Source organism: Cryptomeria japonica, chromosome 6, assembly GCF_030272615.1.
Source record: "Cryptomeria japonica chromosome 6, Sugi_1.0, whole genome shotgun sequence".
NCBI lineage: Eukaryota > Viridiplantae > Streptophyta > Pinopsida > Cupressales > Cupressaceae > Cryptomeria > Cryptomeria japonica.
In genome coordinates this window covers 41,605,374-41,677,462 of record NC_081410.1, presented here as the reverse complement: position 1 = coordinate 41,677,462, position 72,089 = coordinate 41,605,374, and the positions used below count along the sequence as shown (strand labels likewise).

General features: G+C 36.0%; 2 protein-coding genes across 3 annotated transcripts; one reads left to right on the top strand and one right to left on the bottom strand.

The window, feature by feature from the left end:
- Positions 1-12,403: 12,403 nt before the first annotated feature.
- LOC131072138 (uncharacterized) lies at positions 12,404-55,476 on the bottom strand. Of its 2 annotated transcripts, none has more exons than XM_058008206.2 (2): positions 54,779-55,476; positions 12,404-13,209 (listed from the first exon to the last, which is right to left on the bottom strand). In XM_058008206.2, exons 1-2 carry the CDS (start codon positions 55,111-55,113, stop codon positions 13,119-13,121), a joined length of 426 nt encoding a protein of 141 aa, XP_057864189.1. In that variant the 5' UTR covers positions 55,114-55,476; the 3' UTR covers positions 12,404-13,118. The 2 variants fall into 2 exon arrangements, with proteins under 2 accessions (XP_057864189.1, XP_057864188.2); XM_058008205.2 differs by lacking the exon at positions 12,404-13,209 and adding an exon at positions 53,926-54,522 and having other exon boundaries at positions 54,779-55,472.
- Positions 55,477-65,882: 10,406 nt separating this feature from the next.
- Positions 65,883-66,728, top strand: LOC131072167 (replication protein A 70 kDa DNA-binding subunit A-like). Its single transcript, XM_058008245.2, has one exon. The coding sequence runs from the start codon at positions 65,883-65,885 to the stop codon at positions 66,726-66,728; it is 846 nt and encodes a 281-aa protein (XP_057864228.2).
- The last annotated feature ends 5,361 nt before the right edge of the window (positions 66,729-72,089 follow it).

The following is a 72,089-nucleotide window of genomic DNA, read 5'->3' as shown; positions in this document are numbered from 1 at the left end:
GCTTTGATTTGTCATATTTTGAGTAAATTTGATATTTTACTACTAGTTGTGGTTTCATGTGATATTAATGATCATTTTGTTGTCAATGTTGACCAATTTTTCCCATCTTTAGTATAAATGACCCACTAATTAGACATTGATATCTTCATACTAGTTTGACAATGTCAATAAGCCTAAAGGGAACTCTCACTAAATGTTGATAGATTCAAAAACCTACTATGGAGATTAACTATGCAAGTATACAAATAACAACATATTTGCAAATAATAGAAATTGAACAATAACTAAATATAATTTATTTCAAATAATATTATGTTTCTACTAACATCACAAAAAATATAGATTCACCTACACTTGGCCACCCTTACCCAGAGGGAAAATGGGAAAGTAAAACTCTCACACTACTACTTTTGAGCCTTAACTATATAATATGGACCAATTGCTCAAGTAAAACTCTCACACTACTACTTTTGATCCTTAACTATATAATATGGACCAATTGATCAAGTCATTATCATTTTCATATGTCATATGCATAAGAGGCTTTCTTTTATAGATACACAATCCTTTTATTATTATAATATAAAAAATCTATAATTATCTTAAAACAGTATTGCTACCTCATGTGCATAACTTTTCTAAATATACATCAATACAATACTTTACATGTAAACTATAAGCAACCTCTTTGCACACAATTTTTCAAATGTAGGATATTATGATAATTAAATATAATGTCAAAGTCTACTAATAGATAAATATTCAAATCATCTAATTATGGTGCCAAAATCCTTCTAACACAAATAATGCATTTCATCTCAATAATGTTAGAAGAATAACCCACAAATGCTAAACTTTCCAACACCTAACAACATCATAAATTCACTCTTGAAGTATCTTCTATAAAATATCTAAGAAGTGAGAAAAAATATCTAAGAAGTGAGAACATCTCTTATATTTGGACAAACCGACACCTTTCATGTAAGTTCATCCATACTGTACCTTTATATTTCTCAATCACAAATCAATGTAAATCTAAATAGCATTAGAGAAACTCAAAACTAATAGCCAAATCTTAAAACAATATACCCCTAAAAAATATAGAAAGCCATAACCAACCCCATAAAATTAACCATATCATACTATCAAATTCTCAAGTTAGTGGAACCAAAAACTTATCAAATTAAACCTCGATAGAGTAATAATTATAAAAAAATGTGTGCCCAAACTACAATAACTACTATGTTTTGCACCACCTACATGTGAACTCTCTCTCATGTCCCTTGCATGTGTACCCACTCTTTCTATCTATGCATAGTGCTAATAGTATGCTAGGAAATCAGGTCTATCAAAAATAAAATCAATTGACAAAAGAATTAAAACACTATCACTATCCATTAATTGTGCACACTTTCATGTATAATCTACATAAATATTCATGTATACATCCATCAATTATTAAGATTTAATGCAAAAACTAATTTTATCAACTATAATAATGTGCATTGAAAATCATTCTACAATAGAATTGGTGTGGACACTCATAAGAGATTTCCATCATGGTCAATAGATGGCTAGTTCATTGAACCCATTGGGGCTCAATTTTGACATCTCAGTTTTTTCTTGATTCCTTTCATTATTTATGTGGTGTGTCCTTTTTTGACCCATTAGTGATAACTAATATGAGAAAATATAAATGGTTTTCTTTCTTTGGTCAAAGTTTCTACTAGGTCTACTTTGTGGTGTCCCCTATATGTTAGTTGTACTTCAATCTCTTCAAAAGGTTAAAATGGTTGGAATAATAAAGAAGTCATAATGAAGTTACACGTACTTCAAAGGATCAACCAAGAAACATATATTCCACAAGAGAATGTTGCAACATGAGCTTGTATGAACATGAGATTGAAATACTCAATGAGATACGAAAATGATTGAATTGATATGAAACAATGTACAAATGAGCCTTGCTTATTTAGGCAAGAGCATGAGGTAGGAGTACAAAAAATGTGGAGATGTGTCTCAATCTTATGTGATGTGACAACTACCTTGTTACAAACATTAAATGCATGATGCATAATAATAAATGTCTAAATCAAATATTTAATAATGAGACATGACTCATATCTTCTAGAATGCCACCTAGGATAACTAACATAATCCTATGAACAATATTAAATGACAAGTTACATAAAGTAACTTTATGATAACTAACTTATGCCAAGCAAGACTAAGTAAGCTTAACGTGTAAATAACATTTAATGACAAATATCATGTATGCCTAAGTAAACTTAATATGTGAATAGGTTCTAACTATGAACTAGTTAGGATATCACCTCATTCACACTAGCAAAAACAATTATGATTATTAAAGTTGTAAGATCCATTTCCTTATGCTCTATGAGGTATTAGCATTTCAATTCCATATCATCATGTCCTTCCTAACAAGATCCTAACTATTTGTTCATGCTCTCAAGTTGAAATTTGCGTAAGTGTTGGCTTTGCCAACCTTTTAGGTTGTCGATGACATCATTTCATCCATGCCAAGTCTAAAGTGTTGATTTTCTCTTTAGAAAATTCTTGTATCACTAGGCTATCAAGTCTACTCATCAATTAGCATCTACTTCATTGCATGTATGATGCCCAATCCTCAATACTTTTCCTTGTCGCTTTCTTTTTTCTAGGCCTTCAAAATTTCCTATTCTCAAAAACCATTTTCCTCTTAACCCCACCTTCCTAATCCCTTCACAGTTCAAAAATAATTCTAAGTATATATGAGTGTCAAACTTCATCCTACATGAGTGCCCTTCTATCCAATTTGATCCATCGGTAATAACGTCATCCATTTTTTTGAGTTCCCTCTTGATTCATATTTGTTGATGTCACCTTTTTTGCACTCAAAATTATCAAATGTGAATTCTGACAACTAAACCAACCTTTCGAGAAAGCAAGACTTCACAACATTGTTGGTTTCTTGATAAAGATTCATAATCGAAGAGATGACATCAAGAACTTGAAATTGATTAGTATGTGATTCTTGGTCCCTCAGACTGTTGGTTTTGTGGGCATTGTTAAAATTCCTTCAATTCAATTTGCCAATGTATTTGTTACTCACCAGAATGGCTTGAAAATCTATGTGGACACTACAAAAGGTCTTCACATGATAGTGATGACCTCTTCAATACCCCAAAGAGATAGGCATAAATTTGGCACATGATTTGATTGGTTTTTACTTGTGAGTGGTTGTAAGAAATTAGGGTTTCATTTATGGATCAATTTCGGCATGTACTCGCCAAATAATGCCTAGAACCATTAATTGTGCTTAGGAACAAATCTGATAAGGGAAGATTTCATGATCATGCCAAATTATTATAGTAGATCAGAATTTGTAGGGAAGTTTGAGAGTGGATTATCACATCACCTCAAGTGGTTTTTACATGGATTTCATAAATTTGTTTTATCTTCTCACATGTGGAATGGGATGTAGCTAGTAAAGAAGTTAATGATAGGTCATCATGGAAGGATTTTGATGGTGGTTGGAATATTACCAAACCTTTGGGATTGTATAGTAATAATCATAGGATGCATCCCTCTATACATACCCTAATGTATTACATTATAGTTAAAATATAGAACCCTAAATTTCATACCGTCTCTAAGCCACTATTTCAATAAATTTTATGGATGTATTTCTATTTTTTAAACTCAATCTATAGGCCACTAATTTAATTTTTTATAAGTGTCAAGTAAAATTTTTAACATAACCAGTGATGATGGCATGACACGCCATCCGACTCCACATGAAATGCTTTTGACTCGGAGCTATGAACTGGTGAGGTCACAAATGGGGGAGCTCATCCCCATAAACAATTCTAAGGCTCAAACTCACAAGCACATTGGATCACTGAAGGCACAAGCCTTGCAAACACAATGGTCCAGCGAGGGTTTGAACCTTGATGGTGACAACAACAACACCACCACTTAACCAACACACTATGGGAAGAACGCAATCTATAGGCCATTAATGCAAATAGAGTTATTTTATTTTCTCAAGGATGTTTAGATCGTAAAGGGGCATTTTCCAAGCAAAATATTATCATGAATGATGACTAGAGAGTGAGAGATCTCTTTGGCACTAGATCTACTTAAGTGATGGTGTGGGTTTTTGGAAAGGCTTGTTTTAGCAACATTTTGGATTTCATTGCCCGTTTGACATCTCTTGGCAAATGACAAGTTTTCGTTAGAACTACAGAAGGTGAAGGGAAAAGTCAAATTAGCAATTTCCAAGCATGTGGTGGGAAATATTCCAACTTGGAAATGAGATTCTTGGTGCCCATTATAGCCTTAAATTATTGTTGTGAGTTAAGGAATATTTTGGCAACATTTTATATTCATTCTCTCATCATTCTAGCAAATGTATACTATTTTCTTCAAAGGCTGATAAACCAATGAAAAAGAAACTCAAGGGATGATAAATCAAGGAGATTGAGGCTCAAAGGCTGACTATCTAGAGGATCTCCAAGAGCAATATCATCCATAGGTTGTATTTGTGTTGAATGCTCTCCGGTTGTGTTGTTTCTTTAGTAGTTGGCAAGTGATTTTACAAGAGTTTGGAGTGATTTTCAATTTGTTTTGTTGTTAATAACAACATATGTTGTTGTTCTTTTATTATTGTTGGGGTAATCTTCCTATTTATAAGATTCTAGAGGTTATATCCTTTCATACCCTCATTATAGTTGACCCAGATACAAAAAACTTTTCAATCCAGCATCAATCCCTTTTCCTTAGGTACATGAACATATACCTTACAACCAAACACACAACTTCGTTGAAGTGAGGTATTGTTTTAAGGAAGCAAGGTGTATAAAAATAACTTACTATTTTTAAAGGGAGTATAATTTAAATTTGATCCAAAAAATATAAGTCATAAATAGATAAATAGTGATACCATAACACAATGATTTACATAAGGAGAACCCTTTTGAGAGAAAACCCTCACTCCAAAACCTACACAATGTATTATCAAATTTGAAAGGAGATACAAATACACTTGCAATACAAGTATTTACAAGAGTATTTCAAAAAATAATTAAGCTTGGGAGAATTTCAGTAACATTCCCATGTATCGACAATTTCTCACACTCAAACTACTTCAAGTACCAATTTATAAAAAATGAGAAAGTTGGAAACTATATATGGTTTTAAAACCATGTTCAAAAAACCCTAGAAGGATGACATTAAACTTGAGCATAATTTTCAATGACACCCTTCAATATTCCTCACAACTTGCTAAAGATAGTAAATCAATATTGCATCAACAATATCTAGTTTGACCCACTCTACATAGGTGTCCAACTTGTCATTATTCCCTATCTCAAAATAGGCACTTTGTGACAAATGATAGATCTTCTCATAGTTATTCAAGATTCCAAAGTAACCCCCCCATTCTTGGCTCTTATGCATCATAAGATTCCATAATAGGTTGTGGCATATGATGGCAACTCAAAATCCCATGCTCCATTTTGGTGGAGCACAATTAAAAAAAAAAAAATATGAGTGTTCAATATCAATTATAGGAAAATGCCAAATAATTTATAAAATTGGGAACTTGTAGAGGTTGAGACACCTTAATTCTCAACAATTCTTTCTTGTGCAAATCTCCTATAGGGTTTTGTAAATAAGAGATAATGTAGGAGATCTTCATTAGATAATATGGAAATCTAACTTCTTTTACCAAAAACTTCTAGTCTAAATTAACATCAATGATCATTTTTATCATTGTTCATCAACATCTCATTCATTCTCTTTACAACTCAATTTTGTTAAGGGGTGTATGGAATTTTCATATGCTACACATATTCATTCTTCTTGTAGATTCCATTAAACTCCTTCAAGAAATAGTCTCCACCATTATATTTTCTCAATACAATAATCTTCCTATCCTTCTAGTTCTCCACAAGAGCCTTACACTCTTTAAAGAAGTTAAATACATTAGATTTATTCTTAAAAAAAATAGATCATTTTATCAAATAAATGTGATACAAAGATTTCCCAAGTGAAGGCATCTATTGTACCAAAAACATCACTATAGATCAAATATAATACAATTTCAAATCTAGAAGAGCCAAAATAAAAAATAAATATTATTTTATTCTCCATAATCACAATGATCACAAAAATACAAATCCAAAGAACAATCAAGTATGCATTGTGAAGAAGGATTGTGCTGCAATAGCGCTTTGCATTGTGAAGAAGGATCGTGCTGCAATAGCGCTTTAACAGTTGCAAGGGACCATTATGTCGGTTGGGATGGATCCCATGTTGGATACTTGAGCTTAATGAAGGAGGAAATTATGTAAGTATTCATAGACTTTAGTGCCAAACAAATGGCACATTAGTGCAATACAACAACTTGAAGAGAATCCACTTTATTCAAACTATGCTATAAAAGGTTGTCACACCACAATAAGAAACTTACACTTGTCAAGCATTCACTGGCCTCCTTTATATAACCACATGGTCAATGAATAACGAAGAAAACACTTGGGCCCAATCCACATGGATGACACACATCATCATAGTGCATTAACGCAAGCTTGATTTTAGCGCATACCAAGAAATTGTGCTACTAAAAAGTATTGATCTATAATTTTGTGATTGAGGTCTATGATGGATTTGGTTTGAAAGTACTGATGATATATGTGCCTTTAATTTGTGTGAGTTATGTTTAAAGGTTGCATAAAACTCAAATGGTATGTGTGGTGCACTTGCTCATGCATCATGGTTTGTTAGCATTGGCTCTTTGTATGTGATGGTTCTAATGGAATGTGTGGTATACGACATATCATCCTACTAGTTTATTGCTTTTGTGTGGTGTACATCATGACTAGTGCAAATCAAGTCCTTATGGTGTGCTTATTCATGCATTATGGTTAGTGACACTCATTGTTGTGTACAATGATTATATGAATTTTTTGTCAAGTGTCAAATGACATATCTCAATGAGTTGCATTGGGTTTATTTAATAATTGCATCAAACTTATGATGTGTATAGAGTGTTTTTCCTTGCATAATTGTGTGACATTAATTTTTACCATGATGATTATATGACTTATACATGAACACTCTAATAGCATATGCCATGGACTTGTATGATTTTTTTAAGCTTCTAATGGATTTTATTTAATTGAGCTGATCGGTTTTGTTTGAGGGTTGCATCAAACTCCTATGTTGCATTTGGTCATGCATCATGGTTCAATTATGTTGAGTCTAATGCATGATTATTGTGCATCATGGTTCAATTATATTTAGTGGCATAGGTTACTAAGTTATATAGAGTTTTTTTTTTTGCAAATTATACTAGCATATATGGCATTGACTTGTGTAGGTTTTGTTTAAAGGTTCTATCATACTCGTAAGGTGTGGGTGGCTAGTAGGCTTGTCCATGTATAATGACTGAAAGATGAGAGATGAAACCTTTAACACAAAAATTTTATGGGCACATACACTTTTCAAAAAGGCAGTTTCTCCCTATTAATTGATATTTGATTCAGCTCTTCACAGATAAATACTGTAAGCTCTGAATGTGCATGTTTATTTCAACAAAATTTGAATGATGTATAAGACAAGAAAATAAATCTTCTTTTCAGCTTCTGTAAGGAGGTCTCTCACATATGTTGTAATGTTCCCTATTCGAAGCTGTCGTGGTTCAAATAATTTATCAATCATTAATGAATAAATTATCAATTTATCATACTAGATAATTAATTCTATCATCCCTAATCCATAATTCTTAATGCAATGTACCAACCTCTGTTACTACTTCAGCTTTAAGAAAGGAGGATATGTATGTTACCAAAGCGCTTAGAGACCAACTACAAAAGGTTCCCTCAAAGTTTACAGATCCAAGCCCTTACCTCTCTTGGGTCTATACCCTCAAGGCTTACGGGTCACTGATCCCGACCCTGTCTTGGGACTTAACCTATTGCTTGGATTTAGACTGCCCCTCTTTGGAACATCTCATTCCCATCTTCTTAAATACTAGCAGTAATAACATTGTTTAGACTATAAGTATACTAATTTCTTGTGTATTATGAATATATATGAAATTAAGTATGACTGCCATACATATTGCAGTTCATACTAATATTACTATTAATTCTGCATAAGAACATTATCGAGCTTCATATGTTATGCATACTTATTAAACACATCCCCATGCATACCACCAAAAATGATGATGTTACTGCCTATAACTTAATAACAGTTTTGATCTGATCTGATCTGATCCATGGCGATATCCTAGATGCTTTTGATTCCTTCCCTTTATATCTCTCAATTTGAGGGAGAGGTCACACCTCTTCATCATGTATGTCCTTTGGCAAGAGACACACCCTTTCACCATTAGCACCCTTTGAAAGAGTGCAACTCTTCATTCTTTCTGCCCTTTGAAAGGGACAACCTTCCACAATCAGATCTGCACTTCTCATTTTCCAAATTCTCCCCCCCTCAAATGAGAAAGTCTCTCTTTTATATCTTTTATATCTCATGTTTGAGGGAGTCGCAACTTATCATTTCATGCCTTTTGTCCATTCATAACTTTAATCAAATTTTAATTATATTCTTTTATATTTTAATTTAATTTTTATATTTATTCTTTTGTATTTTAATTTTATTATTATTATTATTAATAAATTATATTTCAAAGTAGGGACACTACATATGCATCTAGGTCGGTGGTGTTCCACTGTGCAGATTTATTCTGTTCTAAACATCTATGGTTGCCAACTGCAATTTAAATATGCCTAGCAATCTTTATACAAGGTTGGAATAGGATTTGTTTGAAGAGTATGAAAAATAAAGTACAACTGTTGTAAGATCAGCATCCAAGGGAGAACAAATAGGTGTCATAATTTCAAAATGGAGTAAAGCATGGAATAATTTAAACTTCATGTTCCAAAGTTCACATATGCAGCTACAATGAATCCACTATGTGTTTTGCTTTAATATTTATCTTCTATTAAAACAAATGAATTTTCAAGTAACTGTTTCCAAACAGCAATCTTTTTGTGTTCTATTTCATAAGAAATGTACTTCAGTATAGAACAAATAACCAAATGTTTTGAGACAAACAGCAATTCTATTGAGGACAATAAAGAATCTCTCTTGCACTAAAATATAAAAGTTGCCAAACGGTTAAGAATGAATGACATGAAAACCCTGATTCAGATGTTCAACATTAGTAGAAAGTTAAAGAATAATCTTAGATAACAATTAATCTGTAGAGAGAGCTTAACATGGAGTAAAAGAACATGAAAAGTTTCCAATTCAACTATTTCATAGCCATTTACAAACCATAAAGTTACCTAACTTTGCTCAAGAGACAAAAAACTGATGTCAGTTTAACCAAATCATTTTCCTTAACAGCAGTTGTTCACTAGTTTTATTTTGATTTTGAACTAGTAAGGCTCTGAGCACAAACACTAAGGAAGTAAGGGGCTTCAAAATTCATGATATCATATTATAAAGCAAAAAGTCCCATAGGATTAGGAAAAACCTGCTGCAAAACAACTTGGAATCTTATACTGGAAAATAGGAGCCCCTACATTTTAGCTCTCAGATTTTCAGTGGTTGCCTGTGGTTCGGGGCTGGAACTTTCTTCAACCAGCTCAGGGGGGTTTTATCCATGTGGGGTCATTAGAAGGTACCTTTTAGAGTTTAGGTAAGTCTTTTGGAGGGAATTTTTTTAGGTTTATATTATGATGTTGGTATACAATATTGCAGTTTTTAAACAAATAATCAGAACACCAGTTTCCTAAAAATTCTCAATTAAATTTTTACCATTAGCTGCCCCTTTAAAATTCATGGGGCCACCTAATTGTTAAAGCTCAATTTTCTCAGGATCACCCACTAAAATCTTTTAGGAAGCCCCCTCCATGGGACCATAGCCTAACCCACACTTATTAAGACATCAAATCCAAATCTAGGCTGTGGAGAGACTCTCTAGAAGAAGATATGCCCTGGTTGTTAGAATCAGGCAATCTTTACTACCCATCGATCAGACTTATCATAAAATGCATCACAGCAGGAAGTCCAACAGTCTCATACCTGCTACCCATTAAGAGGGCTTGTCCCAACCAATTGAGCACCAGCTCAGACCAAACCATTAGCAGTAGCATTGATTGGTCAGCCTCTGCCTCCTGGTAAGCAGTGAATATGGTAGTAACTGGCCAGGCCTAAAACATACCTGCTCATTGGTACAGTCTATCCCTCTTCCCTGCAATTAAAAAATTAAAGCATTGTATGAATAGGTTCTAATGCAGTGCACTAATAGCCAGGTTAAATTCTTGGGATTTTTTTCTAATATAATAGGTACTTACTTTTTTTGTGTTTGTTTGACACCTAAACTAGCATATGCTGTCATCTTTTGCATGAATAAGTAACAAGCATCTTTTTAAGTGCTTGAGAACAGGAAAATCCATGTAGGCTCTAAAACAGGCCCAGTACAAAGCCCTTAGTTATTGAGGCCTTATAAATTGATTTGAGATGCTGAATGATGATGGAATGGAAAATTTTCAAGGAACTTGTTGTTTAGGAGCTGCTTGGACTTGGAAAGTCAGGATTATCAACAAAAGCAATGGTGTTTGAACTAGTGCAAATAAACTATAATAACTGACCTAGTTACTACTAATGTTTTTTCTCAATACACAACAAGTACTAACTTAATTGACCAAGCATCTTCAATCTGATTTAGAAGTGCCAACTTCGTAGCCTTATCAACCATAGTTGTGGCTACAACCCTATGCCACAAACCATATACTCACACTAGTGTGTGGTAAGTTCCTAGTGTCAAGGTCATGCCTAGACCTGGACCTAAACCTCAAGGGTTCATTCGTAATGGCCTTACCTACATATCCCTTCCCAGAAATCAAAGGCTTTATAGTTCACACACTAATAATAGAGAGACTTTATTCTCTCTTCTAATATGAGATCTTCAATCTTACTTGAAAATCGCAACCATTAATTGATCTCATGCTTCCAATTCAATACATTCACAATAATATGATAGCAAATGCATTCTAATAAAATATTAGATCAAGCCAACATCTGTATATATACATGCAAAACCACATAGGGACCAACCCATACAAACATCACATGTTCATGCAATGGTTGGCTCAAGCATTCATCACCTATACTCTCGCTTGTGTCATATATACACAATGTGACTAACTCATAAACACATCACAGGTACACAAAATGACTACCTCAAACACACATCTTATCTGATCTGATCTGGATTGAATTGCCTCTGCTTCCAGCTGGTGACAAATCACAATTTGATCCCAATTTTTCTTCTTTGATCAATAATATGCTTCTGATCCTTAAGTGACAAGTACACCCAAACATCACTATGAGTAGGCAACATTGCCGAATAACATCATCTGTGCTTATTATTAGAACCCATAATTGTATCTCAAATTACATGCACTATTAGATTAGAAATCTGTCCAATAGAATTGCATTCTTTATATTTTTCTTTAACTATGCTTATTTCCAGTTGAGGTAAGCACTATTAAGTAGCATAACAGAAACCTGGATCAATATAGCAGAATTTTGCTACTTCAACTTTACTGGGAATGTCATAGAAGAAGTTAAACAATCTGTATGACTGGACAATAAAATGCAGCGAAGGCCCAAGATTCCATGCACAGAAAGGGAGAATTCAAAAACACAATCTATGTAGATTTTTTCAAAATGGAAAAGGAGATGTGTTGATGGTGTTTTTATGCACTATGCAACTTAGAATAAAATACTAAGTATTCTATCCTCTCTTGAACAAAGACTCCCCAAATGCTAAGCTGCATGATCAAATGGAACGACTCCAAGGTTCTGAAAGGTGGACTTACATTGAATCTTGAATGTTTGAATATTGCTGGAACGTGGAAATTTCACTTAACTTAAAAAAGGGAAAAAAGATAAGGGTTGAGAAAGCTAATCTAATCCTAGGAATGTAAGAGCAATGGACAATCTTTGATGAAACTCAACTAAGCTTTGCTTTGACATGCTGCGAACATCTCCACAAGGCTAGTGCGATCTTCTAGGGATAGCTTTATGATTTTCAAATCACCACTACAAGCATAGATACCCTCAAGGCGAAGCGTGTCAATGAAGAAGTGATAATTGAACTTAAGCTTGGCTAAGATGAATCCAGTTGATTACGCAAGACACTTTACAATCAGCAAAGTGTTAGTAGTATGGATGTATGAATTTCACCATTGATCATACACAAAGTTCTTCCATTCATCTAAACAACATGAAAATAAAATGAGAAGTAGAGACCATGCAAATTATTGAATTTCACCATATCTTCAATGAAGTTTATATGCTTCTTACAACAAAGTCTTGGCAACAATCTTTGTCTTCTCTCCCTACTCTACTCTAACTTCTATCTGCTATTTAACTCTTAACTATTGACTACTCACTATTAACTATTATCTATTAATCTTGACAAATGAAAGAGTGGAGCCTTATGTAGTTCTCTCATTACAATGAAGGGCCAGGATCAAATTTCAATCAATGGCCAAGATTGAAAGATAGAAACCCTAATTAGGGTTTGTTACACCCATTACAAAGCATTTCATGCTTGACCAATGATAAAATTACATTTGATGGGACACATGTCCTTCTTTGAATAATTGACCAACAGATGATGAGGGTAGGTGCATCGAACTCTGTGCCCACATGTGGTAGTTATCTCCATGTTGGATGAGTCGGGTACAATGCACCTAGACGCCTTAGCTTGGAATTATATGATTGGCTAAGTGATGACTTGGCCCCACCTCAACTTTCTTGATCTTTGTAACTCATCACAAGGTTGTAAATGAATGAGGCATATCTCTTCTTGATCATTTTCACCCTTCATCTCCTTGCTTTGAAATTTTGCCTTAGTGCTGCATTTGATGTATACCTTGTGATGCCTATACTTGATGATCCCATCAGCTGCCTTGTATGAGCCTGAGACTTGAAGTGTTGTAATTAAAATGTGCTAGCGTATCATCATGCTGATCATGTTATTTGCATTCACTGCCATCCTTATGTTGATCTTTAAGTCTTTCTAGTTACTTTGCAGTTGTGATGATGTTGCTTCCACGCCCTGAATTCTTGACCTTCTTCACATTCCTTTGCATGTTCATTCTACTTGCATCAAACCTGGAAACAAACATAATTTGAATCAAGAAATTACAAAAAGGTACTTAATCAAGCTTCCTACTACCTTCTCTAGATCTGGAAATGAATTTTCTGATCATGAAACATCTGATTTTGAGTCTGATTTTGTGTCTCAGGCCTGATTTATGTCTGATTTCTCACTTTACATGCCTGATTTGATAAGTTTCAGGTCTGAGACAGACCTGATTTGCATTGGTTTCAGGTGGCAAAGGAAGTGGAAGTGGAAGTGGAAGGAAATGGAAGTGATGATTGACTTGCTACTTCATTCGCTCTCTTATTGTGGATCAGACTTTCCTCTTGGAAGTGTTCTAGCATGGTCATGATCATCACCAAGCAAGGGAAATGCACAAGTGTTAGGTCACAGTTTTGGGGCGGGAGGGGCGTCATAGGAAGTGGAAATCCTTAGGTCACTCTTTTGGGGTATCAAAGGAAATTAAAATCCTTAAGTCGCACATTTGGGGTGTCAAAGGAAATAACCCAATCCTTGAGTCACTGATCTAGACCCTCAAAGGAAGTGTTAGCTTGCTGATTAGAGGTGGCAAAGGAAATCAAAATCCTTAAGTCGCGAATTTGAGGCATGAAAGGAAGTCAAAATCCTTAAGTCGCACATTTCCAGTGGCAAAGGAAGTGACTCGCTTTGTTGATTAGAGGCGGCTTTGGAAATCAAGATCCTTAATTCGCTGATTTGAAGGCTCAAAGGAAGCAAAAAAATGCTTAAGTCACCCTTTGGAGGGATCAAAGGAAGTAGAAAAATGCTTAAGTTGCTGATTTCAGGTGTCAAAGGAAGTCCTTCAAAATAGCAACTTTTGCTGTCTTGATCTATTTGCTCCAAGCTTCTCATGGTAATTTGAACTTCAGCTCCCTTTTCCTTAGAATTGTGACCTCTAGAACCAACTTGCCTTAGCCAAATTTGCACTTTAACTCTGATTTTGCAAGCAAAAGATGATGATTAAATGGAATGATCATCGTGAATCGTTCATTTCCTAAGCCTTGAAAACTAATTGACCTCACTTCATCCTAAAGAGAGAGATATGACTTGATTACCTCTTGGCCACCTAAGATATTACACCTCTTCCAAGTGAAAGGCTAATAGCTAAAGACTACAACTAACCTAGAAAGCCGAAAAAAGCGGGGGTCCCCATTTGCAATGGGGCAATGTGTGAAAACGTCACAACAAGATGTATGGAAAATAATATAAGATCTCAGGGTTAAAAGGAATGCTTATCAAGAGATGTACAAAAAACAATAAGCTACAGAATAGATATGCAAACTCTGAGAACAAATTTGGAAACTGGAGTCAGAAAGGAGCCCATGTCTGCAATTTGAACTTGAAAGTATTGGCCTATAAGGCTAGCTGCCAATATCCTGGGGATGTCTGATGCAAATATTGTAAACAAATTCCAAATCAGGATGTTGTACAGATTATCTCCCTGAAATTTCGTCAGAAAAGTGTGAAACACTGATAACAGTTGCCACTATCCAAGGTTTTCTGCTTCTACAAAGTATGGATCTCTTTATCTTAAGTCTGCACTTTATGAATCTGTAATCCTTCCCTACCAGATCTGAATCCTACACATAGAAAAGAGAGAAAAATAGTATTGGGTTGTATAGGGGTTTGCCTAGGTCAAACCTTGGATTGGAATTAACCTTACAACAATGATGATGAAAAAGCAAGCTTAACCCTATAGGGCAAAGGTTGAAAACCTTACGAAAATACAGAATTGAAATGTTATACCTTTTCTATGAATCTCCTTGCCTTGAAGTCTCATGAAAGGTTGATGTTTCTAGGTGGAAGATCATGCATGCCTTCACAAAAACTTAATCATGGACGCAATCTTGAATGCTTGAAAATTTGAATACTTGACCTCTCCTTCACTGCCTTAAGAATACTTGACTACTTGCTCAACTTGCTTGATGATAATTGAATTAGGATATGAGAGATGATTGAGTGATATTTCAAATGAGGGGGTACAACTTGCTTTCATACTCAAACCTCATAAAACATGTTGAAAATTTTGAACAAGGTTGACATCGGGAGCACTTTCCCGTGCAACATTTTCCAACCATTAGAGGGTTCAAATTTGGGCCCCTTTTGGCTGGACTAAGGCAATAGGAACCCTAGTCCAAGGGGACTAAGGCACCTAGGAGGAAAAGGGTGCTAGGAGCCCTAGTCTAGTCCTCCTAGGCTAGAGACTAGGTCAGAAAGCAAAGGCAAATGCCGAATCTCCAGAATTAGGCATTGTTTGAGCAGAATCAATCAATCTCGGGGGCAAGGAAGGACAAACACCAATGTGAGCCCCGAATGAGTATGAAATTGTATGAGGATACAATGTACGACACTACAACTTTCAAAAGTAGTCTAGTTATAATAGAATGATAACATCACATTCTAGACAAGTTGTTTGCATGCCTATCATTAGTATACAAACACACACAAAACCGCATAGGGTCAATACATAGCTCACATACAATGGTTGTCTCAAGCATCCATCATAGGTACAACAATGGCTAGCTCATATGCACAACACAAGTACAATAGCAACTAGCTCAAACATTTATCACCTATATCTAGCGTGAACAATCTATATCTACATCACATGTTCACATAAAGACCAACTAGAACAAGGGAAGTGAATGCAACGTACCATATATATCATTGCACTACCTAGTTCACTAACAATAAGATTGTAAGTAGATCTCATCTAGAAAAGGGATGTTGGTGCATCGAATGCTACACAATGGATCTCATCCTTTTCCCAATTCACTACCATCAAAGACAACAATCAAGCACCCCATACCACTTGATGTCCCCATTGACAAGGGCATAAGTAAAACAATGTGCACATACCTAAAGCCAGTAATAAGATTTCACAATTTATTAATTGTCTAGGTCATCAAACCACCATATAAGATACATATTCAAGATGTCTTATGGTTATATCATAGACCCAAGGCTAGCACCCATACTTCAATCGGATGGACTGAATTAATAATCAAACTAAAACATCCCACCATAGGAAAACACCACATAAGAAACACACATAGTTCTCTCGATACACCAATGCCAATACTAAACTTTTGAGATGGGTGGATCCTCGCATCCATCACTTGAATACTACGAACCTCCATTTCCTACATGCTACTAGTGAAAGCCTATCTAAAACTTATAAAATAGCGTAGCTCCTAGCATCTATCACCTGCACAATACTAATGAAAGCTAGCTAACCCTACGAAATTAGGTAGCTCCTAGCATCTATCATCTACATGCTATTGGAGAAAGCCAGCTAACCCTATGAAACCAAGTAGCTCCTAGCATCTATTTTCGGCATCATTCTAGAATTGAATACTTCTTTTGGTAGAGAACACTCCCTGACTCCTGTCATGTTGGAAGAAAAATAATCTTATCCATAAGTGGGTCGTAGGTTTCACAATTTCAATGATCACCAGAGGATGAGTAAGTTGAGATTTGATAAAAGATGAGAGGATGAATTCTCTCTATCATTGGTGTACAAACTATGAAGCCTTTTATTACCAAAAGGGATACATAGATAGAGTCATCATGAACGAACCATAGAGGTTTAGGTCTAGGTCTAGGGATGACCTTGACATTAGGAGCTTACCACTTTCTATTGTAAGATTTTGAATGGAGGTATACAGTTTTCGCCACGATGGTGGTTAATTAAGTTGATATTTGTTGTGAATTGAATGAAAAGATTGGGTAGAAATCAAGGGGCAATTGTTATATTGATATCAAAGCATAACATTGGACCTATGAAGCTCACTTGACTCTAGATAAAGAAGACTATCTTGCACTACTAACCTACTATAACTAAGTTGGTCACTTAATATGTATGGAGTTGTTTTGAATATCTTAATTGGACTTTTAAGCTCATGAGAATGGATGGCTAGTCCTAACCAAGAGAACCTTGACGGGTGAAAAAGGGAAATTGGATGTATGAATTATCAAGGAAAATCAAATTGCACCAACGCAAAGTTATGGTATCTAATTATTACTATTTCCTATAACCAGATTGTTAGATATGATTTCACACCTAGTCATGAGATAAATATCATTGCGGAATAAGGGTATTAAGAATCCTCCTCATGTATTAACATGGATGGATCTGAACTAAAAATGCAAAACAATTGCCAAAGAATGTTTATTCGTGATCTTATAAGTATGGTCTATTCCAATACCTAAAGGTATGTAGATACACATCAAAGGAACAAATGATGGTTAAAGATGGTTATGCATCGATTTACCTACACAATATGAGTAAACCACCATGTTATGAGCTTGGAAATGAGATTGCATGTGATATGAAGCCATGCAAATAATATCTTACAAGGAATGTAGAGAGTTGTGTTTGTATTCTTTAGTGACAAAATAAACTTTCTTGAATTAATTTTTTGCCAATGTTGATCTAGTGGGACACTATGATATGTGTTGTAAACCCATGTAGCAAGTAACATGATTATGGACCCAACAGCATAATATCGATCTCAAGTAAAATCAATGCATAAATTAAAATAGAGAATTTGATCAAGGAAAAAAAAACATATTGAAGGGTACATTTCTCATATGCACCCTTTTAATCTTATAAAATTGTTCAAAATTAGTTGAATTAGGGAAAAAGAAACCACTTGAGAGGAAATGATGATGGGTTCAAAAACAAATAACTTGGCTACTAACCCAAATTTTAGAAAAATTTGAATATAAAAGCCATAAATCGTGGCCACAAGAATTTAAAAGATGAAGAAATTAGAACCATAAATGATTGAAAGCTAGCTATTAGGAAAAAGGAAAAAGAAAATTCTACCTTTTGATAAGTCAAGACGGCTTACTCCAAGAGGGGGAGGCTGTCACATCCCCCACGTAAGCCACTTCCACACTGGATGACTACAGTGAAAAACATATAAATAAATAGTTTTCAAAAATGCCATTCAAAGAGGACATAGAGGAGAGTTAAAGAATGTACCTTCAATTTGTTTTAGAGTGCCTTCCTGTGGAGTATCATAATGGCAAGATATGCACAAATAGAGGCGGCAAGTGAAAATAATAGACTCCACAACCTTTGATAGCATTCTCCTTGCCTATGATGAAACTGGAGCTTTCGAATAGGCTATGGATGTCTCTCAAAGCATAAATAATAGAGAATTTTCATCAAAGAGTAGGCAGAGAAGAGACTGGAGAGAAATATGTGGTTTGTTGAGGGAATGAGGATCTACCATCCTTGCTGATAGGGAGAATGAGTTTCAGAGATTCTTCAAAAGCGCCTTGGACAGGAACGAAGTTGGTGTATTGGAGATGGATGCCTTTGATTACAATTCTTCGGAGTTAGCAAATATGGGAGGGTCAGACAAGCGGACTAGGAATGGTGAGGTGTTTTGTAGTCGTGATAAGGGTAGTGGATGGGTGAAGAAAAATGAAGATGAGAATAATTTTATAGAATAATTGTTTGAGAGCAAGAAGACACCTCCCTAATGGAAGCAAATCACATTTAGGGTAATGTTTGTGAGAACAATGAATAACATCATCTTCAAGATAATTGTCATGAAATTAAACATGACTTCGAGGGTAATTCCTTCTTCAATATTTCTATTGATCCGATGGGATTGCCCTTTATTATAACATGGACAAAAGTGATGGACAAAGTGTAGCTACTGAAAACTCTATTCACAAGACAAGAGAATACTATCATTCAGAATTGTGTTGTTACTTGCCATGGCATTGCATAATAGTGGCCAATTTGGCTCATACCTGTTAATGTTAGTAGCTAGGTCGGATTCCTTCTAGGGCCGACCTAGCATGTGGGTGACTAATTGGCCTATCGGCCTTAGTCACATCAATATGCAAAATAAAAAAATGTAACTTGTGATTGTAAATAGGGCTGACCTTTAATGTAACTTGTAAATTGGTCTGACCCTATATCAAACAATGTAACTTGTAAATGCTTATTGGTCTGACCCTATATTGGGCGCCAATCTTAGAGCACATTATTATTATTATTGGTTCATCTTGTAAAGCCGACCTAAGGAGAATAAGGTGGCTAAAGCTCATATATATACAAAGGTCATTCATGCATCAAATATACAATCATTCAATCAGCGAATTACCTCTTCCTAAGATCAGCGAATTCCATCAGCAGATTATTAGCGAATTATCCTTTCAAGGGCAGCGAACTATATCCTTGTGGCAGCGATTCATTTCCATGAACAGCGAATTAACTCAGGGGCAGCGAATCACATTCCTAGTCAGCGAATTGACTTCTATGTTCAGCGATTGATCTGTATTACAGCGAGTTGCCTGCCTTGATATTGCAGATAAGTTTAAGATGCTACTGTTTGTGCCCTAGTTCAGAATTATCATCCTGCTGTTCTTATTTATATGCTGCTTCAAGTGTTGAAGCAAAGTTGTAAAGACTTGAACTGCTTACTGTCTAATATAAACTAAGATTCATTGCTGGGTTTTTCACCTCCAAGAGGGAGGTTTTCCCAGGGTACTCTTGTGTTCTGTGTGTTAATTTGGTTATTTGCTATCAGTCTGATCTAAAACTAACATGGTATCAGAGCGGGTTTCAATCGATCGTGATCAGATTGTTTGATAGTAGTAAAGTCCTCACTTTTTTTTTTTCAAGCAATTTCCAGCATTCAACAATGGTGTACGGTCTGAAGGTTGAAGACAGACTTGAAGGAGCTTCAAATTTTACTTCATGGAAGTTCAGAATTCTTGTTACCTTTGAATAAAATGATCTCCTTCAGTTTGTGGAAGGAAAAGATCAGCTTGAGCCTGAAGATCAAGAAGAGAAACTTCAGTTCAAGAAGAATGTTGTCAAAACAAAGAAGATTCTGATTGACTCCGTGAAGGATCACCTAGTGCCTATCATTTCCAAGATGTCTTCAGCCAGAGATATGTTCAGAACCTTGGAAGGCATGTATGAGATCAACAATACAAGCAGGGCACTTGCATTGAAGCAACAACTTCATCAAGTCAAGATGGCGAAGGGAGAATCAGTCATATCCTTCTTCACGAAGATTTCAGAATTGAGATATCAGCTAAGCGCCATTAGAGATGAAGTTGTGGACAAGGATCTGGTCATGTTAGCATTGAATGGCCTTCCTCATTCTTGGAAGCTATTTATCCAAGGCTTAAGTGGGAGATCCAAATTTCCCAAGTTTGATCGTCTTCGTGCTGATTGCATCCAAGAGGAATCAAGGTTGGCTGCTAGAGGGATCATCAAAAGATCTCATGGTGAAGACACTCATGTTCTTGCTACCCATTCCACCAAGAAGAAAGGAGGAAATTGGAAGGAAGGCAACTTCAAGAGGAATAGAGATCAAAGGTCAAATCTCTCCCACATTCAGTGCTTTAGATGTGACAAGTTTGGTCACTTCGCAAGAGATTGTTTGTCAAGGCTGAAGCAACAAGGGGCAAACATTAATGAAGTCTCAACTCAGAAGAAAGCGGAAGACAACTCTAATGGATTCCTCTTCATATCAGCCTTATCAAGCAGTGTTCCCACGGATAGTGATACCTGGCTGATTGATAGTGGAGCCTCTAGACACATCACCGGCTATCAGGAGCATCTTTCAGATTTGGTGGAGAGGGAGTCTAATCTCCAAGTGATCATTGGAGATGATGCACGCTATTTTGTGAGACGTTTCGGTGCTACTTCTCTCAACTTAGATTCTAGAATCTCACTTCATCTAAGTGATGTCTTGTTCGTGCCGGATTTCAACCTTGGAGGATAAAGGTTATCAAGTAGCATTTTCAGAAGGGATAGTTCTTGCATGGCCAAAGAAATCCAGCATCAAATCTGCTCGTGTGATTGGGAATCGGTATGAAATCTTGTACAAGCTTTCCATTCGTCCGGTTCAAGCTCTCCTTCATGACTCCTCCAATTCAAGCGAGCTATGGCATAGAAGACTTGGACATCTACACTTCCGAGCTCTTCCAACATTAGAGAGGATGATTAAAGGTATGCCTAAACTTAGTCATGTTCATGATGATACATGTAAAGGTTGTGCTATGGGTAAAAACACTAAGAGTCCATTTCATAGTAGTGAAAGTAGGTCAAAAGAAATATTAGCTCTTGTACATTCTGATTTATGTGGACCTATGTCTATAGCATCCCCAAGCGGATTTTTGTATTATGTAACTTTCATAGATGACTACTCTAGGAAGACTTGGATTTATTTCTTAAGGTCTAAAGAGTCTAATGAAGTCCTAGGTAGTTTTCGTTGATACATAATAGCTTTGGTAAGATAAATGATTGAATGGGAGATAAATGAAGTCTCCCATTCAATCATCTATCTCATTGATAGATAATTTCAGATCTCACTGATTATTCCTTTATCTGATATTTATGTTATAATTGCTTTCCTTATTCTGTTACAGCATCTATCAATTATGTTATTCATGCAATCGGGTTTTGTTCTAACCCCCCAATTCATTATCGGATTAGCATTTTAATAGCCACCGAATTTACATAATGATCGGGCTTGATGAATTAAATGGTTAGCGGGCTTAATGCATTACCACCAACTAACTAATGTTATCGGGTTAAATGAATTGCTAACCAACAAACTTAAGTTATCGAGCTTAAGCCATTTTAATTGCCACCGTATATATTAATCGGGCTTAAACCAAACATTGCCACCGATTAATATTGATCGGATTTTATCAAACATTGCCACCGATTACCATCGGCCTTGTTATGTTGTATATTGACAACCGAAATGTTATTGGTTCATTTGCATATGTTATGGCACCGATTAGCAATCGGTTATGGAGGGACACGACCAAGGGGTATCTTGGTCGGTCATGTCCAAAGGACATGATCGATCAAGGTACCACTTGATTGGTCCCCTCCACGATATATATACACCGATAAAATGTTGTGGAGAGCACATAGAAAATATTAATGCTCTCTCTCCACCTGCAACAAAGAAAAGAAATCAGATTTATTATATTGTGAAATAACATATACTTGAAAAGAAAAATTACATTGAATATAACTTGCTCTTTGAATTGAAAATTGAAATACATTTACATGGTATCAGAGCTATAGTTAAATCGGACCTGAGGCTATTCAATTTTATGGAAAATTCAAGACGAGCATATATCCAACATCACATTTCTCCAAATGGCCAGCACTATCAGATTCGAAGATAGACTTGAAGGAGGTGATAACTTCTCAGCATGAAAATTCAAAATTAAAATGATTCTAAGAGAAAATAAAGTTGAATCATTTGTAAAAACTGAAAATAAAGAACCTGAGACTGAACCTGACAAAGCGGCATGGATAGAAGGAATTGAAAAGGTTGTCAAGATCATAATTGATGGGGTGAGGAATAATATAATGCCCATCAAAAAGAAACATGAGACAGCCTACAACATGTTCAAAGCACTTGAAAATACGTTTGAGATATCAGATGCAAGTCGAACCTTGGCCTTAAAACAAGAAATAAATCATATAGCTATGATCAAAGGGGAGTCAGTCAATGCTTACTTCATGCGGATATCAACCCTAAGGGATGAACTAGCAACCCTTGGATACGAGATCCAAAGCAAAGAGTTAACACTCATTGCTCTAGATGGGCTACCTAGTGTGTGGGACACATTCGTCCAAGGCATCAGTGCAAGGTATAAATATCCAAAGTTTGAAAAGTTAAGAGATGACTTGCTGCTCCTTCAAGAGAGTTTCCTATTTTAATTAATCTTCTCTACTTGTAGCTCAAAGAATTCAAATCAGATTGGACTAAACTCCTTTAGAAATACTTTGCATAGAAGAAATAAAAAGATTCAAACTCAAACATGTAGCTCAAAGACTCAAAACTTGAGTAATCCTTCTTTATTATTCTTCAAAACCTTCAATTCACATACATAAGCTCAAAGACTTCTTGCTGTAAATTTCGCAGAGTTTTTGCTTGCTTTCCCAAAAGATGATAATTACAATGGACTCCTCAAGTATTTATAGAAGAGGAGCCTTGAGAAAAAGGTGGGAGGATCCTAACTAACTTGAGAGATTCTCTCAACCACCAAGACTCATTCAATAACTAACTGAGACTTCAATAACTAACTAAGAGTTACTCCAAGTAACCAAGACTTATTCCAACTACAGTCCTAATCGGACACAGCTTGTAGTTGCCTTACATGTAATTACAAAAGTGCAAGTAATGTGTAACTTGCATTTTACAAAACATACTTTTACATGCAACTTGTCAAAACTAAATTACAACTAAAGATTACAAAAAAGGGAAAATTCAACTAAGTGTTCAAAAACACTTAAGTTGCATTTTGTGAAGACACAAATCCTTGAAATTTCCGGATGCTGGCTTGTAGTTCCTCAAGATTCGGTTCATGGGTGTTCTTGGCAACAACCATAGTCTTCACAATAGTGTCGTGACAGCGGAGGAGCGCAGAGTTGTTTTTATCTAGGATAGACTGGATTTCATGCAGAAAGGCTTGGTGTTTCATCAATGCTTGAATCGAAGCTGCCGAGAATTGTTCGCTCCTCCATTCATTATGAATCCTCATCTGTAAATCAGCAAGAACTTCTTCTTCTGGAATCAGCTCTCAATCCCGACTTACTATGTTGCAAAAGGCCCTTTCACAATGTGAGACAATACCTCAGTAAACTTCACCCCGGAATCTCCTTGCATCACTGATCTCCTCAATGACCGAATTAAGAACAAGGGTCTTGTTTTCCGGGAGTTCTTCAAATTCCAAGTACATGACCCTGGAAGAGATGATGGCATGCTCCTGCAAAATACTCAGCTGTTGTTGGGGCATGGTACGCCACATTGTCAGACTTTTCTCTACACTTTCCAGATTCTTTTTGAAAGTATTAGAAGTCTGATCCAGTTTCTCCTCAATGGTTTCCAACTTAGACAATATTTGAAAACCGTCTTTCATTACTTGTACACATTGATCATGAAGCTGATCAACCCAGGAATCCAGTGCTTGTACTTTCTGAGTAGCCCTTTCCACTCCACGAATCGATTCTTGGGAACCAAAAGAACCTATGGAGTTACTCCCTTCAGCAGCAGGTTTTGTGATTTTATGAATGGCTGCCATAAGCTGTCGGTTTTCCTCTTCTAGCTTGCCTTTCTTCGCAAGAAGATCATCACACCTTTGCACCAATGAAGCAACAGAAAACTGAGCATCATGTTTAATGACCTCATGTGTTTGCTTGCCCAACTCTATCCTCGTAACCTTATAATCAACAGCTGACATCTCATCAAGTGGCTTATCTACAATAGGTTCCACAATTTCAGCTACTTTCATCTTGTTGCTATCAACAGTTACCCTATAGATAGTCTTGGCCTTCTTAGCAACTTTGGATCTAGACTGTTTGAGTTGCAGATAGTCAAAGGCGTTAGGTGAGATCTCTTGTTTCTTCATTTTCGGGGTGAAAGAACTAAGCCATGGAGGCAAAGTCATCAACTCACTTCCAGTAGTAGCCATAGGCAAAGGAGAAGCAGTTTCTGTTTGAATTACCGTGGTCACCTTGGGAGGAATATTAGTTGGGACAGAGACAACGGTTTGCTCAGTTACCAATGGGCATGAAGATTGCCTCATGAATTCTTCAAAACCAGAAGTGGAAGTATCAATTTCTGATAACTGGATGCCAGTAGGAATATCCGTAGGAACTTTCAACACACTTTCTTGTTGATGATCAGGAGATGGCTCGTATGCTGAAATGGGAATTGCATTATAAGGAGACTCATCCACGAGCAAATCAGGAGGAGAAAGAGGCATCTCAATGGAAACTGGAGGAATGACCTCATGAGGAGAGTCTGAAACTGGAGACTTAGGAGCATCGTCAAATTGCTGCCCCTCTTCTAGAATATACAGATCGATCACCTGAACATGGAATCGTGATTTTTCCTTCCCATGAATAGTCGTCTCCTCAGGGGGAAGCACGACTGACTCGTAACTTGATCCTTGTGCCCGAAGATGAAGCACCCTCCTTGTTGTCAATCTGAATCTCAGATTTCCGTCCAAGAGGCCCCGTAGAATCATCTTCTTTACCAACCTTGATTTTGATAAGTCTAACAGCATTACGTTTCAGCCATGCGTTAGTGCTGGCCAAGATAGGCTGAAATCTATCAAGGATGGAGATGCACTCTTTGTGCGACCATTGGATCAAAGGAAGTGGAGCTTCCTCAACCCTCCGTGAAGTGTATTCAGGATCAAGTATATGCCCGTCATCAATCATCCCTTGTGGGATATCCGCCAAGTTCAAGTCAACAATTTGCTCAACAGTGAGCCTGCAGTAATCTATCTTGAGGACTTCGGCTTCTGTCTGGAGATCTACCTAGATGTCTTCAATGCGATGAACATGCACAAAGGATTTCTTGATCTTCTCCTTCATACCTCTATAATCAAAATCAGCTCTAGGTTTGAACCTTTTAAGCTTGATTTCCTGCAATTCAGCCTCCATGGCTTTAGCCTTCACAGATGTGACAAGGGAGTATCGACCAATTTTCAATGGGTTTGTGGTAGAGATCCGCATTCCAACCTTGTGTCTAGCAGATTGAAAAGTGTGAACAGCCATGATTTGTCTTCCCAACTCCATAAGAATTATCTTATCGGTTGGATATCTTGGAAGCATATATGGCTGACCATCATAGCATCCTATCCTCATATAGGTGAAGGTGGGAAATTGCAGAAACAAACACCCATACTCAGACACCTTGGCCCATGCCTCATCTGATACTCTTTTGTTCCTGAGATCCCTGTCAAACTGACACATGAAATATCCGAAGAATGCATCTTGGACCCTTCTAAAATGCAGTCTGCTGGGTTTCAATGGCAACTGGTCATAATATTCCCAAACTGGTATAAGCGAGTGATCACCCTTGGTAGAAAGACCTGGAAAGTGTCTAAGTGATGCTGCTAAATATACTAAATAAGAATTCATGAAGAAGGTCATGGTGGTAGGAACTGCTGCAAGTTGTTCACACAAGGCATCGCTGATGACTTCCCCCCATGAAATGTGATGTGACTGCCGTATGAACATAATGAACTGATACATCCATGGCTCAAAGACATTGGAATGCTCAAGGCCCATCAACCTGCTGAGAAGAGTGATGGTGTCTCCTATCTCCCATTTGAAATCACAACGGTAAAACTTTGCCCACCTTGAGAAGGAAGGACGTGGCTCTTGGATCCACCTATTGATGTGCTGCTTGCAATCTTTTTCCCTCTTCACGTAATATTCCCCTGCACTTTCTTTGGTGATTTCCATATAAACAGGTGCAGGAGGTATTCTGAAGACCTTTTCGATTGTATCCGCATCAAGACGAATTATAGCTTCGCCATCATCATTTTTGATGACTCTTGATTCCTTGTCAAAATGATGGGCGCATGCAAGAACAAACTCAGGTTCTAGGGCAGCCACTGGGAAGGAAGATGCATGATGGATATGGCTGTCCAACAGCCGCGGCAAGTTATAGTCCTGTGGATCTTCTACCCTGTTGATGAATTTTGCCATATCAACGTGCCCTATCTCAGTGTCTCTGATGCGATCCAAAGGAGAAGAAACCTGGGAAGGTGCAACCTCATTCTGATATTTGTCATATTTGTATTTCATTTTCTTTGGAGTTGGAGATGCCAGCAAATCTGACATTGATTGTGAACCTGGAATGCTGTGATGAAGACTTAAAAGAGTTAAGGCAACATCATAGTCAGCTGCAAATATCATTCTTCCTTCTCCAAATGGGTAAAACTTTGATTCTCACGATTTTATGAGAGGAAGAGGGGAAATATGTAGAAATGGGAAAATCTTGATTTTGACCAATTTCGGATCTTGGGAGAATTTTCGCAAGTATACAAGTTGGAAAGGACATACATGCAATCGGGGTTTTAAAACCCAAATACAAGTACACTTGTAAATTCGAAAATGGAGAAATGGACGAAAAATGAGATTTTGACTTGCGGGAAATGATGGAAATGGAAAGTATGGATATGGGGAACATGAATGGATAGAAATGGGAAAATCCGGGAAAGTCATTTTCATGAAAATGGGAAGAACTCTTCAACATGTAATCCGGTTTTCAAAACCCGAATTTGCAAGGGAGGGGTATTTCACACTTTTAAACTTGGAATTTTAACCAAAAATGGTTAAATTCCTTAACCGTAGGGGAAGAACAAGAATTTCCAGCGAACTTGTAATCGAGATTAAAAATCTCGAATACAAGTAAAGAGGGAATTTTGGGAAGAACAATGCAATTCAAAAATTGCATACCAAGGGGAAAATTTCTCTCACAAAAAACGATTTTTGGGGGAAGAACAACACATATTTACAAAAATGCAACTAAGAAAGAAAAACAAGAAAACAAGAAAATAATAAAATGAAGGAAAGAAAGGAAAGAGAACATGCCTTTCTTGAAAATGCAAGATGCTTCTCCAATAATGCAACAATTCTTGGAATGACGAAGCAAAACCGGAAAAAAGGAGCAATCCATAATGCCAAAACCCTTAACACGTTTTTGTAAAAATGTCCCAAACTGATAAATGTAACAGCAATCCCAAATTTGGAAGATAAAATTGCTAATGAGAGAGCACGCCTAAAAGGATTGGAGCAAAACGCCTAAAAAGGAAGTACAAGAAATGATGATTAATGTTGCAAAACGTAGCCAAACGAAGTCACGTGGAAAAAACGTGGCCATCATTTGCACACCAAATGGCATCATTTAATAGCTCAACAATCCTCCTAAACTCCACGACTAGATGAGAAAGGGCAAAAGGATTTAGGAGAGTGGAGTTTGTTGAAGATTTAAACCCTCAAAAAGTGGCATTTTTGAAAAACGTGGTTGCTGATTTAGAGCGAAAAAACAAGTCAATGCAACCTACATTTGGCGTGAAAGATGTCTATGAATGCATGAAAATAGGATGCAAACCAAAACGCCTCCTTCCTCCAACAATCTCTCCACAAAATTTGCCTTGAAATGGTCAAAAATCGTTTTTCCTTGCATTTCGGGTTTTTTGGAGCAAAAGACAAGTTCGAATCTGCATAGGAGAATGCAAATCGGGTTTTTGGAAGAAGAATACAAGTTTTAATTTCACTTTTTCCACTTACAAGGCAAAATCGGGATTTTTTAGACAAATGACAAGTTTTATTTTTCACTTTTTCACTTGCCAAGCCAAAATCGGGATTTTTTGGACAAATGACAAGTTTAAAATTGTCAAAAATGCACTTGCAAGGCAAAATCGGGTTTTTTGGAGCAAACTGCAAGTTTTAATTACTTGTAAAAGGGAAATAAAATCCCTACAACAAGTTAGAAATACTTGCACATATGTAATGGGGATTTAAAATCCCTATTACATGTGAAAACCATTAATGTAGGGGTTTTTAGACCAAACTGCAAGTTTACTTGTAATTGAGCCAAAAAATCCCTATTTTAACTAAACAAGACTAAAAACAATAAAAAAGATAAAAACAACAAAGGGGAAATTTAAAACAAATTACAAGTAACATCTTTTAAATAAAAGTGCACATGTAATAAGTCAAAAATTCCCCTACAACAACCAAAACAATGAATATCATTAAAACTTGCAGTTTGAAGAAACTTCTCCACCTGTAGTCGGGGTTTTAAGAGCCGAAATTGAAGGAAAGGCATAGCAAACGAACCCAGAATTTGACGAAATTCGAAACATAGTTCGAGGATAGACTGAGGATTAAGCCAATCCAAGGATTCGTCAAAATTCTGCCTCTGGAAGCGTGCCATAGAGTAAGAGTTTTCATTTTTTCACAAAAATTTCATATAGTGGTCCTTCATTTTTGGAAACAAAAATGAGGACAACAACTGGCTCTGACTGGGGAATTCTTCCATTTATCCTTCAAGATTATGAAAGAAAAGAATCCAAAACTCTAAGTGCCTTCCTCTTATCCATTGGGTCATAGAGTCGAACAAAGCAAAAACAAACAAACAAAAGAGGGAAAACAAACAAGAAAAAGACATTATGTACAAGAAGTTAACTCGAATCTTCATTCAAGGTAATGCTTCAAATGCTGACCATTATAAGGCAGCGCAAATGGTGTACCATCATGATAAGCCAAGATAAAACTATCTTCTCCAGCAACACGGTGAACAGAGAAGGGTCCTCGCCAAAGAGAATCAAATTTGCCATGTAAACCTTTCGGTTCCCTTCGCTTATCCCAAAGCAAAACACGATCACCAACTTGGAATCCTTTTTGCTTTGCTTTCTTATCAAAAAGAATTTTAACTTGTTGTTGATGCTGGGCAATCCGATCTACCACTTGTGTTCTTTGTTCTTCCAGCTGAAAAAGATACATGATCCTTTTGTCTAAAGCATTCTCATAAGTCTGATCTTCAATTACTTTAGCCAATTTGAGAGCGGGAAGTTCCAAAGTGATGGGTATTTCTGCATTGATCCCATAAAGAAGCTGAAATGGTGACATACCAATAGCCCTTTTGGGTGTAATCCTGTCCGCCCATAAAGCATCAAAAAGAGCCTTATGCGAGGACCTTTGATTTTCCTCCACAAGTTTGCGAATAATAGTAATCAAATTCTTGTTACTAGATTCCGCCTGACCATTACCTTGGGGATAATAATCAAATGAATGAGTTAACAAGATATTATACTCAAAGCAAAATTGTGAAATTTCAGAGGAAGAAAAGGTGGCTGCATTATCAGTCACGATTTTGAATGGAACACCAAACCTGGAAATAATATTCTCCTTGAGGAATCTGCATACTATCTCAGAAGTAGCGTTCTTTACCGATATGGCTTCCACCCACTTGGTGAAATAATCAGTAGCTGTAAGGACATAGGAATGACCTGCACTTGAGGAGGGATTGATCACACCAATGAAATCAATGCCCCATTGCCGGAAAGGCTCTTCAACAATGACCAGCTTCAATGGTAGTGCTGCAAGCTTTGATTTGCCTACAAACTGTTGACAATGTACACACTTACGTACCCACCAGAAAGCATCTTGAAAGAGTGTAGGCCAATAATACTTTGCTCTCAAAATTTTGTGAGCGGTCACTGGTGCAGAAAAATGTCCACCACAAGCCTTGTCATGGAAAGATTCCAGCAATTTGGTTTGTTGTGCTTTGTCAAAACAATGGAGGAAAGTACCGTCAATGGATCTTTTGTACAAACCAGTATCCCATAAAACAAAGTTCGCAGCTTTCAACTTGATACTTCTTTTTTCTTTGAATGACAAATGTTGTGGACATTCGCCATAAGTCAAGAAAAATGCTATATTAGAGTACCATTCATCAGTAGTACTAACAAACAGCACCTTGGGAAGATCTTCAGAATCATCCAATTCTCGCTCCTCCGTAATACCTTCCGCCATCAGTTGACAGAGTCCTCTTCCTCGAACAAGCTTTGTAGGCTTGATCTCCAAGTCATACTCTTGGATTTTAGCAATCCAATTTCCTCTCTTTGTGCCAAACTCCTATTGTGTTAAGATAGATTTGACTGATGTATTAGGAACTAACACAACAGTATGAGAATTCAAGATGTAAGAACGGAAGTTCTTAACTGCTTTAACAACCGCATAGGAATTCTTCTCAATAGAGGAATACTTGAGTTCCATGAGACTTCAAAGGACAACTCATGAAAGCGATAGGAGATTCAATTCCTTCTGAATTTTTCTGCATCAGAATAGCTGACAGAGTATGCTCAGAAGCATAACTATACATGATGAACTCCTTGGTGTAATTGGGACAAACCAACATGGGTGCATGAGCAATTGCATCTTTGATTTCATTGAATGTCGCCCTTCCTTCAGAATTCCAATGGAAAGAAGACTTTCCTTTCATCATGTCCACAATATGACGAGTCTTCTCCGCAAAGTCAGGAATGAATCTTCGCAGAAAATTTACCTTACCAAAAAAGGAATGAACAGCAGTCTTGTTGGATGGCAAAGGGAGATTCTGAATAGATTTAACCCTCTCAGGATCAACTTTTATACCCTCCTTGGAAACAATATGACCAAGAAGTTTTCCCTCCGTCACCCCAAAAACTGACTTCTTGGGATTGAGAGAGATGTCGTGCTTGCGACATCTTTCAAGTACATCTTGTAAATGAAAAAGATGATTCTCACGATCTTTAGAAAAAACAGTAAGATCATCAAGATATACTACAATATACCTTCCTACAATACCACGGAAAGCCAAATCCATAGCTCGCTGGAAAGTAGCCCCTGCATTGATCAACCCAAAAGGCATTCTGCGGTATGCAAATGTACCCCATGGAGTGGTGAATGCAGTCTTGTGTTGATCAGGTTCACTAACCTCAATCTGATTGTATCCCGAAAATCCATCTAGCATAGATAGCATCTCGGAACCTATCACCGTTTGCAAAACTTGATCCATGATTGGCAACGGATAATTATCCTTGAGTGATAGCTGATTAAGATTTTTGAAATCAACACAGATACGTATTTCTCCATTCTTCTTACGCACCGGCACTATATTTGCCAACCATGTTGAATGATGGATGGGAAAGATAATCCGAGCATCAAGCATTTTTTGAACTTCAGAAAGAATGGTACCTGAAATCTTCGGATTATACTGGCATTGCTTCTGTCTGAAAGGTTCTGCACCAAGCTTGAGAGGAATGTCATGCTGCACTTCCTTGGGTTGGAAGGATTTTAGATCATCATATGAATATGCCAAGACATCATGGTATTGGCGTAAAAGTTGAACAAACTGATCTCTTTCATCTGAAGTGCAGTTATTGCCAATATTGACAAACTTTGGATCTTCATTAGATCCAATATTATATTTCTCATATCCCATAGGAGAATCAGCACTTTCTTGTTGTCGTCTCTTGATATAACGATCATGTTGATCAAAAAGTTTTTCAAGAGAAACCAACCCCTTGGGAATTTTATTTCCTTTCAGCTGAAGGATATTTTCATCTGACTCAGATGATGTATCAGACATTGAATCTGATGACAAAGAAGTAGGAGAATTACTTCCTTCAAAATATAGGTTGTTGAAACCATCCTCAACTTGCAAGAAATTATTAATCTGCTTGTCATCATTGAAGATCTGCCAATGATCCCAATTGTCAGGCACACTAGGTTTGCAGATTATCTCAATAATATATTTATCTTGACCAAAGTCAAGATGGGGAATTAATGAAGTAGCTGAAACAGCAAGAGAATCAGCTCTATCATTGTATTCACGAGGAACAATTGAGATATTGAAAGAATCAAAATCTTCAATATTTTCCCATACCAAATTGCGGTAATGCTTGAGTCTGTCATTCTTAGTTTGATATATGTTTCTCACTTGACAAACAATCAATTCTGCATCACCTTGGGCATGAAGATTTATGATTCCTCTTTTCAATGCAACGTTCATTCTAACAAAAGCGACTCATATTCAGCTGTATTGTTAGTATTAGCAAATTGCAACTTGAAAGAGTAAGGGACGATCTCTCCCTTAGGAGATATAAGGACTGCACTGGCTCCGGATCCATTTGTAGCGCAACTGCCATCAAATTCAAGAGTCCAAACATCATTTGAACTGTTGTTTTTATTGAAATGATTAGAGCTGCCTTCATCCGAGATGGGTGCATTATGAAAAGAAAAGTTGTCATCTTCTTCCATAGGAGAAGATGAACTTTCCTCTTGAGTAGATGAAGAGTGAAACTCATCTTGCTGAGAAGGTGATGGAATACTTTCATCAACAAGAGGAGATGAGACCTCTTCAACCATAACATATGAACTAGATGACCCATCTTCCGATGCTTGGTCCTTATCATTATCAACAAACTTTTCATTTGTTGAAAGTAATGAAATATCGGAGCTGCTAGAAGGATAATCTTCAGCAAATTCTGAAATTTCATCTATATGGAGATAATAATTCCCGAAACCTGAGGATTCAAAAAGAATCTGAGCGTGGGGATCATTAGACTTGATAACTGTGTACTTGGTTTCTCTTTCAAGAATTAACTTCTGCACTACACCTTTGATAGGTATTCTTGCTTCTGTCATATCCATGTTGAGTTCACCTCCAACATCCTTACAAAAATTACGGCCAAGTAACATTCCATAGGACGCAGGAACGTCAGCCGACAGTCATCTTTATTTTATTATCCGGAAAAGCAGCAAACGCAAACTGAGCATCCTTAGTTTGCCCAATAAGAGGCACTTGTTTGTTCTCCATAGAATAACAATGACCAAAATTTTTGGTCAAGGTCAGCCCCAAAGCTTGAGCAACTTTCGCGGGCATGACGTTATCAGAAGCACCAGAATCCAAGACACAATTGCTCAACTGAAAACCATTGATCAATAGGGAAATGTAAAAAGGTTCTATTTTTCCCTAGGTGGTAGATGGAATGGTCACCAAATGATTGGGCAAATTCTTGGGTTCTTGTGGGATGGTGTTTTCAAGTATAGGACGAGTCTCCTTACTTTTAACAAAATCAGCTAATCTATCAAATTGATCGGGATTAGCTTGTAAATACTCAACTTCGGACATTTGAATCTTAGTCTTCCTAGCATGGTCAATAATATCAAAGGCTTGAAATGAACAAGCTAGAAAGGGATTAACATTGTCCGATAATGGTTTGGGGTTTGGCATACTAGGCTTGGGATCAACAGATGAAGCAAGAGGACGACTTTTGTTACTTACTTGGATTTTCGCTGCATCCTTTGGAATATAGGGCAGCGTTGTTCCTCTTTTAGCAATAATAACAGATGGTTGTAAATCACTTGCGATCTTTGCAACTTCTTGTTGGGCCAACCGGGTCTGGGTGTAATATCCCTTGGCTAATCTGACCCTATTTTGCTTATATGAACACTAAGGAATATTGTCAAACATTTGGCATACAATGTTTGAAGCCGCTGTAGTGAATTCTTTATTTGTCTTCTTTGGGTTTGTAGGCTGCAAATGAAGTTATGAAAAGCTTCTAACAATGCAAAGTTGTTATAGAAATGATATACTAGCTGTTTTAGACCTTTCCACACATATGTAATGACTGAAATTAACTAGTACAGCTTGTTGACATTAAGACAAACACTTGTCATGCATCCCAAAGTACACCTACAGCCATTAGGCATTTAAGCAAACAATTGGCATGAAAGCTAAATGGCTGATCAATGTTGAATGTTACCATGAATGTGGAATATGCAAATTATATCTCCATTAAACATATGCAACCTCCAAATGTTTCATGATATAATCATAATAGAAAATGATGCAATGAAGTAATGATTTTCTAATACAATGACCATAGATAGAAAACCTGGTATTTCAATGGCTGCCTTGATATATTGGTTTGATTCTCCTCATATGCAAATCCCTTGTCAAATATATATAGCTGTTCAACCTTTCTAAATCCCCTTCTATAGAACTCAAACTACTGTAGCGCACTGTTCACGGCACTGTTCATGCGCACTATTCACGGCACTGTTCATGCGCACTGTTCACGGGGCTGTAGCGCACTGTTCACGGCACTGTTCATGCGCACTATTCACGGCACTATAGCAGTGGATAAAAAAAACTTGCAATCTGCTCTTAAAACCTTGAATAACTTGCTGATAATCTCTCCCAACAAGAATGATATAACTCCATGTGCCAAAGAAGGATGATTCACAACCAACTATAAATGTTCTTCAACAATAAACTTCAAACCCTTGTAGAAAACTTCACCAATTTGCACAAATGAAAGAACTGAAGTATTCTTTCCCACAACTGCAATAATTCAGATGTTATTTCACACCTTCAAAATTGCTATCAATAGGAAGTTTTCGTTTCCTATGATCAAAGAAGAAAATTGCGAAAGCCCTAGGCTCCACAATAAAAATCAATCAAAATACTATTCATCAACTGGATGCCGAGAATGAACTCTTGCCTTTCCTTTTATTCTTTCCTTAAGAGAGCTCAAACACCTTCCTGGCCAATGTGGGATAAAAGATTTATTCCCACATTAAATTATTCACTTAACGCACTTTATTATATTAAAGTGACTTTATTATTATAAAGTTACTTTAGAACTTTATAATAATATTAAAATATTAAATAAATCACTTAAGTCACTTAAACTTTAATATCTCTTGATGTACTTGTCTGATTGCTAAACCGTCTGAGCCAGGAGTCGACTCTCCCTGTTTTCCATGTGATTGGATGCCTGTCTAAAAATAGAAACCCTGAATAGTGACTTACTATAAATAGTAAGTATGCCAATCTGAGTCAAAAAACCTGTGCAAAGACCAAAACCTGAATCCAGCTGAAGAGTAATGTCTCTAATCACCAAGTAACTGCCACACAAGGCCCTCTATCAATAATTATTAGCCTACGAGGGTCAAATGATAGGCTACTTCTTACAAACTCTGATGCTCGCAAAATGGGGACATTACACTGGGATCTTATCGTTACAGCAAATGCTTGGCTATGAGTCCTTTCGGCAGCAATAGAGTCATCATAATGCATGTAACGTATAGTTGAGTCGCCAATCACTTCTTCTTCTTCTTCTTGAGGAAGAGCAACCTCGTCGGACTGATAATCAAAATAAGAAGACTCATTTTGATCAGTCTCATAATAGCCAACTGCTGCCTTTGAAGGAGGTGGCTCAAGCGCAAGTCTCTCCGGAGGGGGAGGCAACTTGGGTTGATTTTTGGCAGCATAACTGGCAGCGGTATTAGGATATGTCCTTCTTGGGATATCCTTGTATGGTGCGGGGTAGGAATTTTGAGAGACTTGCTTCTTTAAAGCAAGAAGTTCATTTGCCAATTTCTGTACCATAGGATCGGTAGAACCAGAAAATGAACCATCCATATGTGAACCTCCTTTGGACCGATTAATATCATTTTTTATCTTACCAGCTAGGATCAAATTGTCCTCAATTTCAATAGCCATTGATTGAGCAACTTCTAGATCAGCAGGAGATGCTTGCCTTAAGAAGAAACTGACCTCGGGCAACGGAGTGTTAATGAAAAAACACTTGAGGTTCTCAGGAGTAGGCTTAGAATTAACAGGAATTCTATTTGCTAATTTGTTAAATTTAGCAATGAATTCACACATGCCTTCATGCGTATCCTTCTTCATTTGTGTCAACTGGGCCAACAAGGTGTGCTCATCTTCCGCAAGCTTGAAACGTTCCTCGAACTTGTCTCTCAACGAGTTCCACGAAACAATTGAACCAGCAGTAAGATTGAAAAACCAGTCTGCTGCAATACCTTGAAGAGTCTCTATAAACAACCGAACAGCAACATCTTGATGTTCAACTCCAACAACACCACATGCCATATAGAAAGACTTGACATGTTCATCGGGGTGTTGCTTTCCATTGCCATAAAATTTGGGAAGATTTTTGCGAGAACCTTGTGGAAGAGGATGAAGAGGTGGGGTTAATGCCAAAGGACCAAAAGCTACTCCCCATGGACTGGGAGGAGGAAGCGAAGGTGGATTAGCCATATTAGATAATGAAGGTATCAGTGGTTTGAAAAAGAAAGAGGAATTTTCACTTGGGATAGATTTCTTCTTTCTTGAGGGAGGATAACTTGTGGTTCGTGATAGGGAAGATGTACTCGTGAGTAAAAAGAATCTAGCTCTTTCAGCAGCAAATATTTCTTCTAAATATTCACCTTTCTTCCGACGAACGTAAACACTCAAACTTTCCAGCTTAAAGGAATGAAAGAATTTCCAAGCTCTTCTTTCAAAAACAGCAAGACACTAGTCTTCAAACGAAAGCGTGAGGCTTCCGAATGCATCCGTGTCTCCAGCAGAGTCACCAAAAAACTGTTGGTGTCTCGGATGGGCCAAACAAATTTATACCAGAGATCTAGAGACAGAATTAACAAAGTACTTCAAATCTCTCTTTCCCCAGCAGAGTTGCCAAAAGACTGTTGGTTGAAAATTTTGTACACTTGGGGAAATATAAAAAATTGTGGTTTCAACCACAGCACACGAGTTAAAACTCTCCTAATTAAGGGAAGGCTCCCCCTATCTAACTAAAACTGAAATAAAAATAGGATGGTACAGCAGTCTTCCTTCTTTCTTCAAGAAATACAATATCCTTTTCTCTTCACAGAAAAGGATAGCGATTGAATATGGACAGCAGTAGCTACTTTCAAGTGAAATGAGACAAAGGAAATGAAGTTTCCTGAAAGCGCAAAGAATTCTGTCACTTCCTTCGGGACGGGACAGCAATATCAAGCTCAAAGACTTGACTATTGGAAGTCCTATCTACCCTTTGCTATACTAAATTTTACAACGAATAAAAGATAACAGCTCAAAGACTGGAATAATCTATTCTTTCAACACAAAGACAAGAACTAATGCAAGCTCAAAGACTTGCTGCTATTTCTTATCAAACAGTAATTTTTCCTAAAGAATAGACGCAAGCTCAAAGACTTGCTGCTCTTTCAAGAGAGCTTCCTATTTTAATTAATCTTCTCTACTTGCAGCTCAAAGACTTCAAATCAGATTGGACTAAGCTCCTTTAGAAATACTTTGCATAGAAGAAATAAAAAGATTCAAACTCAAACATGTAGCTCAAAAACTCAAAACTTGAGTAATCCTTCTTTATTATTCTTCAAAACCTTCAATTCACATACATAAGCTCAAAGACTTCTTGCTGTAAATTTGGCAGAGTTTTTGCTTGCTTTCCCAAAAGATGATAATTACAATGGACTCCTCAAGTATTTATAAAAAAGGAGCCTTGAGAAAAAGGTGGGAGGATCCTAACTAACTTGAGAGATTCTCTCAACCACCAAGACTCATTCAATAACTAACTGAGACTTCAATAACTAACTAAAAGTTACTCCAACTAACTAAGACTTATTCCAACTACAATCCTAATCGGACACAGCTTGTAGTTGCCTTACATGTAATTACAAAAGTGCAAGTAATGTATAACTTGCATTTTACAAAAAATACTTTTACATGCAACTTGTCAAAACTAAATTACAACTAAAGATTACAAAAAAGGGAAAATTCAACTAAGTATTGAAAAGCACTTAAGTTGCATTTTGTGAAGACACAAATCCTTGAAATTTCCGGATACAGGCCTGTAGTTCCTCAGGATTCGGTCCATGGGTGTTCTTGGCAACAACCATGGTCTTCACAATAATGTCGTGACAGCGGAAGAGCGCAAAATTGTTTTTATCTAGGATAGACTGGATTTCATGCAGAAAGGCTTGGTGTTTCATCAATGCTTAAATCGAAGCTGCCGAGAATTGTTCGCTCCTCCATTCATTATGAATCCTCATCTGTAAATCAGCAAGAACTTCTTCTAGAATCAGCTCTCCATCCTGACTTACTATGTTGCAAGAGGCCCTTTCACAATGTGAGACAATACCTCGGTAAACTTCATCCCGGAATCTCCTTGCAACACCGATCTTCTCAATGAGGGATTTAAGAACAAGGGTCTTGTTTTCCAGGAGTTCTTCAAATTCCAAGTACATGACCCTGGAAGAGATGATGGCATGCTCCTGCAAAATACTCAGCTGTTGTTGGGGCATGGTACGCCAGATTGTTAGACTTTTCTCAACACTTTCCAGATTCTTTTTGAAAGTATTAGAAGTCTGATCCAGTTTCTCCTCAATGGTTTCCAACTTAGACAATATTTGAAAAACGTCTTTCATTACTTGTACACATTGATCATGAAGCTGATCAACCCAGGAATCCAGTGCTTGTACTTTCTGAGCAGCCCTTTCCACTACATGAATCGATTCTTGGGAACCAGAAGAACCTATGGAGTTACTCCCTTCAGCAGCAGGTTTTGTGATTTTATGAATGGCTGCCATAAGCTGTCAGTTTTCCTCTTCTAGCTTGTCTTTCTTCGCAAGAAGATCATCACACTTTTGCACCAATGAAGCAACAAAAAACCGAGCATCATGTTTAATGACCTCATGCGTTTGCTTGCCCAACTCTATCCTCGTAACCTTATAATCAACAGCTGACATCTCATCAAGTGGCTTATCTACAATAGGTTCCACAATTTCAGCTACTTTCATATTGTTGCTATCAACAGTTACCCTAGAGATAGTCTTGGCCTTCTTAGCAACTTTAAATCTAGACTGTTTGAGTTGCTGATAGTCAAAGGCGTCAGGTGAGATCTCTTACTTCTTCCTTTTCGGGGTGAAAGAACTAAGCCATTGAGGCAAAGTCATCAACTCACTTCCAGTAGTAGCCGTAGGCAAAGGAGAAGCAATTTCTGTTTGAATTACCATGGTCACCCTAGGAGGAATATCAGTTGGGACAGCGACAACGGTTTGCTCAGTTACCAATGGGCATGAAGATTGCCTCATGAATTCTTCAAAACCAGAAGTGGAAGTATCAATTTCTGATAACTGGATGCTAGTAGGAATATCCGTAGGAACTTTCAACACACTTTCTTGTTGATGATCAGGAGATGGCTCGTATGCTGAAATGGGAATTGCATTATGAGGAGACTCATCCACAAGCAAATCAGGAGGAGAAAGAGGCGTCTCAATTGAAACTGGAGGAATGACCTCATGAGGCGAGTCTAAAACTGGAGACTTAAGAGCATCATCAGATTGCTGCCCCTCTTTTGGATTATCCAGATCGATCACCTGAACATAGAATCGTGATTTTTCCTTCCCATGAAGAGTCGTCTCCTCAGGGGGAAGCACTACTGCACGACTAACTCGTAACTTGATCCTTGTGCCCAAAGATGAAGCACCCTCCTTGTTGTCAATCTGAATCTCAGATTTCCTTCCAAGAGGCCCCGTAGAATCATCTTCTTTACCAACCTTGATTTTGATAAGTCTAACAGCATTACTTTTCAGCCACGCGTTAGTGTTGGCCAAGATAGGCTGAAATCTATCAAGGATCGAGATGCACTCTTTGTGCGACCATTGGATCAAAGGAAGTGGAGCTTCCTCAACCCTCTGTGAAATGTATTCAGGATCAAGTATATGCCCATCATCAATCATCCCTTGTGAGATATCTGCCAAGTTCAAGTCAACAATTTGCTCAACAGTGAGCCTACAGTAATCCATCTTGAGGACTACGGCTTCTGTGCAGAGATCTACCCAGATGTCTTCAATGCGATGAACATGCACAAAGGATTTCTTGATCTTCTCCTTCATACCTCTATAATCAAAATCAACTCTAGGTTTGAACCTTTTAAGCTTGATTTCCTGCAATTCAGCCTCCATGGCTTTAGCCTTCACAGATGTGACAAGGGAGTATCGACCAATTTTCAATGGGTTTGTGGTAGAGATCCGCATACCAACCTTGTTTCTAGCAAACTGAAAAGTGTGAATAGCCATGATTTGTCTTCCCAACTCCATAAGAATTATCTTATCGGTTGGGTATCTTGGAAGCATATATGGCTAACCATCATAGCATCCTATCCTCATATAGGTGAATGTCGGAAATTGCAGAAACAAACACCCATACTCAGACACCTTGGCCCATGCCTCATCTGATACTCTTTTGTTCCTGAGATCCCTGTCAAACTGACACATGAAATATCCGAAGAATGCATCTTGGACCCTTCTAAAATGCAGTCTGCTGGGTTTCAATGGCAACTGGTCATAATATTCCCAAACTGGTATAAGCGAGCGATCACCCTTGGTAGAAAGACCTGAAAAGTGTCTAAGTGATGCTACTAAATATACTAAATAAGAATTCATGAAGAAGGTCATGGTGGTAGGATATGCTACAAGTTGTTCACACAAGGCATCGTTGATGACTTCCCCCCATGAAATGTGATGTGACTGTCGTATGAACATAATGAACTGATACATCCATGGCTCAAAGACATTGGAATGCTCAAGGCCCATCATCCTGATGAGAAGAGTGATGGTGTCTCCTATCTCCCATTTGAAATCACAACGGTACAACTTTGCCCACCTTGAGAAGGAAGGACGTGGCTCTTGGATCCACCTATTGATGTGCCGCTTGCAATCTTTTTCCCTCTTCATGTAATATTCCCCTGCACTTTCTTTGGTGATTTTCATATAAACAAGTGCAGGAGGTATTTTGAAGACCTTTTCAATTGTATCCGCATCAAGACGAATTATAGCTTCGCCATCATCATTTTTGATGACTCTTGATTCCTTGTCAAAATGATGGGTGCATGCAAGAACAAACTCAGGTTCTAGGGCAGCCACTGGGAAGGAAGATGCATGACGGATATGGCTATCCAACAGCCGCTGCAAGTTATTGTCTTTTGGATCTTCTACCCTGTTGATGAATTCTGCCATATCAACGTGCCCTATCTCCGTGTCTCTAATGCGATCCAAAGGAGAAGAAACCTAGGAAGGTGCAACCTCATTTTGATATTTGTCATATTTGTATTTCATTTTCTTTGGAGTTGGAGATGCCAGCAAATCTGACATTGATTGTGAACCTGGAATGCTGTGATGAAGACTTAAAAGAGTTAAGGCAACATCATAGTCAGCTGCAAATATCATTCTTCCTTCTCCAAATGGGTAAAACTTTGATTCTCACGATTTTATGAGGAAGAGGGGAAATATGTAGAAATGGGAAAATCTTGACTTTGACCAATTTCGGATCTTTGGAGAATTTTCGCAAGTATACAAGTTGGAAAGGACAGACATGCAATCGGGGTTTTAAAACCCAAATACAAGTACACTTGTAAATTCGAAAATGGAGAAATGGACGAAAAATGAGATTTTGACTTGCGGGAAATGATGGAAATGGAAAGTACGGATATGGGGAACATGAATGGATAGAAATGGGAAAATCCGGGAAAGTCATTTTCATGAAAATGGGAAGAACTCTTCAACATGTAATCGGGTTTTCAAAACCCGAATTTGCAAGGGAGGGGTATTTCACACTTTTAAACTTGGAATTTTAACCAAAAATGGTTAAATTCCTTAACCGTAGGGGAAGAACAAGAATTTCCAGCGAACTTGTAATCGAGATTAAAAATCTCGAATACAAGTAAAGAGGGAATTTTGGGAAGAACAATGCAATTCAAAAATTGCATACCAAGGGGAAAATTTCTCTCACAAAAAACAATTTTGGGGGAAGAACAACACATATTTACAAAAATGCAACTAAGAAAGAAAAACAAGAAAACAAGAAAATAATAAAATGAAGGAAAGAAAGGAAAGAGAACATACCTTTCTTGAAAATGCAAGATGCTTCTCCAATAATGCAACAATTCTTGGAATGAAGAAGCAAAACCGGAAAAAAGGAGCAATCCGTAATGCCAAAACCCTTAACACGTTTTTGTAAAAATGTCCCAAACTGATAAATGTAACAGCAATCCCAAATTTGGAAGATCAAATTGCCAATGAGAGAGCACGCCTAAAAGGATTGGAGCAAAACGCCTAAAAAGGAAGTACAAGAAATGATGATTAATGTTGCAAAACGTAGCCAAACGGAGTCACGTGGAAAAAATGTGGCCATCATTTGCACACCAAATGGCATCAATTAATAGCTCAACAATCCTCCTAAACTCCACGCCTAGATGAGAAAGGGAAAAACGATTTAGGAGAGTGGAGTTTGTTGAAGATTTAAACCCTCAAAAAGTGGCATTTATGAAAAACGTGGTTGCTGATTTAGAGCGAAAAAAACAGTCAATGCAACCTACATTTGGCGTGAAAGATGTCCATGAATGCATGAAAATAGGATGCAAACCAAAACGCCTCCTTCCTCCAACAATCTCTCCACAAAATTTGCCTTGAAATGGTCAAAAATCGTTTTTCCTTGCATTTCGGGTTTTTTGGAGCAAAAGACAAGTTCGAATTTGCATAAGAGAATGCAAATCGGGTTTTTGGAAGAAGAATACAAGTTTTAATTTCACTTTTTCCACTTACAAGGCAAAATCGGGATTTTTTAGACAAATGACAAGTTTTATTTTTCACTTTTTCACTTGCCAAGCCAAAATCGGGATTTTTTGGACAAATGACAAGTTTAAAATTGTCAAAAATGCACTTGCAAGGCAAAATCGGGTTTTTTGGAGCAAACTGCAAGTTTTAATTACTTGTAAAAGGGAAATAAAATCCCTACAACAAGTTAGAAATACTTGCACATATGTAATGGAGATTTAAAATCCCTATTACATGTGAAAACCATTAATGTAGGGGTTTTTAGACCAAACTGCAAGTTTACTTGTAATTGAGCCAAAAAACCCCTATTTTAACTAAACAAGACTAAAAACAATAAAAAAGATAAAAACAACAAAGGGGAAATTTAAAACAAAGTACAAGTAACATCTTTTAAATAAAAGTGCACATGTAGTAAGTCAAAAATTCCCCTACAACAACCAAAACAATGAATATCATTAAAACTTGCAGTTTGAAGAAAATTCTCCACCTGCATTCGGGGTTTTAAAACCCGAAATTGAAGGAAAGGCATAGCAAACGAACCCAAAATTTGACGAAATTTGAAACATAGTTCGAGGATAGACTGAGGATTAAGCCAATCCAAGGATTTGTCAAAATTTTGCCTCGAGAAACGTGCCATAGAGTAAAAATTTTCATTTTTTCACAAAAATTTCATATAGTGGTCCTTCATTTTTGGAAACAAAAATGAGGACAACATGTCTGTATCTTCTATAGGGGGATTTTTGTATTATGTAATATTTGTTGATGACTACTCTAGGAAAACTTGGATCTACTTTCTGAAATGTAAAGAATCAGAAGAGATCCTTAATCGGTTTAAGGCATTTAAATCACTAACAGAAAACTACTCAGGAAATAAAATTAAAACCTTAAGAACTGGCAATGGGGGGGAATACACCTCAGATTTGTTTAAGGATTTTTGTAAAAATACTGGGATTAAGAGGAAGCTTACTATACCTTATAATCCTCAACAAAATGGGGTGGCTGAGAGGAAAAATAGGACAATTGTAGAAGTTGCCAAAGCCATGATTCTTGATCAGAATCTAAATACCAATCTTTTGGCAGAAGCAACCAGCACTGCTGTATATATACAAAATAGATGTCCTCACTCCCATCTTGAAGATAAAACCCCTAAGGAAGTCTTTACTAAAACAAAGTCAGATATCAACCACCTTATGATATTTGGGTGCCCTGTCTATATTCATGTACCAAAGGAGAAAAGATTAAAATTAGAGCCTTCTGGAAAAAGGGGAATACTTGTAAGATATAGTGAAACCTCCAAGGCCTACAGAATCTATATACCTGGTCAAAGGAATATTGAACTGAGTAGGGATGTAATCTTTGAAGAAGACTTAGCCTTCAAAAGAGCCCAAAGCTCAATAGAACCTGAAGCCTATATTCCTACCCCTAGCATAGATGAAGACCCTACTCCTAAGCTTCAGAGGGAGAATCTTGAAGAAAATGAAGGTGAAACTCAAAACCCACCTAGAGAAAATCTCAAGAAAAGACCACTATGGGCCACCAAAACTATAGAAGAAGCTCAGAAGTATGTTGCTCCTTCAGGAATCTTCAGAGAAAGCAAAAGGCCTAACAAATTCACTAGCTATGTTGCCCTTATGAATGATCTTTCAAAAGTTGAACCTAACAATGTATCAGATGCACTTAAACATCAAATATGGAAGGATGCCGTGTCTGAGGAATATCAGTCCATTATGAAGAATGATGTTTAGGAAATTGTTCCTAGGCCAACTAGAAAATCTATTGTTTCTTCCAAATGGCTTTTCAAGATCAAACATGCTGCAGATGGCAGTATTGAAAAACACAAGGCCAGATTTGTAGCCAGAGGGTTCTCTCAAAAGGAAGGAATTGATTATGAAGAAACATTTGGACCTGTAGCCAGATACACCTCAGTAAGAGTCGTCTTAGCCATTGCAGCAACAAAAGGGATGGAAAGTTCATCAAATGGATGTTAAGACAACATTCCTTAATGGTGAGATCTCAAAAGAAGTATACCTAGAGCAACCTGAAGGGTTTGAGATTCATGATGCAGAGTCTCATGTGTGTAGACTCGAGAAAGCTCTCTATGGGCTTAAATGGGCTCCCAAGGCCTGGTATGAAAGAATTGATACTTATCTCTCAGAACTAGGCTTCTCTAAGAATGATGCAGATCTTAATCTCTACTATAAGCAAAACAAAGGTGATATGCTAATATTGATTTTATATGTTGATGATTTATTAATCACAAGAGAAGATCACCTTATAGATCAATGCAAGAAAGATCTTTCTAAAGAATTTGATATGAAGGACTTGGGACTCCTTCATTACTTCCTAGGCTTGGAAGTATGGCAAAATTCTAATAGCATTATACTAAACCAAGGAAAGTATAACTTGGACATTTTGAAGAGATTTGGAATGATAAACTGCAGACCATGACCTCTCCAATGGAAACAAATCTTCATAAACTTAAGGAAGCAGCAGCAGAGTCACAACCCACTGATCCTACTCACTACAGGCAAATGATTGGGTCCCTGATGTATCTGGTAAATACAAGACCAAATATCTGTTATGTAGTTAATGCTTTGAATCAGTTTATGTGTGAGCCAAAGGAGATACACCTGATAGCAGTGAAACACATTATGAGATATCTACAAGGTACTCTAAACCTTGGTCTCAAATATGAGAGAGTTGATCTAGATCTACACGGATTCACAGATTCAGATTGGGCTGGAAGTGTGACTGACAGGAAAAGCACCTCAGGATGTTGTTTCAGTTTAGGTTCAGCCATGATATCTTCGATCAGCAGAAAGCAGTCTTCAGTAGCACAGAGTTCTACTGAGGCCGAATACATTGCAGCTTCCATGGCTGCCCAAGAAGCAGTATAGCTCCGGAAGTTGTTTGTGGGATTATTCAGTGAACAAGTGAAACCTACTGATATCCATTGTGATAACCAGAGCTACATAAAACTTTCAGTAAATCCGGTGTTCCATGACAGATCTAAGCACATTGAGATTCCATACCATTATGTGCGAGATATGGTAGACAGGAATGTGATTCAGTTGGAATATATTTGTACAGGAGATCAGACAACAGATATTCTTACTAAACCACTTTCCAGAGTGAAGGTTGAACACTTCAGAAAAGGTTTGGGTATGATAGAAAGGTAATTTGCTTTGTAATCTGTACTTACATATCAATAAGATGTTTAATGTGTAAACTTCTTTGTCGTCTTAGGACTTTTATGTGTTCAACCCCCTGTGTTCATTTCTAAGAGGTGACGATCTCTCAGATAATGAACACTTGTATATAGACATTATAAGGTGACGATCTTATAATGATCAAACCAGTTATCATGTGTGATTTCTGGTATGTCATGGATGTGCCATGATTATGTTGTGGTAAAACATTTGGAAAGATATTAGTGCACATACCACAATGTGGATAAGTTGAGAATTTAATTATTCTCATGTGTTTATCCTTAGTATTGCTTGTTTTGCAATACTAATATCACATGCTTAGGTGATATCATGTCATCACAAGGTGATGAATTTCTTGTATCACGTGTTTAGGTGATACTCCATGTCACGTGCTTAGGTGATATGGTTACTTGTATCATATGTTTTGATGATACTTCATGTCATGTGTTTAGGTGATATGAACCCTTGGAGAATGAGATTATAAACTATATAAGGAATATTGGTCATCAAGAGAAATGTGATGCTAGACACTTTGTTTGTTATTCATCTTCCCAAGCTAAGAGGGAGTGTTGATACATAATAGCTTCGGTAAGATAAATGATTGAATGGGAGATAAATGAAGTCTCCCATTCAATCATCTATCTCATCGATAGATAATTTCAGATCTCACTGATTATTCCTTTATCTGATATTTATATTATAATTGCTCTCCTTATTCTTTTACACCGTCTATCAATTATGTTACTCATGCAAACTGATGATTAAATTAAGTGCAAACTATTAAACTGATAAACCGATAATGATCGGGTTTTGTTCTAGCCCCCCGATTCATTATCGGGTTACCATTTTAATAGCCACCGAATTTACATAATGATCGGGCTTGATGAATTAAATGGTTATCGGGCTTAATGCATTACCACCGACTAACTAATGTTATCGGGTTAAATGAATTGCTAACCGACTAACTTAAGTTATCGGGCTTAAACCATTTTAATTGCCACCGTATATATTAATCGGGCTTAAACCAAACATTGCCACTGATTAATATTGATCGGGCTTTATCAAACATTGCCACTGATTACCATCGGCCTTGTTATGTTGTATATTGACAACCGAAATGATATCGGTTCATTTGCATATGTTATGGCATCGATTAGCAATCAGTCATGGAGGGACACGACCAAGGGGTATTTTGGTCAGTCATGTCCAAAGGACATGATCGATCAAGGTACCACCTGATCGGTCCCCTCCATGATATATATACACCGATAAATTGTTGTGGAGAGGAGAGTACATAGAAAATATTAATGCTCTCTCTCCACCTGCAACAAAGAAAAGAAATCAGATTTATTATATTGTGAAATAACATATACTTGAAAAGAAAAATTACATTGAATATAACTTGCTCTTTAAATTGAAAATTGAAATACATTTACAGTTTCAAAGAGTTTAAGGCCTTAGTAGAAAACTTATCTAGGAAAAGAATTAAAGTGTTAAAGTCTAATAATGGAGGAGAATACATCTCAGGTAACTTTCATAATTTTTGTATTGAGGTAGGGATGAAGAGGGAGTTCTGTGTCCCTTGCAACCCGCAGCAAAATGGGGTTGCAAAAAGAAAGAACAAATCTATTGTTGAAGCTACAAAAGCTATGATTCATGATCAAGACCTTCAGACTTTTCTATGGGCAGAAGCTTCTAGAACAACTGTGTATGTTCAGAATAGATGTCCTCATCGGATACTGTAGAATATGACTCTAGAAGAAGCCTTTTCAGGGATCAAGTTTGATATCAGTCACTTGAGGATCTTTGGGTGTCCAGTATACGTTCATGTGCCTAAGTAAGAGGACCAAGTTGGAACCTTTTGGCAAGAGAGGACTATCTGTGTGCTACAGTGAAACCTCTAAAGCCTCTAGGATCTACATTCCAGGTTAGAGGTATATAGAGGTTAGCAAAGATGTTACATTTGAGGAAGATGTTGCATTCAAAAAATCCAAAGGTTCATGCATGGAGATAGATGATGAAGTTCATGAGAATTCTCAAGACATGGACACCGATCATGCTCCTGAGATTCAGAGGGAGTCTACCGAATCTGTAGTAGATGATGATCCAATTGAACCTTTGGACCCTATTGATGGGCCTAGAGATATTGTTGTGAACCGAAAGAGACCACTTTGGGCAAGGAACACTATGCATGAGGCAGAACAGTTTGCGGCTCCTAGAGGCACATTCAAAGAAAGTAAAAGACCATAGAGATTCTCTAGCTATGTTGCATTTATGTGTAATCTTATTGAGACTGAACCTTCCAATGTTGAGGAAGCCTCAAAACAGCAATTATGGAAAGATGCAATGGATAAAGAGTATCAATCCATTATTAAGAATGATGTATGGGATATTGTTCCTAGACCTAAGGGGAAGTCAGTTGTATCTTCCAAGTGGTTGTACAAGATTAAGCATGCAGCTGATGGAAGCATTGAGAAGTACAAGGCTAGATTTGTGGCTCGTGGTTTTTCTTAGAAAGAGGAAATAGACTATGAAAAAACATTTGCTCCTATTGCTCACTATACTTCTATCGGAACCATCATTGTCATTGCAACAGCTAAGGGATGAAAGCTACATCAGATGGATGTAAAGACAACGTTTCTCAATGGTGTGATTGAGGAAGAGGTCTACATTGAGCAACCTGAGGGTTTCGTGATTCATGGGAAAGAGTCTCATGTATGCAAATTGAACAAAGCTTTATATGGTCTTAAGCAGGCTCCTCGTGCATGGTATGAAAGAATTGACAAATACTTAGTGGGTTTGGGTTTCTGCAAGAATGATGCTGATCTGAATCTTTACTTCAAGGTATTCAATGGTGAAATGTTAATCTTGGTACTATATGATGATGACCTATTTGTCATCGAGGAAGATCATCTCATCCTTAGATGTAAGGAGTTGACTTCAGAATTTGAGATGAAAGACCTAGGACTCATGCATTTCTTTCTAGGCTTGGAAGTATGGCAAAAGCCAAATGAGATTATTCTGAGTCAAGGGAAATATACCATTGATATCTTGAAGAGGTTTGGAATGTTAGATTGCAAGTCTATGTCTACACCAATGGAAACTAACTTGAAGAAGTTAAGTGAATCTGCAGCTAGTTCAAATCTTGTGGATCCTACTATGTACAGACAGTTGATTGAATCCTTGATGTATCTAGTTAACACTAGACCAGATATTTGCTATGCTGTGAGTGCACTTAGTCAGTTCATGTGTGAACCAAGGCAAATACATCTAGTTGCAGCCAATCATATCTTGAGATACTTGCGTGGCACAGTTGGATATGGCTTAAAATATTCTTCCAGTGTGGACCTAAATCTAGAAGGCTATTCTGATTCTAATTGGGCAGGGAGTGTTATTGATTGGAAGAGCACCTCTAGTTGTTGTTTCAGTTTGGGATCTGCTATGATTTCCTAGTGTAGCAGGAAGCAGTCTTCAGTGATACTGAGCACCGCAGAGGCATAATACATTGCAACGTGTGTGGCAACTCACGAAGCAGTGTGGCTTCGGAAGCTCCTTGCACGATTGTTTGGACAATCATTGGAGCCTACTACTATTCATTGTGATAACCAAAGTTGTGTGAAGCTATCGGTTAATCCAGTGTTCCATGATAGAACAAAACATGTTGAGATCCAGTACCACTGCATTAGAGATATGGTACAGAGGAATGTTGTTCAGTTGAGATACCTTTGTACTGAGGAGCAGACGGCTGACTTTCTCACAAAGCCCCTTGCCAAAGTGAAGTCTGTGCATTTTCGAGACAAGCTTGGAGTTGTGGAGAATGAAGCCCTTGCTGAGAGGGAGTCTCAACATCAGTGATTTCTTGAGATGTACTTTAATGCATTCTTCTCTGTGAGAGAAGTTTGAGGTACAAGTCTTTGTTGATGCATTCTTCTTTGCGAAAGAAGTTTGAGGTGAAATCCCTTGTTCCACCCTTTGCAAGTAGGTATGGTGGATCCACCATCTGGAAGTAGCCATGGCAGATGTCATGGGAGAAATTCCATGACTTAGCACTTGTGTTTATTCACCCTCTGGGAGTAGCTATGGTGAACGTCATGTTGAGATGGCGACATCACGATTCGGTGATGGGCACTTGTGTTTATTTGTTTTCCATCCATGGGAGTAGCCATGATGGACCCACCCTCTGGGAGTGGCCATGAAAGATCCACCCTCTAGGAATAGCCATGGTGGTTGTCACTATGTGACTTAGATATTGAGGACTCCTCCCTAGCTAAGAGGGAGTGTTAGTGTTAGTAGCTAGGTTGGATTCCTTCTAGGGCCAACCTAGCATGTGAGTGACTAATTGGCCTATCGGCCTTAGTCACATCAACATGCAAAATAAAAAAATATAACTTGTAATTGTAAATAGGGCTGATCTTTAATGTAACTTGTAAATTGGTCTGACCCTATATCAAACAATGTAACTTGTAAATTCTTATTGGTCTGACCCTATATTAAGAGCCAATCTTAGAGCACATTATTATTATTATTATTTGTTCATCTTGTAAAGCCGACCTAAGGAGAATAAGGTGGCTAAAGCTCGTATATATACAAAGGTCATTCATGCATCAAATATACAATCATTCAATCAGCGAATTACCTCTTCCTAAGATCAACGAATTCCATCAGCAGATTATTAGCGAATTATCCTTTCAAGGGCAGCAAACTATATCCTTGTGGCAGCGATTCATTTCCATGAACAGCGAATTAACTCAGGGGCGGCGAATCACATTCCTAATCAGCGAATTGACCTCTATGTTCAGCGATTGATCTGTATGACAGCGAGTTGCCTTCCTTTATATTGCAGATAAGTTTAAGATGCTACTGTTTGTGCCCTAGTTCAGAATTATCATCCTGCTGTTCTGATTTATATGCTGCTTCAAGTGTTGAGGCAAAGCTGTAAAGACTCAAACTGCTTACTGTCTAATATAAACTAAGATTCATTGCTGGGTTTTTCACCTCCAAGAGGGAGGTTTTCCCAGGGTACTCTTGTGTTCTGTGTGTTAATTTGGTTATTTGCTATCAGTCTGATCTAAAACTTAGATATAAGTAGCACTCCCTCCTGCCTGTTCATAGATCTTTCCACTTATACCCAAGTGGTATGAGCCAAATCCATTACCACTATGCAATGCCATAGCAAGTAGCTACACAAGTCTGAATGACAGTATTGCATACCGTACTTGTAGGATATGCACAAAATGGATTCGTTGAAAATTCTTTAAAAACTTTCGGGCAAATGCATCTGCCATGCATAAAACCTTACCTGTGTCAAAATGGTGCATTGTAATAGAGTGTGGACATTCATCACAGCGTAAGTGAATGGAGGAATATCATCAGATGTTATATTACAGTTGCTCTGTGTACAGTCAAAATCCTCAAGCTTTGCCAACGTCTCAATCCTATGCCAAACTAAGAACTTTGAAACAACATATGAATATGCCTTCATAGCATGTTAATATGGAAGATTTTGTTAGTTATTATAATGCTCGTGATGGATCTATATACAACATTGAAAGATCAAAAATGGCAGTCATGTATAGATGCCATTCACCAATCAATTCATACTTATAACACATCACAACAAAAAGCAGCTACTGAAACAATTCCTCTAAAGTCTGTTATTGCACACCAAAGAATTCTAGCACATGCCAAAGCAAGGTTGGACGAGTAAGAAAAGGAACTTCAAAGAAGGTTACCTACTATTGAACTTTTTCAGACAGCCCTTCTTACAATAGTTGCAAACACACCAGGGATCTGTATCAGTACTGCCATATCTATCAATGGTGGTAGAATGTAAAATTTCTACATAGACATTCCAAACACAGAATGTTATGTGATCTTCATTGGTCTAATTCTAGGAAAGATGTTCAGGGATGGGGTATGAACTATGCTCCTTACAAACCTATTAGTAAGCTAAACCGGTAATTCCTCTGTCATTGTGGAAAGCTACTGGTTTTCTATTGGAGCACTTACAAACTGTGCAATATGTGTAAAGAAATACAACTATAATCTTGGTATCTTGATTTAAATGTTGTTCATGCCTATCCCTTTGTATGTTGAGATTTGCATGCTATTCATCCACTATTGTATAAATTATGATGGAATCCATCATATGAATTTGGGAATGTAGTTTTTGGTTTTGTGACATGTTTTAGTTAGTTTTCCATAAGTTTGTGAATCCCGGTTGGTATTCGTATGTCTACAACCAGGGTTTCTGTTAGACACCTTTCTTTTTACCTTGGGTATTTCTGGTTAAAATACCACAAAAACCCCAAAATTTGATCATACGAGGAAGCTGCCTCTCTTAACATAGAGGAAGATCTCTCCAATTGTTGGAATGATTGCCACTGCTCCTTTAGGCGAATAGGGTCATTCTTGAAGATATAATCGCAAAGACAAATCTGTTCACCAACAATATCCTATCATCATGATACTCCACAAGAAGGCATTCTTCAAAGCAGTGAAGGTTATCCATACTCTTCCTGTGGTCCCCATGCCTTATTAATGGCACGGCACCACCAATACTTCTGATCCATTTAATTCCTATTGTTTGTGCCTATTCTTGTGCTTTAACTCTTGTCTCCATCGTCCTCTTTGAATGGCCGTTTAATTTTAGTTATTTGTTTGTTTGTTTTTCTCCATAGTCAACCACTGGAAGTGGCTAATGAGGGGAACGTGACAACAATGAGAGAAGGGAAAATGAGACGTATATTAACCATAAGATTCAATAAAAAATTAAAACACCAAACACTGTAAAACCCAAGAAATCTGCCAAGTTGGGAATATGAAGACCAACATATCTCTGCCATTTACTCTACAAAAGAAACATGTGGACCAGAGCAAGCAGTTATTAAGATCGGAATGAGTGAGGAGTTCTGAAGGCTAAAGTAGGTGGTTGGGTGATGAGGAAGTAGAGGGGAAGGGTTGTAGAGATCAAAGATCCATAAGTATACTTTCTATAGGAGAGAGTTGTAATCTTATGGAACACAAAAGTGACTAAAGTTGGAAGGCAGAGAGGCTTACATTGGTTTAGAATTAAAATTATAAGGTTACAGATTATCTTTACTTTGGTCAGAATGTAGAATCGCCATGCCTGGCTGGCATTGTTGGCCAACAATATTCAAGCTTATCAATTAAACAATGCTTTATTCTCATTATATATTCCTTGTTATACTAGAACTATGAGCAGGTATCTGAGCCAATATTTCCTAAACTTACCTATTCATGTTTGGTGTCAGATGTGATTTTATTTACCAGTCCTAGATCAGTAGAAGGGTTTGAAACATCTTCTTAGAAACTTATAAGGTAACTCTTGTCTTTTTGGCATAAGGTGGACTGATAGGGGAGAGTTTTATTGGACTATAGATACCATGCATCACTTTTCAATCATTTTATCTTTTCCAATCAAACAATGGACGCGTTGGGTCAAGGATGTTATCAATGATTGTTAATAACCACGAGAAAGTGGGTTGTTAAAAGCCTCTGCAACATGATTTTGTGCCTATACACTGAACAAGTAGGTCAGATAATGACAATGTATAAAAGACATAATGTAAAGTACATTGTGCTAGCATTGAACATATTTGCATTTAGTTTGACAGAATTTTGGAACAATAGGTAACCTACAGGTAAGTTTTCTTAAAAAATCAATATTCAGCAGGGAAAAAACAGAAGTGTTGGTTTCTGATAATAATTTTGATAAACTTTGACAAACTCTACTCTCGAATTCAAAAACAACAACCAGAATAATTGTCGACCTTGGCTTAGCTTCAATATACATGCATTATATTCTAGAGACGCGTCTTCATATCCAAAAACACAAATAAGATGTGCAAAAACCAGATACAAAACAAAAAACGGAACTAATACAAAGCGAGACAACTCATGGGGCCAAAGTCTGTTGAACACTATCAGTTATGTGACTAGAAACTGTATAGCCCCACACATTATAATCTCTTAAAATTCTTGACACCAATTCTCCCTCCATGGCCCCTAAAATTCGATCCAAAATACCGTTTCCAACAGGAAGAACAATGGACTCTGGCATCAATGAAAAGGGAAATGGAAGATCCACGTTTAATTGCATTGTGACCCACCCTCTAAAACTGTGAACTTGCTTACTTTCCAAAGATGAAGGTGTCTCCCTGTGGACCGCAAGTTCCCCTTGCAGACAAAAATTAAAATCCAGGTCATCATTCAGCCCTGGAAGACCGACGAAATCCAAAACTAGTCTGTTGGAAGATAACTGGAGGGAATTCCTACTATGGAAAACGCTGAAACAAAGAAACATAAAAATATGATTTCTACTTAAAAAATGATGTGTATAAGATTTTAGCTTTGAAAGGTTTCTTAAACAATCTAAATGAAGCGTCAAAGAAAACTCATTTTCCTGAATTCAAATTTCCAATTTTTGGAGGTGATCAGAATGAGCTAATTATTTGTTTGAAAATGAAATTTGAAATTAAAAAATAATATTTTTTCGGAATAAAAATATAAAAACAAAATTCAAAAATTTGAGTATGAACTCACTTGACATCACAGGAGGAGTTGGCTGTAAGGGTGAAAAATGTGACAGGCTTCAGACGAGCTTGCCAGACATTGTCACCCAAGTACTTAATCCTTGAAGAATCTGGAAAGGTGATTTTGACAATCCTGTCGGTCTGTTTTATGTAATTTTCCCCTGTTGCATCTCCTCCTCGCTGTTTGAATGGTATGTTCACCTTTCTCGTTGCTTCCAATCCTACCAATTGAGCTCTGATAATTTGGTTTCTTTTGAGTTTTCTGGACTTCGGTAGTCTAAGATAAGGTAGAGAAGCAAAAAGATTACTGTTCACAGTATTCTTCATGTTTACGCAGGGACGCATTGTGGGTATTGCTCTTCTGGAACCCAATGGATAAGAATCCACTGCTGGCAAATCTGGTTTTCTTATCCTCAAAGTGGGTGTGCAGCATTTAAGTTTAATGTTTCCCAATTACTCATAAAGGAGTACAAAATATGCCCGTTTTGCTCCAGTGACTCACCAGTCGCATGCATGATGTAGGAAAACAACAAGGTGATGTTTCCTGAAATTAGGAATCGGATTAAACAACCAATGTATCAATAGTTCTTAGAATTGAACTATCAACTAATGTGAAGAATATTTAAGCCGATAGGCTTTTAGTGAGAGAAACTCGCCTGAAAACTGCAAGACATTCTGGTGACTGTTGGAATGTCTTGCTGCGGGCGTTTTCCCCGCATGTTGACATGTTTATTGGCTAGCGTTTTACCCCGCGTGGTGACGTGTCTCTGTGGTTTCCTTTTTCGTTGTCACTTGTCCGCTTGCGGTGGCGTCCATGTGTGCGCTATGTTTTCGAAGCGACGTTGTCTTTAATGTTTTCGTCCTCGAGGGTGTGCACGAATGTCGATGTTCTTTATGGCCACTTGGAACCCTAAAATGTAATTTGTTTTGTTGTTTTCGAAAATATTTTGCTCTGCAAATTTTCGCATAACGTTGGATATAATCGTCGAGTTAGGTTTTCTTCTAGTTGTGACTGTTTTATTGGGCTTCTTTGTGAGCTTCACATCGTGAATGGTTTTACTTTGCAAGGTAAGTTTTCCTTTTATTTTAAAGTTTTTTTAATTTGTAATGCATTCTTTTATACTGTGCTTATTTTTCCCATTCATGCGCTTGCAGGGTTGTTACTTTGTTTATGTTTTTTAACTGTTTGTGGACGTGACTACTTTCAGTCTGCAAGGCACAGGTATAGTCATCGAGTTTTCGCATAACGTTGGATATAGTCGTCGAGTTAGGTTTCTTTCTGGCTCTAAGTGTTTTGTTGGGCTTGTTTCTGAGCTTCACGCCGTGAATGGTTTTACTTTGCATGGTAAGTGTTTATTTTATTAAACTTTTTTAAATTTGTAATTCATTGTTTTATAGTGTGCTTATTTTTTGTCGTGTTGTGCTTGCAGGGTTGTTACTTTGTTTATGTTATTTAACTCTTTGTGGACATGACTACTTCCAGCCTACAAGGCACAGGTATTTATATTTTCGGCATTGTGTTGTAGGGTAAAAGACTTTTTTGGCAGATTAATATTGAGTTGGGTTTAAGCAATGGTTTACGAAACACTTTCGCTTTGTGTGCATTTTGTTGTAGGTTAAAAGGGTTTTAGTTGGGTTTTGCACTTTGTAGATATTTATTGATTTAAGTTTTAATCAGCATCAATACTCGGATACGATATTTCTTACTTTGTTTTAATGTTTTTGTCCCCACCGATGTGCACAAATCTGGACTGTTTTGTTGGGCTTGTTTCTGAGCTTCTCGCCATGAATGGTTTTACTTTGCGAGTTACCTATTTAGTTTATTTTTAAGTTTTTAAAATTTGTAATGCATTATTTTATAGTGTCCTTATTTTTTGTCGTGTCGTGCTTGCAGGGTTGTTACTTTGTTTATTTTGTTTAACTATTTGTGGAAGTGATTACTTTCAGTCTGCAAGCCACCTGTTCACTTTGACAGGTATTTAGGTTTTGGGCATTTTGTTGCTGATTAAATTATGGTGCAGGTTAAAAGGATTTTAGTTTGGTTTTGAATTTTGCAGATATTTTTATTGATTTAAGTTTTAATCAACATCAATAGTTTAAGGTTATGTTTGGAACACGATATTTGTTAATTTGGTTTGATGTTTTCGTTTGCGACGATCTGCACGAATGCCGACGTTCTTTATGGTCGCTTGGAACCCTAAAATGTAATTTATTTTGTTGTTCTCGAAAATATTTTGCTGTGCTAATTTTCATGGAACGTTGAGTGTTTATTTTGAAGTTTTTAAAATTTGTAATGCATTGTTTTATAGTGTGCTTAGTTTTTTCGCGTGGTGTGCTTGCGGGGTTGTTACTTTGTTTATGTTATTTAACTGTTTGTGGACTTGACTACTTTCAATCTGCAAGACACCTGTACACTTTGACGGGTTTTATATATATAAATACACACATGTACGCATATATATACACACAACATCTGTTCACTTTCACAGGTATTATATGTACATATACACGTATACATGTGTGTGTGTGTAGGCATGTATACATTTATATAAATACACACATGTATGCATATATATATATATATATATATATATATATATATATATATATATATATATATATATATATATATATATATATATATATATATATATATATATATATATATATATATATATATGATGTTGTTACATTTAAAAAATAAAAAAAATGCTATGTACACTTATTTCACATTACAATAATAAATATTATACCCCACTAAACATAGATACAAAGAAAAATAGAATGCTTCACTTAAAAATTAAGTTCTCGCTAGGTAAAATGGGAGAGCAGTCATACAACTAAAACCAGATAGAGCACCGAACAAATAGACTAGCTAACAAAAAATAACCAGGGATGTACCTAGTAAAAGTTTTTTCAACTTGCCAATCTTGAAGAAGCACTTTAGAAGACTTTGAAATTAGGTTACTAATAATTTTATAAATCTATTTTTTAAACAATTCAAAGACAATCAATTTAAAGAGAAAATTTTATTTCCTTTAGATTATTGTTCCACAATTAATCAACCAAAACCATATAAGTGCTTACAACCATATGAGTGTTTAGATTATTAATCCACAATTAATCAACCAGAAGCATATAAGAGTTTAGATTATCGATCCACAATTAATCAACTAGAAGCATATAAGAGCTTAATGGTTGTCTATAAACCATAGTGTACAAGGACGATTTCTGAAGTAACACCATCATCAACACAATGTTGTTACACAAAAGTGCAGTGTCCAAACTGCTCCTTACTTTCATCGTCAATTTAGAGTTAAGTTTATAGTTAAATGGTAATAATATATATTTATAGGATTTTCTGAAAAATGTTGGAGAAACATAGAGCTTTTGGATAATATTTCATTTATTCTCATAGTAAACAATTGCTAAGTTAACTACAGAACACTAATTTTTGAAGTTCAATTAAGTCATCACTTGATTAATAGTTTTTTGTGATAGTAGTCTTTGTAATTGACGGTTTTCTTTCAATGAAGCTTTTTGTTTATCTTGGGCAGAGCCTCGACCTCTATTGTCAAACTTCTTGATATCAAAATAATGCAATTTTGAGGAAATTTTTTAATAAATATAAAAAATTAGCAACTATAATAAACTTAAAATTATAATTAATACATTGGGTTTATATTAGATTTTATAATGAATTGTGTATTCAAACTTCCAAAACCTAATTTTTTGCCTGGAACAATCTGTTCCTTATGATTATAGATTGTCTGTTGATAGAGTATGACTTTGGAAACTTAATTTTATTGTGAAAGCATTATTGGAAAGGTCTAATTTTCCCTTTTCTGCAGCCATATTCAATAAGTAACATTTAGTTTGCCTTTGCAGAATGTTGTTTTGTTTTAGATGTTTGAATTGTTAATCACAGTTGAGGTTCAATGAAAATATCATAATGTTCTTTATGTGATTACGTTGTAAGAATCTCTGCATAAACTTGCTTTGGAAAGTTTGTTTGTCGATGCTTTTAGTCTGCAAGGTAAGTGTTTATTTTTACAGATTATTTTTATTTGTAAACATTTAGAACGTCAATACTTTCACTCTGCAAAGTAAATGATCTTTGTTTGGCTTTTAATTTCTCGGTGTCTGTCATTTATTGTAGAGAACTTTAGTTAGAATTTTTCCTCGATCTGAATCCTTTCAGTCTGCAAGGCAAGTGTCCTTTTTGTGATTTCTAATTTATCGGTCTCTGTTTTTTGTTTGTCGGTCTTTCTCGGTTATTGCTTTTTTCTAATCCTCCTAATCTGCAGGGTTATTGATGTTGTTTTATTCTTTGTGGTTGTGAATCCTTTTGCTCTACAAGGCTAGTACAAACTTCTTAATTCCTTCTTTTGCAAGTATGTTTCATTTATAGGTTTTGCATGTTTAATGTTTTCATCGTTGTTGTTGGTAGGTTCTTAGTGTTGTTACGTTTTAGGGCTCTGATTTCTTCAACAAGGTGGTTCTCTATTAAAATTTAATCTATGGAAGGTAAGATGCTTTCCAAAGCTAAGTACCTAATCAAATCTAAAATTCGTACATTAATTACTATACAAAAATATATGTTAGGTCTATACATTTATTTGATGTTTTTACCAAATTTTATATCTATCAGTTTCTTAAAAAAGTTTGTAGATGTTACGATGTTGAGCATTTGTCATTGACATATATATACACATGATGTACATATATATATAATTGTTTTTCTTAGAGTGGATTGTAGTGTTGATATATGTATATGTACATATAAACATGTTCATATATATAGATACATGTATGTATAGCCATGTATACATCTATATATATACACACATGTACGCATATATATATATATATATATATATATATATATATATATATATATATATATATATATATATATAGTTTTATCAAATGTTTGTTTTAATAAGTCCATTCTGAAGTCTGTAGCATTTATAGATAGAAGTCTGGGTTGCAGTCTGAAAGTAGTCATGTCCACAAATAGTTAAACAACATAAACAAAGTAAGAACCCTGCAAGGATAAACAAATTTTTAGAGTGCCAATATATATATATATATAATTGTTTTTCTTGCAATGTTTTGTAGTGCTGATATATGTATATGCACACACACACACACACACACACACACACACACACACACACACACATGTATGTATAGGCATGTATACATCTATATAAATACACACATGTACGCATATATATGCATGTATGTATATATACACATGAATGTATGTATGTATATATAGGGTTTTATCAAATCTTTGTTTTAATAACTCCATTCTAAAGTCTGTAGGATTTATTGATACAAGTCTGCGTTGTAGTCTGAAAGTAATGACGTCCACAAATAGTTAAATAACATAAACAAAGTAAGAGGCCTGCAAAAATAAAGAAAGTTTTAGAGTGCCACAATATATATATATATATATATATATATATATATATATATATATATATATATATATATATATATATATATATATATATATATATATATCTTACAGAAAAAAAGTCTTCATGTGCATAGAGCAGTAATCTCATAAATACCGTTGTAAATTAACAGCAATGCAATACAAACATTAGTAAACACTTACCTTGCAGAGTAAAATCATTGTGAAAGAGAACACAGAACATTAAACATACAACACTTACGCACTGCAAAGATATTTAACTTGATGACGAATTACCAATAACCAAGAGACACTAACCAAACATATTCACAGACCCTAATGCCTATAAAAGTGAGCAGGCGGCTTGCAGTTTGAAAGTAGTGACGTCCACAAATAGTTAAATAACAAAAACAAAGTAAGAACCTTGCAAACGAATGAAACAAACTTTAAAATAAACACCTAACTTGGAGATTAAAACCATTCGCAGTGAGAAGCTCAAAAACCCAATCAAGAAAACACTCACAGGTAGAAGAAAACCTAACTCGACAACTAAATCCAATGCTACAAGAAAATTTACAGAGAAAAATACTTACAACAACAACAACAAAACAAATTACATTTTATAGTTTAAAGCGCCCATAACAAAGTAAGAACCCTGCAAGCACACCACGGAAAAATATAAGCACACTGTAAAAAAAATGCATTACAAATGTAACGAACTTTAAAATAAACATTTGTCCTACAGAGTGAAAGTAGTCACACCCACAAACAGTTAAACAACATAAACAAAATAACAACCCTGCAAGCACACCATGCGAAAAAATAAACACACTATAAAATAATGCATTACAAATTCAAAAAACTTTAAAATAAACACTTACCTTGCAGAGTAAAACCATTCACGGCAAGAAGCTCAAAAACAAGCCCAACAAAACACTCACGAACAAAAGAAAACCTAACTCGACGACTACATCCAACGTTATGCGAAAATTTGCAGAGAAAAATATTTTCAAGAACAACAAAACAAATAACAATTTACGGTTCCAAGCGGCCATAAAGAACGTCGACATTCGTGCACATTGTTAGGGACGAAAACATTAAAGCAAATTAAGAAATATCGTAGTCCAAATAGAACCTTAAACTATTGATATTGGTTAAAACTTAAATCAATGAATAACTACAAACTGCAAAACCCAACTAAAACCCTTTTAACCTATAGCAGAATGGACACAAACCGAAAGTGTTTTGTAAAGCATTGCTTAAAACGCAATTCAATATTAATCTGTAAACTTAAAAAATGCAACTCGAAAAATTTCACTTGATCATGGTTAACCTTGGTTGATAGTATTGATGAACACTATAGGTTATTGACCGATATTTAAAGGATGCCATTAACTCCTTGTTATATGATTACTCTGCATTCCACTGACTTCTTCATATGATTAAAGAATTTATAAGAAATTTTCTTGCATTTTTCAAATGTGTAACTGTCATTTCATTATTTCCGTGAATAGGTGACTAGAGTAATGTATGTACTGTCTTTTATCTTTCATCATGACACTATCTTCCTTGAATTTACTTCACATGGCTAATATCTTCACTATCCAATCAATCTTATCACTATCATGTAAATATCTTTTGGATTCTATATTACACTATCACTAATGCTTTTTTGCTTCACATCATGTTATTCTTCTTCATTGTGATATTTTCCTTGTTCAAGATCTATAAGATACTCTCATGACTGTGCTTTTTTAAGTTCATTGTCACTTGATGTAGGAAACCACTATCTACTTTATTTTTCCTCCATGTTATCTAAGGTCTAAATTTTTCCTTGCTTTTTAAAGTTCTTTGCCATTTTATGTAGGAAACCCCTTAAGGTTTATATAATCTTATTATGAAAATCCTTGTGATTTCTCTAATAATTCACTATCTTCTTTATTTTTTCTCCATTGTATCTACGATCTAATTTTTTTCAAAAAATGTCTTCCTTGAGGACTATCATTGTTCACTTTCTATTGTCATGTAATCCTCATCACATATAACTACCTACACGTTCATCAAGTCTAAGGATACTTTATATGAAATTCTCATTATTAGGCCATCACTCCTTGCACTTCTTTTGATCCTACCATGATTATCCCTGTGATTTCTCCCTATACCCTATTAAACTATCACAGTGAGTCCTACTCAACGTTCACATATATAACTTGAGGATTTATACATGAAAAGGACACTTCTCGCTATATTTTCTAAAGGGTTAAAATGACAAGGCTTGATAGTGGGATTCTACTTCTCGCACAGGAAAACATAAACACAACATTGCTTCACAAAATGTGTACTTAGACTGACACAAATGAGGTAACTGACTTTGTGCACATGAAGGCCTTTAATCTGCAAGATAAATAACCACTAAACATTTACAACATTAAAATATTGCAATTGATGTGTATAATTATGATTTTTTGACCATCTTATTATATAAGATAGATACCTTCTTTCCTTTACTAATTATAAGTTCTGCAAAATTTGTATCCTTTTTAGTGAGAGAATCCCCTCTAATTCTTCCCGTCATGGTGTGTTGTGCGTTGGGTTTCTTTTTGTGTCATTACCTTTCCACTCGGGGTGGCATCGGTGTGTGCACTCATTTTTTGAAGCGGTGTTGTCTTTAATGTTTTCCTCCCCAGCCAAACACACAAATGTATTTGATTTCATTGTTGTATTCATTTCACAAACCCTTCAAACTGTAAAACTAAATACTTAACTTGCAGAGTGAAAGCATTCATGGCCATACTTAAATATATATCCATGTATATATATAGATATAGATGTATCTATATCAAATGTATATGTATACGTGTATGTACATCTATATAGACATGTATACATGTATATATACACATGGATATATATATGCACAGATCCTAAAATAAATAAAACTAAGCACTTGTCTTGCATAGTGAAAGCATTGCCTACATGTAAATTCATTCTGAATTTTATATATCCACAAAAAAAGTAATCATTAACAACATTATGAAAGAGCAAAAACCAAGAGACTCTAACAAGAAACTGGACAATTTTCTTCTAGGGTGCAAGTTTTTTTACATTTTAGAGATCTAATTATCTTGGCAAGAACTTTGTAATGCCATTGATGGCTATCTTCTATTGCAGTATGATGTATGCAGCATGATGTACTAAAAGAAAATGTCATGTAGTGTTTTTTTGATAATTATTTTATTTGTAGGCTCTATTGTTCCCAACACAAAATATTTATTGCAGCCATGAAATTCTTATCATCCACCCTGCATCGCCCATGCTACCAACATCAGCATCTTACACAACCTTTTGCATGTCGAAGTTGCCTCATTAGTCAATTTACAAAACTTAAAGTATTCAACTAATTATTACAAGTTTTTATAATCAGTCAATACTAAATTCGTTACGATTTACAAAAAAGTATATGGTCTACTTAAAGATATGTTGTATTATTCTTCTATGTTCACTTTTTTTAGTAATGCATTTCCATTTTGTCATTCCAACAGAAAACAGCCACACTAACACAATCAAATTTCAACAATGGATAGAAAATTGAAAGAAACAGAGGACATTAACAATATCATTGAATGGATGTTGCAAGAAAGCAACAAGTTAAAGAGCAACCTCAAAAAGATAATTCAACACTACAAACATAAATTACCAAACCAAACAACAGTGAACCTCTCTACATCTTGTAGTGCTGTAACAACCATACATAGTATCGAATTAGCATCTTTACCAATACCAAGTACTGAACAATTAACTGATCCAATGGTTATTTTCACATTGGGAGATAGAGTATTTAAATGGACTGATAACGAGCTTCGATGGGTTGCTTGGGTGGATCTTGTGTTTTTGTAATTATTGAATCTTTGAAAAGCTACATTCATATTTTGATTAACATTCGAAACAAAGAAATGCATCTCATATTTTGAATGATCTTTGATGAGATGAACTCATATTTTGTTAACATGCTCTCAAATGTGTAAATCATAAAGTGATACTTTATGTTTTTTAAGCTTATCAGCATATGACCAATTGTCCTTTTGAATACATGTTTCAATCACATTATGATCAATTTGTTACGATTTGAAACAAAATTTAAACTCTAACAGCGTTACTCTATACTGGGTTAATTTGGTTGTTCTTGTGCATATATACCTTTGATCAACTTAAATCATGTTGTGATTGTATTCTGATATAAGAATTACAATTCATCATGCTTATAATTTACTTTTAATTGTCAAGATCATAAAAAAACAACCCGCCTTAATGTAGGTACAATTTCCCCATCTTGAATATGCTTAGTTCATCACTTACCTAATCTTGCCCAAACTGAACAACTACTGAATAACACAATACACAAAAAGATCTACAATCTTCAATTTCAATTAGCATCAATTTTTTTGTTTAGTAAGATTTTGTTGCATATTTAGCAACTACAATGAATTATTCTATCCATTATGGCACTCAATCTACTCTAACACAATATTTTAAACGTCATAATAGGAACTCAATCAACTTTATTCTGCAAGTCAATATACTAGTCAAGGTGATGCAAAATTTATCATCAGATTAAAGCTAAAAGGATTTTGAAACTAACAAACAGGTAAATACGATATCCTTGCATGACGTTCTGTTTATTTCATACAAGTTGTACAATATTCAAATCTTTCAATAAATAAAACTTTTAGTATCAAATAAATTAACTTTATGTCATAACATGAACTAGCATGTACGCTAAGTTGTGAGATTTGTCTCGAACAAAAAAGGTATATATGCACAATGGCATCTTCAGCAGCCACCTCTGAACCGATAGAGCACTCCACAATTGATAGTTTGGTAAGCTAAATTATCAAAGCTTTTGAAAATAGAAATCTTTTATGCTCTCTTTTTTGACAATACATCTCTCTTTTCCATACCATCCTTTTCATTACCACATGCATCCTTTTTTCAAAGCATAGTGCAAAAGCAAATGAATACTCTATAGATAACATAGCTTGATTGCATACTTTACTAACACATGCTTTACATTAACAAGTAAGCAGATATATGACCTGCTTAGCGTAAAATTAAATCCTCTATTTTCATATTATTTTTTGTAGGCAAAAACCCAAGAGTATGCCCCTACCCCTTTTCCAATTCAATCTATCAATGTTGGGGATGAGCTTCCTTCAGCATTACTACAAGTTTTGTCATTTCAGAAAATGCAGAACAACACAGATGATACTGACAGACATAAATTAGTGGTATCTAATGGCACATACATGCAATTAGAAATCTTGCCTTCTAAATATGCTACTCTGATAGATTCAGATATTCTAAAAATAGGCACAATAGTCCAGTTATCAAGTTATACATGCCGATACATATGGAACACAAGGTGGGAAACAAACTATGGTTATTAAATACGATATGTTTCGTCTCTATTTAATTTTCTTTAAGTGTAATTAACAATAATTTAAAAAAAGTCTTTTGTTTTCACAGGACTATTGTAATACTTAGTCTGGAAATGAAACAAAGTGATTGCTCGTTCTTTGGTAAACCAGTATACCTGTTCAAAGAACAACAACCAGAAATAATGTCTGAGGATAGACCATCAACATCTAAATGATCTCTTCAATTTGCTACTGAATTGTCATCCCTGCAAACAATGACTTCTAAAAATATAAGCCCTATCAAAACTTTGAATCCAAACCAGAATAAATGGACAATCAAAGGCAAAGTTACTCATAAACGCCCTATTAAGGCATATCGCACAGCCACAAAAAATGGCCATGTGTTTAGCTTTGACATTGTTGATTGTGAGGCGTGTGAAATTAGAGTCACATGTTTTGATGAAATAGCTCAGTTACACTCTAACCGGGTGGACGTAGGTTCACATTATATTATTTCAAAGGGATCCATTAAGGAAGCAAACGTGAGGTACAACAAACTAAACAGTCATTTAGAAATCATCTTGTTTGATGCATCCATACTGAAACGGTGCACCAACGAAGAACAAGCAGATCAACAACATCCTCTTTTCACGCCCATTAGTGAATTGTTTCATCTAACAAATAACATGTTGGTTGACATAATTGGCCTTGTTTTATACATTGGAGATATCATTCCAATACACAGGAAAGATGATAGTCAAACACAAAAGCGTGTTGTGAAAATTAATGATCTGCCTGGTTCAACAATTGACATCAACCTATGGGGTCCAATGGAAGGACAAAAAGGCCTAGAATTGAAAAATATGTTAACCAATGATAGTGTGGTTATCCTTGCTTTGTGTAATGCTCGTGTTGGCTATTTCAATAGGAAGCTTATAAACATAACAGTTGCGACCACATTACATATCAACCCATCTTTTCCGGAAGCAGAACCTCTAACATTAAGAGGAAAGGACCCTTTGCTTGTTGTACCCTTTGTTGCAGAAACTATCCACATAGATGGGAAATATACTAGAATGACTATTTCTTCAATCCGTGAGAGGATGAGTGTCAAACCATAAACAATTCAGACTACTTTGCTAGTTGTTCTGCGTTTTGTAAACATAACTGATCAAAGTTTTTGTTACGCAACTTATCCACTAATAGTCAATGGAAGGCCTTGCAAAAAAAATGTACACAGCAAGTTGATGATTCTTGGTTCTTCCCTAGATGTGAAATGACTATACAAGACTGTAATTATAGCTACCCGTTGCCAGTAAAGTTACAAGATGCCACAGGTACTCTTTTTGCCACTGCATTTGATGAGGGTGGCATTCACTTGCTACATAAAACTGCAAAAGAGCTTTGTGCACTACAAAATGATGCAACAACAACAGAAACACCTTGCTCGATGATTAAAAGACTACTGTCACATCACTATTCATTCACACTACTGGTATCCACTGACACATACAATTCAGAATCAAAGATGAAAGTCACAGTCAATAAAGTCTCTCTTGTTGACTTCAAAGCTAAGTGTGATGCACTACTTGTAGAAATTGGTCGTCTAAGTACACAGGCTTAGAGTTATAAAGCATATTTCTTGATTATTAAACTTTCAGTTTACAATACAATTATTACATTAGATAATTTACATATTTAATAGTTTTACAAATACAAACAATTACCTTTTACAAACACATGGCTCCTTTTATAAATATCTATATGTATATTTCTTACATCTATCTCTTATCTCTTTGAAAGTCTTTCCTCGTGACATAAGTTATTTTCAGTCATGCTCATTGCTTTTAAATGTACTGAGCTCTATCTTATTTGCAGAAAATTTATACATATATGCACATATATCTTTCTTTTTTTTTTAATATCTATTTGTATAACTATACAACACCAGAATTATTCATAGTTATAGAATTATGTAGATATACAAGTATACTTATATATGTACATGTCTATATATAATTATTCATAGTTTTAGTATTTTTGACATATACATGTGTAGTTATATAGATGCATATGTTCATATATAGAAGTTTGAATTTTTAAATGGTTCATATATATACATGTGTATATGTATACATAAATCTGTATGTATCATAAATTGCTATAACTGTGCATACCTATATTAGAGTCATGCTTTTAAAAACAACAAGCAACTAACAACAACAAAGAATCATACACACACACACAGATATATATATATATATATATATATATATATATATATATATATATATATAGTCTTAGTTTTTTTTATATATACATGTGTAGTTATATATGTGCATATGTTTGTATACAACACTTCGAATATTTAATTCATATGTATATATACATGTGTATATGTATACATACATTTGTATGTATTAGAAATTACTATATCTATGCATACCTATATTACAATGATGCTTTTGAAAAACCAAGTTACTAACAACAACAAGTGTAGGCAGAAGAACACTACAAAGTCAATTTACGACTTTGCAAAACCCATACATTTCAAGCAAAATCTCAACCTCACATATATACAGTAACAAACACGGGATTCTAACATTTCAGATATATGCACCTGCATTTATATATGTGCATAACTACGTGTAGAAGTATTTGTATACTTCATTTACATGTATATAAATATGTGTACATATAAGTTGAGTAAATCAAAGCAACAAAAAAATAGAAAATATCACTACACATACAAATAAACATCACAAAACCACTTTACATACAAAACCAATCCTCTAAAACCACATAATCATAGATCAAGCAATTTTCAATTCTCATACATTCTTAATACATACTTCAAAGTTAACTATCTTCAATTATGAAAATTCTGACATACCTCTACTCTCTTTGAAATATTAGATATCTATCCAGCCTTGCCCTCAAGAAATTGATGCTATCAAATTGAAGAGAAGCCAGACCAATAGAACTTACTATGCAAAGAACAGAGACAATATCTCCAAGAAACGACAATTGAGACGTCATGCACTACAAAGACCTGGCAATAACTCAGGAAAGTTATTACAAACAAAAAACAATGATCTTGAGCAAATTAATGTCAATCAAAGACATTCTACTGCTCCCGAACTTGCTCTGAAGACTCCTTCATTTCAACATGCATTGTCTAATTTCCGGAAAAAGGATTGATATGTTGGAGGTCACAGAGCCATGTTCTGTTTGTAAAGAAATGTATGTGGGCATGACTATTAAAAAAGTCAATCACGTACTTATGTGCATGAGATGTTATGGTGAAAAAGGCCTCCACCGTTTCTCATTATCAAATAATATGGACCTAGGTGACCAACCTTTTGTTTTAAAGTCTCTCTCTCAAGTAGAAGAAATGCTCATATCAAGAATTGCCCCTGTTTTGCAAGTAACGCATGCAAGGGGAGGCCAATACAAATATTTTGGCCATACAATTAACTTCCCACAAGATATTTCTGAAATTGCAATAACATTACCCCGTCATATTAAGCAATTAGAAATACTTATTGTCCGTAGAACAACTTTGCAAGGATTAACTTATGACTGTTACATGAATAGGTTTCACGTCATGGATGCATTGGCTTACAAAATGAAACATGATCAATACTGCAAGGATGTACTCATTGATCTAGATGCATTGCATCTATTGCCAGACCAATCCACTGACATTACAGAGCTACTGCATTCAGTGCATTCACTTCAAGAAGATATTATTCAAGATAATTCAACTCTGCCAAATATTAACAGTGAAGAACAAATAGTGGAGAACACTTCCTCATTTATCCCACAACTACCATCATCAATACCAGAACTTGATGCCATAAAAACCATCCTACATCTAGATAATAGCAACAACAACGTTATTGCTTGGCCACAAATCAATACATCGCCTATCAATGAGTATGTAATGTCCCCTACCTAATCTATTTAAATATACTAAAATTGATAGATTTTCTTCAATAAGTTATTAACAAGTGCTTGTCTATTTTCCTCATTAGCTGATTAATTTCATTATTCATAGTTCTTAATATATATATCAAACCTTGCTACTACTTCAGTTTTAAGGGAGAAGGGTTTACATATGTTACCAAAGTGCTTAGAGACCAGCTACAATAGGTTCCCTCAAAGTTTATAGATCCAAGCCCTTACCTATCTTGGGTCTATACCCTCAAGGCTTATGGGTCGTTGATCCTCACCCTATCTTGGGACTTAACCTATTGCTTGGATTTAGACTGCCCCTCTTTGGAACATCTCAATCCCATCTTCTTAAATACGGAAAGTAATAACATGATTTAGACTATAAGTATATATATTTCTTATGTATTATGAATATATATATGAAATTAAGTATGACTGTCATACATATTGCAGTCCATATTAGCATTACTATTAATTCTACATAAGAACATTATTGGGCTTCATATATTAAGCATACTTATTAAGCACATCCCCATGCATACCACCAAGAACACAAATGTTACTGCCTGTAACTTGATAACAATTATGATCTAATCTGATCAATGGTGATCTTACTAGATGCTTTTGATTCCTTTCCTTTATATCTCTCAATGTGAGGGAGAGGTCACACCTCTTCATCATGTATACCCTTTGGCAAGAGATACACCCTTTCACCATTAGCACCCTTTGAAAGAGTGCAACTCTTCATTATTTCTGCCCTTTGAAAGGGACACAACCTCTCATAATCAGATCTGCACTTATCATTTAAATCAGATCTGCACTTCTCATTTCCAAATTATTCCCCCCCTCAAATGAGGTTCTCTTCTCCCTTTTACATCTCATTGTTGAGGGAGTCACAACCTTTCCTTTCATTTCTTTTGACTTTTCATTAACTTAATTAATTTTTAATTAATCATATTTAATTATTTTATTTTATATTTTAATTTAATTTTAAATATTTTAATTTTATTATTGTCATTTATTATTGAATTTTATTCCCAAACTGGTATAAGCGAGCGATCACCCTTGGTAGAAAGACCTAGGAAGTGTCTAAGTGATGCTGCTAAATATACCAAATAAGAATTCATGAAGAAGGTCATAGTGGTAGGAACTACTGCAAGTTGTTCGCACAAAGCATCGCTGATGATTTCACCCCATGAAATGTGATGCGACTGCCGTATGAACATAATGAATTGATACATCCATGGCTCAAAGACATTAGAGTGCTCAAGGCCCATCATCCTGCTGAGAAGAGTGATGGTGTCTCCTATCTCCCACTTGAAATCACAATGGTACAACTTTGCCCATCTTGAGAAGGAAGGACGTGGCTCTTGGATCCACCTATTGATGTGTCACTTGCAATCTTTTTCCCTTTTCACATAATACTCTGCTGCACTTTCTTTGGTGATTTCCATATAAACAGGTGTAGGAGGTATTTTTAAGACCTTCTCGATTGTATCCGCATCAAGACGAATTATAGCTTCACCATCATCATTTTTAATGACTCTTGACTCTTTGTCAAAATGATGGGCGCATGCAAGAACGAACTCAGGTTCCAGGGCAGCCATTGGGAAGGAAGATGCATGATGGATATGGTTGTCCAACAGCCGCTGCAAGTTGTTATCCTGTGGATCTTCTACCCTGTTGATGAATTCTGCCATATCAACGTGCCCTATTTCTGTGTCCCTGATGCGATCCAAAGGAGAAGAAACCTGGGAAGGTGCAACCTCATTCTGGTATTTGTCATATTTGTATTTCATTTTCTTTGGAGTTGGCGATGCTGGCAAATCTGACATTGATTGTGAACCTGGAATGCTGTGATGAAGACTTAAAAGAGTTAAGGCAACATCATAATCAACTGCAAATATCATTCTTCCTTCTTTAAATGGGTAAAACTTTGATCTCTGAATTTTACGGTTTTGTGAGAGGAAGAGGGGAGATATGGAGAAATGGGAAAATCTTGACTTTGATCAATTTCGGATCTTGGGAAAATTTTCGCAAGTATACAAGTTGGAAAGGACATACATGCAATTGGGGTTTTAAAACCCGAATACAAGTACACTTGTAAATTCGAAAATGGAGAAATGGACGAAAAATGAGATTCTGACTTGCGGGAAATGATGGAAATGGAAAGTACGGATATGGGGAACGTGAATGAATAGAAACGGGAATATCCGAGAAAGTCATTTTTATGAAAATGGGAAGAACTCTTCAACATGTAATCTGGTTTTTAAAACCCGAATTTGCAAGGGAGGGGTATTTCACACTTTTCAAGCTTGGAATTTTAACCAAAAATGATTAAATTCCTTAACCGTAGGGGAAGAACAAGAATTTCCAGCGAACTTGTAATCGAGATTAAAAATCCCGAATACAAGTTAAGAAGGAATTTTGAGAAGAACAATGCAATTCAACAATTGCATTTCAAGGGGAAGATTTCTTTCACGAAAACCAATTTTTAGGGGAAGAACATCACATGCCAAAAATGC

What these genes read in the sequence shown, in the direction of transcription:
- LOC131072138 (XM_058008205.2), bottom strand. Translation starts at nt 55,113, where the DNA reads ATGCGTCCCTGCGTAAACATGAAGAATACTGTGAACAGTAATCTTTTT. An exon ending in AACTCCTCCTGTGATGTCAA is followed by an intron (nt 54,523 to 54,778) that starts GTGAGTTCATAC and finishes TCTTTGTTTCAG; the next exon opens with CGTTTTCCATAGTAGGAATT.
- LOC131072167 (XM_058008245.2), top strand. Translation starts at nt 65,883, where the DNA reads ATGACTTCTAAAAATATAAGCCCTATCAAAACTTTGAATCCAAACCAG.